At 41.2% G+C, this 64246-nt stretch overlaps 1 protein-coding gene across 1 annotated transcript; it reads right to left on the bottom strand.

Annotated features, from left to right (window-relative positions):
* Positions 1 to 4857: 4857 nt before the first annotated feature.
* On the bottom strand, positions 4858 to 39319 carry LOC103362569 (estrogen-related receptor gamma-like; the record flags this gene model as incomplete). Its single annotated transcript, XM_008288955.1, has 5 exons — positions 39162 to 39319; positions 26787 to 27211; positions 20161 to 20277; positions 7654 to 7764; positions 4858 to 5040 (listed from the first exon to the last, which is right to left on the bottom strand). Coding segments are annotated over exons 1-5 (994 nt in total), but the record flags the coding sequence as incomplete, so codon positions are not given.
* Positions 39320 to 64246: the final 24927 nt, after the last annotated feature.

The raw sequence follows: 64246 nt of genomic DNA, 5'->3' as shown, positions 1-64246 counted from the left end.
AATGGGATTAAAGATGGATTCTTGAGGAACTCCACAGGTAATAATTGGCTGGGAAGAGACTGCGCCTCACTCACTGAGCAATTTGGAAATAATAAAATTGCCAGTCCAGCATTTTGTCATGAGAAATTTTAATTTTTACATTTTCTTGGGGCTGTAGTCTCAATTTAATCAATATGGATCACACTGTATAAGCCCAAACTCATATTAAGCTAATCTTCTTTTAAGCTCACAAAGTCACAAATCAGAGGTTTTATACATCACACTCAGAATAATTTCTAATGTTGTGACTTAAAACTGTTTGGATTTGAATAACTGAATCTCTTCAAAGACCTTTAAACTGAAATGTATATTAAGATGTTAAATGTGGGCTGGAGTCCTAGCAGCAAAGCGTTAGAGGGCTGTTCAATGCACAGTGAAAACATTTTTCAGCATATTTACCGTCACCCGGTAGCATGGAATGTCAGAGTTTATAGGACTGTGATGTGACCTGGACCTCTATTATGTTTTCAGCATCACCACAGGGTATTTTAACCAGCATCCCCAAACCCATACAAGACGAATAAAAAGAGAAGAAGAAATGAGGAAGACGAATTACCGAGTAGGTGATGCAGACAAACAGAGAGAGGTATGCAGAACATCAAGCGAGAGGATTTCCTTCCTCACCTGTTATCCCATCACCACCACCACCCAAACCCCTTCTCCCATATCTCCATAAAGACCGATTAAGTGAATGGACCGACGGCAACCCCGCCGCACCTCCCATCCCCCAATTTTTACAGCTCAATCACGCTGCGTTACTGCCGACACATAGACTGCTTATCCTGAGTGTCAAAATTGAAAGGGGAAAGAAAGAAAGAGCGGGAGAAAGACTGTAAGAAAAGAAAGAGCAAGTAAGAGGAGATAGGGAAGCAAGAGAATAGTGGAGGGGAAGTAGGGGGGTGGCCCAAGAGCAATTTCTTTCTTGAATAAAGAAAGAATAGGGGAGGGGGTTGTAAAAAAAAGAAAAAAAAGAAAAGCACTAATGGCAAGGCCCCTGGTTCTGGTAAAATAGACTGTGTTATAGGTTCTGGCTCTCATTCGTTGATTCATTCATTTGTTCCTTCCTTGCTCTTTCGTCAAGTCAAGTGCTCGCCTGTCTGTCTTTCTCTTTTGTGTCCGCGAGTCTAGATAAGAGCTGCTAGTATGACTGCCCGGTAGTCATTTAGTTATTATGGACGGAGAGAGACCGAAATAGAGAGAGTAAGAGAACAGGGGGGGAAAAAAAAAAAGAGGATGAAAAGACAAATTCTACTGGCAGATAAATGGCTAATTTTGAATGGCCTTTCTTTCTTTTAATTCACGCTCTCATTCGCTCCTGTTTAAATATTTGCTGTTCTTCTCCTCCTCTTCTCACCTGACTGCTCTCCGTTCCTCCTTCAAACACACATGCGCGCACACACACACACCCACACACACACACACTTGACAATGACATGTAGCCTAATATGCAACTGGAGTTGTCTCTTTGAGAGCTATTAAAATGAGATCTTCTCTTCACTAATCCATATTATTGGATGGTAAGGCCTTTCATGCCCTCTGAATAATAACTTCTGATATTTCCACATACCCACAGTTTCCAGAGTGTGACCATATATTGTATATCGTGTGTGCGTTTATTTGTGGGGTCACTTGTCTATGCGCTGCCCACAGTTTGAATCAGCAAAAAAAGGGGCTTCTATTACTGGTCTGTGGTTATGTATTTGCATGCATTTCATCCCTGATGCACGTGCATGTGTGAAGTACACATGTGTGATTCCTTGTGGGATAACAAGAGACACACGCTGTGTCTGAAACCTCATTTTCCTCTCCTAATGACATATCAAATGTTTGCATAAGGCCATATCAGTATGGAAATGAGCATGCACACACACACATAAGTCTTAGAATAAAAGAACCAATCAAAGAGATATGTGTGTATCTGTGTGTGTGTTGTCAAAAGTCTGTAAGGTTGGGCGACTCTGTGTGTCAAACATGACTAGCAACACACACACACACACACACACACACACACAGACACACACAGAGACACACACGTACTCTAGCCTTGTTATCCGGGGGCCTGTCTTGCAGGCAGCCTCTCTAACGCTGAGTGATGTTTAAATTAGTTTACAATTTAGGCTCCTCGCTATCCGCAGACGGCTCTTAACTCAGTGTGTGTATGTGATGTGTTTTTGTGTGTGCGTTTGTGCGTGTGAGAGCGTAACAAATTGTTGCCAGTACGGCAGACATCTAATGACTTCAAATTAGCTGCCTGGCGCTCGCCTTGACACGTTGTTACCACTGTTAGCAGCCTTTGTGTGCGTGTGTGTCCGTATGTGCGCGCGTGTGTGTATGCGGCACCGCGCAGCCATATCATGAAGCATAAATTGGCTTCACCTCTCCTCTCTTTGCCTCTGTCTTTTTTCTCTTTGTCTCTCTGTCTCTCTCCATCAATTTGATTAAAAAAATTACTGTACCATGGCGAGCAGAGACTTGTGCATGTGTGTGTTCACATGTACACGTTGCACATAGTCATCTCACACGGAGACACACACACAACAAGATGTGAAACAAGATGGCTTCAAAAAGGTTAACAGGTCTATTCTGTCCTGCTCTATGTGTGCGTGTACGTGCGTGTGTGTGCGTGTGTGTGCGTGTGTGTGTGTAAGCGGCTGATAAAGAATGTTGAGGAGGCGTATTTCTTTCTGACAATCCTTTCCACCTTGAGTGAACAGTAGATCACTTTGTGTGAGGACATGAATGTGTGTGCGAGTTTGGTGTGAGTATTAGATCAGTGTTCAGCGTTGTAAACAGTGAGGATTTCATAAGGTGTTCACATCACACACACACACACACACACACACACACACACTTGGAAGATGAAGAGTTCTATCTTTCTCTGTGAGCAGTGGATTGCCTTCCTCGTTCATCTAATCACGCCATCTTCTCTCCTCCGCCAAGCAATCGTTGCGCTTCGCTCCCTTCATACAGAAAGCTGCTCACACATACACACACACACAAAGCGTGCACGCTAAGCCCAGCACATAACCCGGCTAACTTGGTCCACTCACTTGTAAAAACAGTAAGCACAAGAAAAGGCAGGCCTGATGCAAAACAATGCATAAAGTACACAACACATGTATGGTTTTGTGTATATTTAGGTGTCACAGAGTTATTTTTGTGTATGGATACAGTTTATTTACAGTATGGAGGTCCTGAGGTCAGACGAGCGGGGTAAAGGCTCACGGGGAGATGAAGTTAAAATAGAGGAAGGACAGTATAGGACTGTTGTTTTTAAAAAGAAAAACGAATTTTCAAAGAGCTATACTTAGTATATGGATCAATATATATGTCTGCTTATTGTCCATATAGCAGCACATAGATCAATACACTAACAAGAAGCAATGCATATTCCCATCTCTCTCTCTCTTGCCCTCTCTCTCCTCTTGTTTTCGTTATTTTCACATTTATTGATATCATATACATATCATTTGGACATTGAGTTATCCAACGCCACTTACTTTATTGTTATAGATTTACGCAGCATGACTGAGTGGTATTTATGTTTCTAATCTGGCGTTTCCCTCTTGTACTCTGACAACCCCTATACTGCTGCTGCAGCGGTAACAGTGGGTAATTCTATTCTATTCTATTCTATTCTATTCTATTCTATTCTATTCTATTCTATTCTATTCTATTACCGCATTTCTAGTTGACAATGGGACTAATCTTTCTGCTAATCTGTGTTAATCTGAGACACTGCTCTTCCTTCCTCTCTGCTGTCACAGCAGGCTCCCTCACTAAGACTAAAACCAGATTAGAGTTTTCATCTCTTTCTCTCTTGCATCACAGTCATTGTCCTCCTCATCATGTTACCTTCTGTGGTTATATGCATTTGTCATATCTGGTTTTCTCATTCGGTAATGTTGGCATTTTTGGCTCTACCATTATGTTAATTTTGTGATCTTGTAGTCCAGATCCAGTTCTGATCAGATTAAGAGAGAAAAGGGGTTAGTTTAAGAAGATTAGATTAAATTCTTCTCTTTTAGTGATGAAGCTGTGGAAGGATACAGATGTGCTTAGGTGTAAAGTTTATATATATATATATAGTGCTTCTCTGTCTCTGACTTTAGATTTCAGATGATGCTCATCACTTAATTTAACAAATAACATGCTATTGTGTTCAAATCAACTATGTCAGGATCACACAACATAGCAAAACATCTTCTCTATAATGTGCTCGAGCAGGGATGGGTGAAGGTACAGCTTTGATCATATCAGTAACTGGTTACTGTTCAGTTTCAGACAGACAGTGAACACCAAGTGATACAGTTTATTATCTGTATGTGATCTTTGACAGTCATTTTAAATACCAGCACAAACACAGTTGAACTACAAACATTATATAACTCGTACACAGACCAAAACACTCACCCACACACTGAATGGAAGAAGCTTGAATTGTTTGGTTCAGAATTTCTATGTATGTCCGTGTGTTTGCGTAGGATGATGTGATGCCAGTGAGGGCTGCTCATATGTAGAAGTCAATAGTTCAAACTGTCTGAGTGCAAGGATTAGAGGTAAAGGTAACATCGAAACACCAGGTGTACTTGTGAGTATATTATGTAAGTGTGCCTGAAATGCATCTGGAGCAGCTGATTCCAACCTTAAAGTCTCTGCCAATTCACACAGCAGGCATGTCTGCATTTGTACTGTATATGTGTGGAATTAAAAAAAAAAAAAAAAAAACATCCTGTATGTGTGTGTGAAAGTGTCTCAGCATGGAGTCAGGTTAAGTTCAGTGTGGGAGTCAGGGTTCAGCAGTTTTTTTTTTCCTACCTGGGATGTGTTTGGCCCAACCGATGTTGACCACTAGCTCTCTGTCCGCCAGGTCACACAGCGTAGTCAGGGCCTTGATGTCGCTGTCGGGTACTGTTGGGTCAGGCATGGCGTAAATCTTCTCTGGCTCGGCCACCAGCAGGTGAGAGACGATTTTGTTATCTGCAAGGCAGCCAAAGGCAACTGACATGACCACCAGACAAGGAGAAAGACACAGAGACAGAGAGATGGTGAATTTTTGCCTTATTAGGCTGCAAGCTGTTCCACACCAATCAGGTGCAAAAATGTGAAAGGTCATATGCAAAGTCCCTGATAACATCGCCTGCTGGTAACACATATGTCTAAAGGTATTTCCTCATGTAGCAGAAAAGCACCTGACATAAACATTGGGCTAGGAGAAAGAAACAGAAAAAATGCTGTGTGAAACCAACACGCAATTCATAAATATGTGAACTGAGAATGTTAAATGTATTTGGCACTCTTGAAAATTCTTGAAATGTAACCAAACCTTTGAAATTGTCAAAAAGCACATTTACTTCAAGAAAAACATCAAAAGTGAGAAATGCATTTATTATTTGGCACTTGACAAAAGATCAAACACTAATTGATGTATTTACAGCTAGAAGATGCTCTAAGGTGTGAATAAAGACGATTAATGCCAGTGATCCAGGTTGCCCAAAATGTTGTCTTTTGTATCACAGCCTTAAGAAGCTTCACTGATACATACAGGGGGGGAAAGATAATACTGAAAGCCAAACAGCTCAGCTGGTAATGGTGACATGTGGTGATGAGACCTCTATGGCCCATTAGTAACAGACTGATACCCTGCTTCCAAATTAATCCACTGACTAATCAAGCATGGGAATAATAGCAGAGGATAGAAGTGCGGAGTGAAGGATAGAGAAAGCGAGAGAGGGGGGAGAGAGATTAGCAATGAAAAAACGGGAGAAGATAGACAGGTAGAAATAGAGCCATGGACAGATTGTAAAAGACAGACAGGAAGAGTCCAGAGAGCAACAGCTAGATAGAGATAAACAGCAAGAGAGAGTGAAACAGAGTTGTGGGGATGAGTTGTGTATTGATCTAACACTGTCCACCACCCCCAATTCTCTTACACACACACAAAACCCATGTGTGTGTGTGTGTGTGTGTGTGTGTGTGTGTGTGTGTGTGTCTATATACATATACTGTATATATATGCATCCCCACACACACACACACACATCGTCCTGCTCCATGGTTATTTGAGCCCAACCAATCCGAGTCACACAGCAGTATCTGTGGGTAAATCTTATTTAATGTTTCCCTAATTAGAATCAATGGAAGCCCATTTCCAAACCCAGGGCTATTGTTCTGTTCTCACACAATCAATGGGGACGCTGAGGCTAGGGATTGGGCTACAGATAGATAGGCTGTGTGAGTGTATCTGTGAGAGAGACACAGGGACAGGAAGATTTTGTGTGTCTATTGACTTTGCGTGAGAGAGACAGAACAAGAGAGATGTAGAAGTCTATATCAACCCTATATTTTTTGTTTTTCAAGTGTGGGTTTGTTTTTTGGTTCAGGAACACATAAAGGAAATTGTAGGCAATGCAGACTGAATAACTATTTGGTCTTGTAATCCAATATTGGTGCTTGATAGGAATAATAATGGGACTTAAGAGGTAAATATAATTTAAACTGTTTAGGGAAAATTGGTCTATTGCAAGACATTCAGATAGCTGGAGCACATGCACGCTTGGGCATGCTAACAAATACATTATAACCGCACACACATAGTGTACACATTCACATTATCCCATCATTTCAATGATTAGTAGTGCAAAAGTCCCAGTAAGCTGTCGTGCAGCCATTCAGCATATTGGCCTCGAGCAGAATATGCTCCAGCTTTAAGCAAAATGGGCTTTGGGGACCAAGCTGCTAAACACTGCTCAATCTGCACTGCGTGTGTGTGTGTGTGTGCAAGCAGACGGTTAGCTAGAGAGCTAACTCTAGTTTGATGTGGTTGCCAGATTGGATTTAATCCGGATTAGGGTTCTGGCTGGTCTCCCTCCCTTCCTCTCTCACTCCCTCCCCTCCTCTCTCGATTTGAGAAACCCTCTCATTTAGGTATAGTCTCTCTTCCTCTCTGCCTCTACCTGTCCCTCTGTCCCTCTCACTCACTCTCTCCCTTGTTAATTTTTTAATCATCAGTCCTTGGCTATGGTTTTATTCTTTAAAAAAACCCACTACCAATCCAGTCGAAGCTAAATGAATACCTTTATGGTGAAATATTACACATATAAAATGTTATGATCCCAAACTGGTAGCAGTAGAAACAGGGAAATAAACATGGTCTCAAACAGATGGGCTTCTCACTACCCTGTGTCTGTTTATGTGCGTGTGTGTTTGTGTGTCTGTTGAAATGTTTTTACTGTCCAACTGTCTGCATTATGGAAAAGCAGTTCCTTGTACTTCTGGTCTCTAAACAATAACTCCTGGTTATTCCAGGAATGCTGTTTGCACATACTGATACGATGTGGCTGAATTTTAAGATTTTGTTGAGGATTTCCCTTGTTTGCTGTCTATTGCATGTTCTTTGCTGTTTCCTCTGCACACAATGTCAGATGCTTTTGTGCAACAATTTGTAGACTATGAGTTATAATAAACTAATTAAAATGTCCCCATTCCTGCCCTTGAGAATCATAGATTAACCTTGTGGAACAAAAAAAAACACTACTTTACATACTGTCGGTGGTCAGAGCTTGTTTGTTTGTGTGTGTGTGTGTGTGTGTGTGTGTGTGTGTGTGTTCTTACATGGCTTCTTAGGGGGCAGAGCCAGCTGTGGGTTCAGGTACGGGCTGTTGTCTGCATCTATCCGGCGTTTATACTTCTGTCTTCCACCACGAACCCTGTCCAGGCGAACACCTGTAAGAAACGACAGGGAGAGGAAGTATATATCAATAAAGTGTGCATGACACAAGAACAAAGAGACACTTTGACTATTTAAGAAGACAAGAAAAAAAATACCAAATCTGCACGTATGCAAGAAAAGCACAGGAGAACTGAAGTGAAGGAAGGGGAGAGATGAGAGGTGTGGAATGAAGGAAAGTGACACATGAGTTCTGGATCCATGTGCATGTATGTGTGTGCGTTATGCACTTATTTATCACTTTTATGTTACTGTTTAGCTTGCTAAACTCACTTGACTCTTTTATTCTGGAGCTAGACAAATTTATAGCGATGCCTTTTAAGTAGAAGGCCTCTCTCTCTCTTACTTTGTCTCTCTGGCTTTCTGAATCTTTTACTGTCTCTTGCCCAATCTCGGCCTCTCTATTGCTGTCTCCCTCTCTGTCTGTTAATTAATTGACATAAAGGAGTCCTAATTTAATTAGGCCTATCTCTCAGGGGATTGGATGTTACCGTGGTTACCACTTAAAGATGGATAAGGAAGACAGAGGTGTCATGTACCCTGGAGGAGGAGAAGAGAAGAGAAGGAGAGGAGGGGAGAGGAGAAGGCTGGAGCCGCAAAATGTTTCAAAACTACCTCTGAGCTGTTCCTGTTTTGACCAGTGAATAAATAACTTGTGGAAGAGAAGCAAAGTTGGCCAATAAGTCACTGAAAAAGTCTCAGATAGCTGCAGATCAATCTGAATGTTGTTGGTTTAACTAACAGTATGCAAAACATTATTGTTGAAATACTGATGACACCAGTTTTACTGAAAATAAATCAAACACAATCTACAATGTTTAAAGCATCCTAATGTGACACAAAACTAAAACTAATATTAATGCAGTGTCTGTACGGTGTTTTATATTCAAACAGCAAAACTGATTTGAAAGGTTATGTGACACAAAGTGCATTTAAAACAGTAAGGATTTATTTTAGATCCACAGAGAGAAAGGAAAAGATGGAGAGGGGAGCAGGAACACTGTGAAAGCACGAGATGTTTGATCACACACAGGTTTAAATCCTTAGAAAAATGTGCTGACCACATTCAAGACAACACACCTAAAAGATTTACCAGACAAAGAAATAAAGTGTCAGGGAGCATGTGTGTGCATTATTCTGCACTTACAAGTAGTTAAAAGGAAATATCTTCACCTGTTTTATTTGTGTTTTGTAGTACATGCTTGTGAGCACGTTTATTGAAAACACCTTACAGTAGTCTACATGTGTTTTCAATGGAAATGTAGGTATTTAGAAAATTCTTACATGCTCAGGCAGTTGTCAGCCCAGTGAACTGGACATGACATGCATCTGTGTGTGTGTGCGAGCGCTTAGGAAAGAGATAGGTAGACAGAAGGACTGACAGTCCAGGTACAGTGGGGGGGCCAGTGTCAGCAAACGGTCAAGAGACTCTTAACACCAGGGGGTACAAACTCACTCACACACCTACTCCTTCACATTCACACAATGTCTATGTTTCTCTAACCCACATCCCGACGTGTGTGTTTTGGTAAGCCCCCACAAACAGCTTGCTCAGTCGCTACCTGGGTCAGTGGTTGGTCAGAAGAAAAGAGTGAGAAAGACAGAAAGCAGAAATAGACATACCGAGTTAGAGGACAGGGGGAGTAAGTGAAAAGGTAGGTGTTATGATAGGGAGGACAAATAAGCACAGCGTGAAACAAAGAAAAGGAGTTTAACAAACATGTGCAAGTCATGCGATAAAGCTTAAAGGTTTACAGATCCAGTTGTCGGCAATGTGGTTACATATATCAACAAAAACAGATCCAAGTTCAATTCCAAGACATCTCTGATTTCTGTGCCTGTACTGCAACATAACCAGTGTGCATGTGTGTCTATTTATGACAAACCTGAAGCTTCCGCCAATCACATACCTACCTTGATGTCAAGAAAAGTACTCTGACTACAAAGCTGCAAAGCATGCAAGGCACCATAAAATACAGCAGTGACAACACCAGCCTGGCAACTGAATAATCAAAACAGAAGAAAACAGTGCTGACCATAATGTCACTCAAGGGAGCAGTTAAACTGAAGCAAAGCAAGTGTTGGCTTCTTCCAGAGCACTCTTGCTCTTAGTTACTGCTTCCCTTGACAAGGGCAGTAACTAGACCAATAAGCTCTGTATGTTAATTTGTGTCTAGACAGTGCTGTTGAAAATGACAGATTTAGTTGGATTCTGGAATAATTCTAGCAAGAAGAATCATAGGGGAAGCTAATGTATTTATTTATTTTTTGTCGATGTAATCATATCACAGTGAAATTAAATTGTTATGACACTGATTTACAAAAAGTCTATATTTCCTGTTGCAAAGAAGACGAGTAATCTTTCTTCCTATCATTCTTAATCTGTGGTCTTTTACTGGTTAAGGTTGCCAGTAGTTCTGAGATCTTTGGTGTTGTTTGCGATGTCGAAAAAGAAACCGTCTCTGGTGATCCGCGCTATAAAACAGACGAGGAGATTCTCTCAAGTATCAGCCTTCTCAGCTTCAGTTTTGTTTGTCAATTAAAATGAAAGCAATAATGATTTATTGGCACTTAAGGTTCCTACATACAGTCATCATTAAGATGCTTTCTGTCAATATACACACTTTCTCTCACACACTTTCTGTTTCATCAAGGCTTTCTCTCTACCACACACAAACTCTCGCATGCAGTCTCTCAATTTTTCCTCTCTTTCCCATATACCTAAAAGACCCAGTGCTGTGCTGAGCTCACTTCATAAAGAACCCTCTCTAACTACCTCATCTATTTTCCACCAAATTAACTCTCTCTCAGCACTGATTAATGATCAAATCTAAATGAATCAAATTAAAAATTGAAAATTATATTTCCAAAGCCCACAAAAAAGAGACAGGAGGAAGCTAGGTGGAGAGTGAGAGTGCACTACCTCCTCTTAACAAATGAGCCTTCAAATCGTAAAGAATGGGCGAGAGGGGAGAGGAGGAAAGGAATGAGGGGAGGAGAGGAGAATAGAGAAAAGAGGGAACGGGGGGCAGGTGGAAGATACATGTAAGGATCATAAGAAATAAAACATAGAACGATAAAAAAAAAAGAAAAAGAACGGGAAGAACAGAATAATTGAAAGGAAAATGGGTGCAAAATGGAATAAAAAGCCACATGAAAAGAAATAAAATTTTGATAAAAAATGATAAAAAGCATTAGTAGAAGATTATGATAAAAGAAAGTGTAGAGAAAAAAAAAAGAGAGGAGAGGAGAGAGGAGAGTGGAGCGCAGGCTGTGAAATAAGAGGAGAAAGGCAGAGGTGAGTTATGGATGGCCTGGTAAACAAAAGACGAAAAAAGAATGAGAGAAATGAAATGAGAGTGAACAAGAATGATGACGTAAGGACTAATAAAGGCTAATAAGATAGGAAGAGAACAATGAGAGGAAAGGAAGAGGAAAAAATCCACAGAGGAGGTTATACGCCTTGTCCAGCTTTTATTACTGTAAGTCGACTAACAGCTCACCTTAGTGTACTACCTTAAACCCACACACAAATAAACATCTTTCAAACACAAAGCTAAACATTTGTGCTGCTTTTTTTTTTGCACCATTAATCATTCCTGTTATGTGTTTAAGCTCTTAATTAATAATGCCTGTTTTACCTTTTTAAAATGTTTTAAGTTACTGTTTCTTGTACCTACATGTCGTACCACTGTGGTCATTTGCTGTACACCCACGGTCATCCACACACACACACACACACACACACACACACACACACATACATGCAGAAACTGTGTGACAGTGATGAAGGTGAATCAGTCCTATCGTGGGAATATTGCTGTCTGTCAATAGCACGATCTGCACTGATCACATCAGCATAGATTTTTACACCACACTGGCGTCACTGTGTGTCAGCGCATGTGTGTGTGTGTGCGTGTCTGTGTGTGTGTGTGTGTTCTTGAACAGTTGAAGGATTGCGAGTGAAATGCCTTTGACACCTAAGTGCGCATCCAAGAGAAAGACAGAGGAGAGGGGAGAAGAGAGGAGAGGATGGGAGGGAAAAAACACAACGTGGATTGATTTCTGATGGTCAAAGATATGATAAGACAACGAGAGAAAGGAAAAGAGGGAAAGGTGCTAGATGGAGAGGGGAAAGGAGTATGTAGACAAATACGATAGATGGACTTTGGTTGATTGCAGCTAAGAGAAAGAGGGATGACGAAAAACGCACAAGAGGAAGGGAGCATTTAAAAAGACAGACGGATGGAAACTGCTGTAAATAAGGAGGATGTTGTTTTTTTTAAAGTTGTAACAGGGTTGACGTCTTTCTTCTACTTTAAACTGGTTTTACACACTGTGTTTCTGTGTGTGTGTATGTGTGTGTGTTTCTGTGTGTGTGTGTGTGTGTGTGTGTGTGTAGGTGTGTGTGCGTGTGTGTTAAACCGCAGTGTTGATGTAATAACATTAAAGGTTTTCCTATGTGGGTTTAAGAACTGATGGGTGCATAGATTGGGCAAGACAACAGACCCATTTAAATCCAGTGTGTGTGTGTCTGTGTGATACCTGTATTACTCATGTTGTGAGGACATACATCTGTACATACAGTCACATGGTCTGTCCTCACAATGTAAAATTTTAGTTCTAAGACTTGGTTTAAGCCTAATCTGACTCAACAGATGTAGACTGTGGGTATTAGCCTGCCGTTTCCACCGTGCATTTCACACAACTTTCTTCTCCCCTTCTGTTATCTGCATGTTACTGTTTTCACTACAGGAAACACTAACAATCTCCAAGCAGCAACGCACAAGCTGAAAACGAAGAGTTTTGAAGGTTTCAGTGAATTAGCCATTTTAATGAAAGTGCCCACCCCCCTGAAAATATTCCCAGTCACTTTTTTTTTTTTTCCTTCTTGCAGGGGCACCATCACTGCATCCTGGGCTTAGTGCTACTGAAAATGACAGGGATTGGTTTAGAGAAATACACTGACACAGTGCTGTGTGGATAGGTCTGGCTATGTGAGACTAGTTTAAGCCTAAACCCCAACGCTGTAGCTACACTGAACATGCAACGTATGCGGAACTTATGTGGAGCGAATGCTGCAACACTATGCTTCCAATATAATCAATGAAAGTGACTACGCTAGAGGAGCGCGTAGGTGGTATGCATGCCCTGCACAGATCTGTGCTGCAAAAGTTAAAAAAAAAAAGACAAGGCTTCTCTTTGTATCTTTATGTAAGGTGTGAGTTAGATTTCAATTAAACTATCAGTATAGAACAAATGACTGCTGACAGTTGCTCAGTAACTTTGCAGAGTCTCTTGTTGTCTGTCAACTTAACAACATTACACAAACTCTGCAAAAAAAGCTTCCCAGTACTGCGTTGGGTCTAGACACAAAAGACACAACAATCCCAAAATGAAAGCTCATTGTCTTGTTTTGCCACCACCTCACACTCAAATGTGCTTCAGGTGTAGCCACTAAAATGACACATTCTTCAGCTTCACAGTGGTCTGCATATGTGCATTCAGTGCAGTAGGGTAGTAGCCTCCAAAAAGCGTATGTAAATCTACGTAGAGCAACAAATACGTGAGGAAAAAACATACAATATATGTTATACAGTGAATATACAGCGCTACACAATGATAGTGTGAATTTTATTGGCTGGGTTAGGATGTAAATAAATCCCATCTATGCCAAGAGTCTTGTTATTCAGTCGTTTATGGTCTTTATGCTTAAACTGAATAACATAAAAGCGGCTTTAAGAAAGAATTATAGAGAGAGCATGAAAGGTGTATTGAGGAAGTGTGAGGAGGAAAGTGTGTGTAGTGTCATGCAGTGGCGTTTGTTTAGACCAGAACAGATCAGAACAGCACTGCCCGAGGCGGCGGACAGGTGGCTGCCACTGGTGTGTGAATTTGTGAGTGTGTGTGTGTGTGTGTGTGTGTGTGTGTGTGTGTAAGACCAAGCAAGGTCTGTTTTTTGCTTTTAAGGCTCTGTTCATGTAATATAGTCATACTTCATGCAACTGCTGTACATCCAAACTTAGATGACAAATTCTTAATCTGACAATCAGAAATATTTAATCACTAAATTCTGTCTTGTCTTCTGTTCGATAAATGGCCATTCCCAGGCAGTTAAATACTAAAACACACAACCACAACCTGTCTCACTCCTTCCTCTCCAATCCCCTGTACTTCAGTGTATCTAGATGCAGCTTCTACCCGATACATTCCCTCTTCCTCTCCTCCGATAGAAAGTGTATGTGAAAGAGAGCGGACCACTTAGGCAGATCTCTCGTCACACCGTTTCCATTATCGCTCCTTTCTAGCTGGGATGCAACCAGATGCCACTCGCACACACAAACACTCACACAGACTCACGCAGGACAGACGCTACAGGGCCAGATTTAGCTACAAGTTTCCCATGGGGGAACACCAGACGCCACCAGTTGTCTGGCGCTCCCCTCCTTTGTTTCCCCCTCTCCTCTCGTCTCCTCCCCTCTCTCTCCATCACCCACCCTCTCTCCTCCTCTAGTCATCCTCTACTTCCATTCTTTTTCCCCTCCTTCTTCTTGTATTCTCCTTTTATCTACCGAACCCCCAAACTGCTTGTTCCTTGTCATTTGTGTCTCCGACTGCACGTGTGTGGAGCAATGAGATTGGATAGCAGCAGTCAGGATCGTTGAGCTATGAGAAGAGTTATGACGCACACTACCAGCTGTATACACACACACACACCCACACACACACACAAGCAGCAACACTCACACAGACTGGGGCCTTCCACCCGATCTCACTCATTAGGTCTTAGAGGCCGTGGGGAGCGTGGCCAAAGTTGGCACGAGCTGTTAATGTGTGTGTGTGTGTGTGCATGTGTGCACGTGTGGGGCACTGAGCCAAGGATTATATTTGCAGTCCGTGGACTTGTCCCTCTAGTAGTCCACCATCTGAATCCAGCTGGCCGTTTATGACATTATAGAGATGGAAGCTTTGGTTTTGGATTCAGCACATTCTGTCTGTTTAACCACGATTCATCAGACGTGCCATCATCAAAGCTGCTGCTGTAAGGGAGCAAATCTGTCAATATGAGCATATGTACAGTATACACGCCTACTGAATATTGCTGGCTCCTGGGTTGTGTGTCTCTGCCAAAGCCTTTCATGTTCAAATGTCTGATCTGTGTTTTGTATTCTGTCCGTGACAATTCTACGCATTACTGCTGATGTTGAATGTATTATGTCTGTCTTGCCTTGCCATTTAGATTAAAAAAGCTGACAGCTGCAGTGTTATCACCATTGCTTGTTTGTGGATTTTTAATTTGTCATATAAGTGAAATGAAAACTCCATCTGAAGTTGGCATTTGTTAAAAACGTCTTTCCATTTTTGTTAATTTTACCTGCAATTATACTCTTGTTCTCTCCTTCTACCCTTCCCTCTCTCTAGGCAGATTTAAGTCCCGCCCCTGTGACCTTTTGGTCTTCAGCTGACGCATCATTATGACCTCATTAAAAATGGACAGACAGCCATTGCCAGAGGGGTAGTTCTCATAATATAATCAGGGTTTTTAATTGCCTTGCTCCAGAAATTAGCTGCTACATATTGGTGGGTGTGCGCCCCGTGTTTGTTCCTGCCTTCAGTTTATCCCCTGCTCCTCTACTCCTCTACCGCTCACAGTGGTGGGTGAGAAAATCCTGCTTTCCACACTGACACGACTGCGTGTGAGCGTATTCACACGATCAGGTGTGTGTTTAAGAGAACATGTAAAGAAAGAGCTCCACTCTGAGTTGGTTTACTGACCCCCTGGCCTCTTGTTCTCCCCTCTTTCTCCATCTCTCACACACACACATGCTTCCTTGCTGCCTCACTTGCTCTTCATCTCACCCTCTCTGTCTCCCAGGGCGACAAAGCTAATTTGAGGCAGATCTTGCCCTAAGGGGTAAACTACAGCATCCACACACACACACACACACACACACACACACACACAAACACACTACTCCATGTCCTCCTCCCCACTCCACCCTTACCACTTTATCTTCACCTTTCTCCCGTGAGCTAGCCCCTGACAACCACAGTTAGCCCTGATGCTAACTGATCTAGCCACTTACCATTATCATCTATGCAATTCTGCAACAACAACGCCTTCACCCAGAAGGGCAGAACGAAACGCAGCAGGTAATGTTCCTGAATGAAGGGTTTTTGTGTGTGTGTGAAGGATTGATTGTCTACTTTGATAAAATGCTCAGCCAGGTAGTGTAACCACGTCCTTTGTCATATGACACATTGGTCTCTACGGAGATGTATGTTATTATTAGTTCACTGTGAAAAGTCGAAAAGATGTAAAAAATATAAATAAATAAATACCTGACCAATCAAGACGCTCCTACGTCATTTCTTTTCTTTAAAAAACAGCTACATCAAAACAGATGCAGTGATTTACACAATGTTTTGAAGGTTTACAAGGTTTCAGATACAAGAAAAATAAATTCTATTCTGATTAGATTGTGATTCTTTATGGGTAATACTTTTGATGAGCGAAGTCCTTTCACTGAATTTTATCTGACACTCATGGATTCTATTCTGTTTTGAGTTGAGGGTCAGTTTTAAGAATAAAAAAATATGGGGATATTTAAAGAGATATTTAGTATCTAGCTACAGAATGTATAGTTTGTTTTTTAAATATAACAATTAAGCATATATAATAAGCTAATGCCTCTCACAGAGTAAAGCTTAGGTGAGGAAAAACATTCAGCTCCTTTATGCCAAACTGTTGACCATTTTACATTTTCTTTGGATTCATAAAGAATTAGGAAAAAACAAATGTATGTATCAATTTTCCAAATGACCTTTATTCATATGTAGAGTGGAACCCCCTGTATTAAATTCAGACCCTGCACAACAAATGGGGTGGCTGTGGTCTGTCATGTTGATATATAGATATGTGAGCCAATGTGTGTGTGCATGATGTATGTGTGTAGATCGGGGAAGCAGCGGCAACAAAAGGCAGCCATTTGTTTGCCTGCTCAGGTCAGAAACACACAAACACATGTCCCTCAGCTACATTGCTGCAAACATATCGCACATTCCTAAAAAAGAAAGAAAAAAAAAAGGAGTGGATTTATATTTTATTTTTTAAGATGTTTATAAGATTTAGGAGCTGGTCAGTCTCTCTGGTTATGTTTGCCTCCTCCAAAGCTCCTCACAGATAAACAAAGTTCAGGTAAGGAAAGTATTTACAACTTTTGTATTGATGGTAAATTATTAATATACATACTCCGGTGTAAATGAAGAGCCTTGTGTGACTTTATAGAGCAGGCTGATGTGGTCTCTGTGTCGAGCAGGAGGATGCAGCCTGAGCCGTGTAAACCGTGAGACCGTTGGAGCTGCCAATAATACATGCTATTACACGCGTGTACATGTGTGTTTGCGGCCACATGCACACATGCGAGACAAAACAGGAGATGAGACATGGGTTCTGCCTACGTCGGATCATCTGGGAGAACAAACGCTACGACAGCAGCTTCTTGAGAGTGAGCATGTGTGTGTGTGTGTGTCTTTTTGTGAGTGTGCAAGAAAAAAAAAGAAAGAAAAGAGACAGAGGAGAGCACTATTTTACACTGAAGTGAAAGTGGCTGGGATAAATCTGGATTCTGAAATTCATAATATAAAGTTTTCTTCCCTTTAACTACATTACTACAAACTACATTTAGCTCCAGTTTAAGTATAGTAGTGGCATGATGTCAATTGTTGGCACCAGCTTGTGATATATATTTTATTTAAGCCAGTTTTATGACCACAAATGTAGGATTTAGTCATAATTTTGCGATACATTAATAAATGTTTTTAGTGCGGTGTTAATTTATAATAAAGACATTTTTTTAGGAAGCACCGCCATGTTTGTACACTCAGACTTTTATGTACACAGTTTATTTTATTTTTTTGTTTTGTGGATGAAATTAATAAATTAAGTAGTAATATTTTTTTGTTTGGAAATCTTGTGAAGTCGTGAACCCACAAAGCGTTTGTGATAAAAGCTGAATTTTTATCCACATTACAGCTGCAGGCAGGAGTATTATGGCGCTGACAGGATACAGAGAACAGCGAGCGAAGAACACAATGGATGGACGCAAGACATAAAAGAAGCGTCAGAAACTGTACAATAATACCGAGTGGGAGAGCTGCAGGGAGAGACGAAGACAGGAATGGATGGAGGGAGGGCCGGCAGGCATCGGCCCAGGCACGCTCCCTGACCACTGTGAGGAAGGGGGCGTAGGCCAGGTCTCCCATCAATTACAACCTTGACCCTCCTCTCGTCTCCTTTCTCTCTCTCTCTCACACACTTTCTGCTTCATTCAACCATCCTCCCCCTGCCTCTCATCCTCCCTTGGTCCCTCTCCTCTGCTCCTATAAATCAATCTCTTCTCCCTCCCTGCCTCCCTCCCTCCCTTCCCCTAGGTTTCTCTCACCTCCCCCTCTGCCTCCCGCTCCCCTTCTTTCTCTCTATCAGCCCTCCTCTTCATCCCTCGCCACTCCTCTCCCTCTTTCATCGCTGGAAGTGCAGTGGGAGTAGAAAGGTCAGAGGTGGGCAGACAAGAGGGAGAGAAAGAGGCAAAAGGCAACGAGGGAGTGTGAAAATGAGAGAGTGAGTGTATTTAATCAAAGTGGTGTGGGGGCAGATAATATCTATTGTTTTTTTTTCTTCTTCTTACCTCTCTTTACTACTAAACAACTGCTGAGTGTTGCAATTCCTCTGTAATTTCTGTCTTCATCTCGTTTGGGTAAAGTGAAACGGGGATTTAGTCAGGGACTCTAAGCGGGTCTCTGTGTGAGTACACGACCTCATATAAACTATTCTAATGTAGCTAGCTTGTGTATTTCGAAGAGAAAGGTGAACATACACAGGGAAAGCAAGGAAGAGCAGGGATCAGTGTAAAGAGATGGAGTTAAAAAGCACAACAAAGAGAAACATAGTTGTAAACGCACACAGGGATGTACAAAGAATACAGAAATGTGAAGGCAACAAGAGGCATGTGATACAAATAAAAGAAAATAATTAAAAAATACTATATGTGGAACGAGTACTGACAATTTCTTGTGCATGTTACATGTAGCATTGTTCAACACCACTAATTCACTGTCATACTTCTGTGAATAAATTTGTTATATTTAGTGTAAAATATTGACACTATAGTCGATAAGGCTAAGCTGTATCTATGGCATACTTTCTGTTCTGGGAAAACCTTCCCTCAGAATCATCCTCCTAAAACAGTACAGTGTGCCTCTCTGTGTTATTGTATCTTCAGATAGAATAAACAGGTTTGTGCACACCACGTCCAGCCCAGGGGTACATGCTACAAAACGCTGGGTTGAGGCTGATAAAAGTTGCCGATCTTTTCATCAATGGCCAGGGGCCCGTTCTCCATACGCCACTTATAAGATCCAAGATCACCTGGCTGATCCTGGATCTGCTGATCCTGACTATGCTAATACGGTTTGTTCAGTTCTTTGAACCCACATCAGAATTTTAATTTACATAGCTAGATTGAATCATCTGAGATGACTGCACGCTCCCGTGATCACTGAGCACGGAAACCATGATCAACAATTCTGTGATTGGAGGGAAGACGGAAGACAGGGCTCAAATGTTCACCCCAGCAGAGGAAGAGCTTTGACTATAGGAATCTAGTGTGACAATTGGCAGTGAGAGTAATACTGAAAAAGAAAGGAAAGGTGGCAGACGTATTAAACATGTAAGTAATGAGGCTCCTATTAGTGAAACTGTTATTTTTATTGTGTGCTTTTCGAAAACAAAACAATAAAAAGAATTAAATGATATTACAGTATCAGAGGCAGCGGCAGGAAATGTTGTCACACTCCTGTCAGTAGGTCCAGTTTATGAGGTGCTACTAAATTGGGCCATATGTGTGAATTGTTCCCTCCTGACTTAAGCAGTTCATCTCTACAAGTAATGAGTCAGGGTTTGGTGAAGGATCTTGATGATTGTGCAATTTTCTCAAATGCTCTTCCTTTTACCAATTCACCAAATGCAACCGGTTCCTTCTGCAAAAATGACGCAGAGTTCAATGGTTGTGTGGATTTCTTCAAATGACTCCATTTAATCTGGTTTACACTGAGTAAACCTGTGCCTGAGCAGATTTGACCTTACAGATACATTGCCGAGACAGCCAACGACTCTTTCAAAGAACTGAGAAATCCGGGATCACACAAAATTATCATCAATTTAATCCAGCTAAAATGTTAATCCATGTTCAAACAACGGGCCCCTGGTCTGTTTTAAGTTAATACAGCACTAACTGAAAATTACTGTCAGGTATAGTGTATCTAATAGACTTTAAAATGCCACATGTAGCACAGTTAACAGAGAAAGATAAGGAAGAGACCTTTTCCCTTACCCTCCCTCAGCATGCCCACAGTCAGACACTTCATGAAGCGGCAGGCCTGGCACGACTTGCGTCTCCTCTTGGTGATCTCGCACTCATTGGTGGCTGGACAGCTGTACTCAATGTTGCCTGTGGCATGTAGACATGTTGGAGGAAGACAGAAAGGAAGGTTTCATTTCAGTTACAGACACAGAGAGGTAGTCAGACAAGCTGTATGCAGGACATCCTGATAAACACTGACAAATGGACAGAAACAGAAATAGAGTATATTTTAATACAGATTGATAAACTGACACAGACAAAATGTATAGTTGCAGGTAAAAACAGACGCATGTATCTTGACTTCAGATTTTTAACCAGCCCTGTGTTGGTACATTGACCATATACAGGGAAAGCAAGTCTTTTCAATGGACCACAATAGGCAGTCAATCTGCTTCCTTGTTGACTTTTGATTTTTTGATAAGTAATATATCAATGGCTGTTTAAAAGACAGACATAGAAATGCATTAGTGTATGTGTCCACTAAGGCGATGTCTGTGCGTGTTAAATGACAATACATAGGAAGTACATGTGTAGCAGCTGAGATTGCGTGACAAGCTGGAGGACAGGCGGCGACAGTCGGATGCAGATCTAAGGTTAAGATTATTAACTCATGTAAGTCTATTACCGTCACAACTCTGGCCAACAACAACAACACCGTAAGTGTAAGCCGAATACCACTTTTACCTTCATTTAAAGAGTGTCCGACTGTTTCTTCTGCCTTTGTTGTGGGTGGTTTAGCTCCCAACTAAGATGTAACATTTATACTAATACATTCAATAATGCGATGACATCTTAATTTTGCTCCTCACTTTTTATTTTTTTTATTTTACCATACTTATTTTTTTATATTTATATCTTCCTACTACTATAATGTCATGTCCTTTGTCCTCTGTATTTTTCAACCTTTGTATTTTATGTCGAAATGAATATTTTCTTACCATCTGCTGTGCCCAATACGGCTGTTCTCATTTCTTTTTATTGTTCCCTCTTTTATTAGTTTTCTCATTTTCAGCTTCACTCTCCTCCATTTCTACTCATTTCCTCCACTTAGTAATGTGCTTCCCCCCAGTTCAGCGGAAAGCACAGCTATGGATTTGCTGCAACAGTTTAGGCTGGTACAGACTTGTCCAGCTTGTTTCTATATTCAGAAAGGTTTATTTATCAGTACTAAGAACTGTGTTCGCATATGAAACAAAGAAAAAAAACAAAACCTTTTCTCTTCCTCCCATGCCCACCTGACAACTACAGTACCCCAGTAAGCCAATACATCTCCCACTGAAACAGAGTAAACAGTGATTACTATTGACTGCTGCTGTGGAGAGGATGTTTTCTCATTACTGGGCTGATTAAGGAGCTAGTTAGCTTGGAAAGAGGCTAAATGCACAAACACTTCCTAATGGGTAACAAGATACCCATTAATTGGCCTTGTTAGTTAAAGTAAAGGCTAAACATGCTAAATGCTCAGGGAACCCTTACAGTCTAATGGACAGTACTGATGGGACTAGTTAGCTAATACTCAACCTTTACATACTGATGATACAGGAGGAGCAGATTAATTCTGCAATTAAGAGAGACACTTACTTAGCAGTGAGGCTAAATGTGCTAATGACACGGAGTCTGCATGGGTTAATGGGTAGTCAGTAAAAGGCTTTGTTATTCACGCAAGCCCCGCTAAATGGATAACTGCAGTAAAGACCCACTTACAGGGCTGGTACCACGAAGACTAAACACGCTAAACCCCCAGTCAAAAAAAAAAAAAAAAAGTGGAGAGCGACACATGCTGAGTGCTACACTGGAAGTGGGTGTTAACAGGCAATAATAATAATGATGCCTTTTACAATTAGTTGTTGAATAAAGTGACACCGGTGACAGAAATAACATCAGTGACACTTCAGTTTAAAGTACCACAACTAAAAGAGGATCATGGGCAAGTAGTTGTTGTTACAGTCTTATAACACATATTCAGTGGGTATACATCCAACAGGCCCAAGTATCACAAGGTGTGATATAGAAATATGGAACTTATGTGTCACCTTGCTGTATACTCTTTCTGTGCACAGACACAGACACAAACGCTGGGCTGGTATAGGAAAGGAATTAGAATAGAAGGGTTTAGACCACAATGTCATAGTTCTCTGTGCATGTGTGTGTCTTGATTTCTGTCTTTATGTGTCTTATTGTGCACTGGTGTGAGCTTAGACTAGAGAGGTTCCTGGAGGCTCCTGTGTGTAACACATGGGCTTGTATGTGTTTGTGTGAAAAAGGGGGGGATATATGAGGGCCTTAAATCCCCTGCAATCTCCTTTGAGATGTGTGTACTTGTCCACCTGCTGCATGACAATTGACCACTATTGTACAGACTGTGTAATATGAATGTCAGTGTGTTTTGGCCTTCCGTCCTCTTTGTGCTGAATTTCTTTTCGCCTCTCCTAACGCTATACCTCTAACCCCCCTCCCCTAAGTACTTTTTCAGTCTTTGTACCATGGTTTTTCATAAAATACTTTTAACTGGAGAGCACCTGAACCACAGTTGAATCCAACACACTGTAAATGCTGCACATTGTATGCTCTTAGCTCAGGATGCCCCATAACACTTTACACCAAATTATGTACACATGCAATTGTGCAAAGCTATATTACTATTGTGGAACTTGTTTATTTATCCAGGAATCTTGAAGACATTATAAGAGGAGATTTCTGTATATTTCCTTCTCTGCGGACCATCCTCCACCTATTTCGCTATACCTCTCAGTCATTCCTTTGCTCTACATCGCTATCACCTTTCCCATCTTCCTCTTTCTTGCTCTCCTCCACCTTTCTTTTTAACTCTTGTTGCCTCTCTCTTTCAATTTCATCGCCCCGTACCTCCCTCTCCCATACTTTGCCCTCCTCCTCACTCCCCTTTATCCCCCTCTCTCAATAAGGGAGTGATAGATGCAGGTTGTCAGGTGTCGCTGGACTGACGCCACAGAAACAGCAGCTGCCAGAGCCACTTCCTCCACGCTGCGACACACACATGCACAAACACACCAGCACACACATACCGCTAATTCCTTCCTACATCCATGTGCCCAGTCCGCCCTTTCCCTTCTCCCCTCTTTCCCTCATTCCTCGTCTCAACTTACTGTTCATCTGCATCTCTCCTCTCCTCTCCTCTCCTCTCCTCTCCTCTCCTCTCCTCTCATCCCTGTCCAGCTGGAGGTGTTTTTTTGGTGATTACCTGCGGTTTTATTGGCTAATGGGTTGAAACATACCAATATGTCTGCCGCTGCCCATCTGAGGCTGGCCCTGCTTTCCTGCCAGGACACACACACTAACACACAACCACGCATAAACAAGAATGTGTGCACAGACATGCGCGTAAACTTGCACCCATTTACGTTCGGAGGAACACACACACACCACACACACAGACACACACACACATAGCCCACACACAGACACATAACATCCACACTGTCTGGGGACGAGTTTGCCGTGTGTGGTAGCCAAAGATAATATCATGACCCATTTGTTCCGGTGGATCCAAGAATGCTCAGTCTGCATCCAAACAAACATTAACAGTGGTACTGTAGCACAAACACTGACAAAAGAAACTGAAGTCTCTTCCTATAGAGTCAGTGCAGTAGTAGACTTGCACACTGAAGTAAAGTTGTGTTCATTCAAGCTTAAGAATTTACAAACTTCATGTTAATTTTGATGAAATAAAGTACAACAACAATGAACATAGTTTGGTTAACTGAGCCCATAATACGAGGATGGGGATGTCTTTTTAAAATGAATAGTAATTCCACTTGAGCATGTGTTTTTTTTGCTTGTGTTTCATTTTTCAGTATAGCCTACTATTATTCTCCATTACAACGACCCGGTGACTAGTTTTTCCAATGTCTTGATTCATAATCTCCAACTTTCACTTTCCTTATGTGCAACATATCCACAACAGGAGAGGGGAGGATAACAAATACACATGAAAATGAAGACACCAGAGAGCGACAGAGCTTTGTTTTAAAGCTACTGAAGGTCATAGTCAAAGGAGACCCTACTGTCAACACAGCATCATACCTATGTGTTCTCTCTCTATTGTATTTAATCTGTACCAGTGTCCTAACCCAGGTAACCTTTAACAAGCCTTGTAGATGAAATGAGGCATGTGGAATTGGTTAACTATTTGACATCGCCGCTATGACAGATGAATTAGGGGTTAAACCTATACACAGAATGATTAAAAGGTCATGTGTGTGACAGTCTATTCATGTGTGTTGGTTTCCATGTTTGAACGCGATTCTATGAGTTTGTGTTTGTGTGTGTGTGTGTGTGTGTGTGTTTGTCTGCCTTTATCTCTGCATGTGTGTGCTCCAATCTATTTGTCAGGATTGCACTGTGTCGCGATCTCATCCCATAATAAACACATACAGGTCATCTCTAGGTAGTGGTGACCATCTAGTGAATGTAAGACTTCCAACCCCTCCCCATTTTCCTGTCTCTCTCTGTCTCTGGGGCTTTACTGGGAAAGCTGCTTATCGGAGGCAAAAGAAAGCAGCGACAGATAGGTGGATGGATGGAAAGGCAGATAGATGAATCCTGTCTGATATGACTGACTGACTGACTGACTCAATGGATCGATGACGACCGGCTGGCTGACTGGTAGCTTGGTTATTGCAGCGGCAGACTAACTGACAAGAGGGCTGTCCTGCTCACTGATGGGCCTGATTAGTGAGATATTCAGAGGTTCATCAGTTGCTAACCGACTATTTGAATAGGTGGAAAGTGTCATGGTGTTCCTAATATAAAATATAATTACTTTTTTCTGACCTAAAATTACCGACTTATGGCTTCTGGGTTATTAAAAGAAAAGGATTGGTGAGAAAACCCATATTTATTATTGTGGAAAAAATTCAATGAAAAACATCAAAACCAACAATGAACTGATTCTACAAACATGATTTGTCTTCCCCTGTACATGTGTTAACCTCTAGTCAAAATGTACTTTTTTGCTGCTGTAAATACTATCTAGCATGCAAAAGCAGTGACTGAAAAAGTTTAACAATGCTTGCTAACACTGCCCAGTGTTTAGGAAATAGTCACTTATATAAATCTTGATTTAACAAACAGTACGTATGTATTTGAGACCTGTTTTTGAAGATTGATGTCTTGTTAAAGCGGCTGATTGACTCAGACGGACTGAGCTGGATTCTATTGACAGACAGATTAGCACTCTGCTGGTTTTGATGTGTTTATAGGAATTGTTTGTTTTTCTAGAATATCACCAGTTTTTATTTTAGTTCTTCACCTTTGATGCTACTTTGGTATAGAATGACATCTCACTGTGACATGAAATATGGAAACTGTCATAAAACTCTGTGTAATCATTAACTGAGGAGTACATTTTGTGCTACATTTGTAAGATAACTACAATGACATTACACCTATTGTACATGTTTTGAAACTTGGTTGTTAAACAGTGTGGGCCAGTGAACAAGTGGCTAACTAGCTGGCTTGCTTTATAGCAAACTGGTTGTCAGACTGACCTATACTGTGTGTACAAGGGTAAAGGAAGAATGTAATGGTGATCAAGGTAAGAGTTGAGTATTAATTGAATAGCTTCAAAATCTGTAGAGCCAATTTGAAATACCTGTGCACTTCCTGGGCTACTTCTAGCCCTAACAAGAGATGAGCAAAGGATTACTGAGCCTAATTCCTGGTACTCTTCTCATCATGTGGATTATTGCTCTATCCCTTCTCTCCTTTTCCCCCTAACCTGAACTGCTGACCCCTAGAAACGACCTCTGACCTTACCTTAACACTACGTTATCTGCTAGACAACAGGCTTATAGCTAACACTCTTACTGTGAAGCATAAGCAGCTAGACCTGGGAATGCAAATACGACCAGGAAATTATTCTTTGCTGTTTATGAAGAAGAGGTCAAGGTTGAAGGTGAAAGTAGGGGTGATGTTTGAGAGATGACTGCATGTCTATAAGCGTGTGCACACGCATGCATGATGGATCGAGAAATGGTGAAGGAGAAAGAAAAAATAGGCTGTGTGGGCGTCCTGGTGGCTCACTTAGCAGACAGAGGAGGAGACATGTGCCTTATAAAAATCTGGGTTTACATGTGGCCTGGGGCTTTTATCATATGTCCTAGATGTAGCTTGTAGGTGTATATGCATGTGTCTGTGCATTTCATTTGAAACTGAAAAAAGTACGTATATTTATGTCACCACACTTAGGTTTTAGGTGCTCTATATGCAGGATTAGTCTGAAAGATTGTGCATTTCTGAGGAGCCTATTTAGTTCAATATGCAGAGGATTATGCTTACCTTCAACCTCTGACCTTGTGTGTCTGCAACCAACCCTGTAATGTTTTCCTGTGATGTCTCTATGATCTTTTTAATATGCTAACAGAGCTTCACGAATGCAAAATTGGAAGAAATTAAAGTAACAGTTTTTAACAAAAATAATCAACATAGACATCCACATGTTCTGTTACAGAGGCTGACGGGAGTGTTGAGCTAGAGAGAAATACGACACACAGACAGAAATACAGACAAAAAAACAGAGAGATAATTGAAGACACCAAGTAAAAATGGAAGCCAACCTTGGATGGTGCGCTTGAAGAAGGCCTTGCAGGCCTCACAGGATGCCACTCCATAGTGGTACCCTGACGCAATGTCCCCGCACACCAGACACAACCTCTTGGGCATGGAATTCAACATGTACTCGCACTTAATTTGCGAATCTTCCCCAATAGTTGATGAACAGTCCTCATAACGCTTTGATCCAGGGCCACCAGCAGGTCCGAGGGGCCCTGCGTTGGAGCCATAAAGGCTTGGGGAGTCTAAGCCGTTGGGGTGGCCGTTCATCGTGGACGAATATGAGCCTGAGGCGTCACTGGAGCCACCAGGGGAGTGATGGTTTAGACTGTCAGTCAGGGAGGCAGGACTAGACGGTTCAGTCTTTATATAAGAGGACGGACAATTGGATTCTAGGTGACGCTCCTTACTGGACATTCTGCAGAGAAGCCTGTGTGGGTGAGACAGGGACAAATAGAAGAAGAGGAAGAAAAGTATTACAATAACATGTTTAAAAGAAGGATGTTTATAAAGAAAAGAGACAAAACCAAAAGGGGGGAAAGTTAGAGGAAATACAGAATAAGACAAGGAAAATTAAGGATACAGTAGAATGATGTTTAATCAAGTCTAGTCATAGCAATCATTATTTCATTGTCACATTTCCTCACTGTCATTATCTATGATGGATTTATGTTCTTTTATATAGTCACATTTAAGAAAAGTCACTGGGAAAAATATGCCAAGAAAGAGAGCAAAAGTGCTAAATTCAAGAAGGGATTGTGGTTTATTAAAGAAACCATGTGTAAGAGAGTAGCAGAGAGGCATCCATAGCAGCACATCGTCACACAAACACATTCACATGCTCGGGGCCGAGGTCATCCGTCACTCTCCAGTCAATAGCAGCTTGTTCTACATGAAGGTAATCAGTAAGCAGCCCCTCTGCTGCTCAGTCATCCCAAAGACAGCCCATACACACAGACACCGATTCATACATGGTCATATTCAAGCACAGTGACACATGAGGTTTGAGAAGTTAGCAGGATCCGAACAACACAAAACACTATATGCATAAAAAAAAACATAAAAAACTAAACAAACAAAAAAGAAGTAAATCTGTAATCAGTGCCAGGGTATCACTGTCGTCCTCTCCTCATCTTTTGTTCTGCTTCTCCCTTCCTAGACTCTACCTCCTTTCCTTTCTCCCTCGCTCCTCTCCTGCTTCCTCTCCCTAAGGAGGCTGACTGGTGTCTTGTTAATGGCAGTTGTAATTAACAGCTATCTTCTCTCTGTCCATATCTTCCCATCCTTCCCTTTGTCTACCTTACTATCTATCTGCCTGTCTTCCTATCACTTCCTTTTCACTGCCATCTCTCTCTCTCTCTCTTCTTCTATCTCTGCCCACTCTCTCTTTCTCTTCCTCTACGCATTACTACTCTCTGTCCCTCTAACCCTGCCCTCCCTCCCTTCTCTGTCTTTTCATTGTTAAAGGCAGAAAGCACAAAAGGGGTTTTTAATTAAGGCAGGATGCTGCTAAACGAGGGGCTTCTAAAGTCCAGTCGGCCTGTAAAAGATCCCCGTTCTACAGGGACCCATAAAACACAGACAGTGCCTTGACGGAGAATGGAGAGCTGTTCGGGTGGGGGAATGAAGAATGGATATAGACAGGAAAACAGATAGGCAGACAGGCAGACAGCTAAAGCAAAAGACAGACAAAATGAGAGGAAGAAAAAAAAAAAAGAGTTGCAGGAGCTACAATGACTGATGATAGCCAACTGACAGACAGCAGTTTTGGATCAAATTGTTTGGTTTTTAATGTGCAGCAGAGCTTTAATGTGTTTGATGTGCAGAAAGATGAGACAAAGCTGTTCCTCTCTCCCTTTCACCAAAGCTACAAATGCACCGAGAGGCAAAAAAAAAAAAGAAAAGAAACACTCCTTCCTAAAAATGCTGTGCTTTTTTTTTTCTTTTATTCAGTCACTTTTTCCTTTCATAAAGTGATGTGACATTTATGATGTAGAATACTTTGGCCTTTTTCACCCTTTTCATCATATATTTTATTCCCCCCACCTCTCCTTCCCTCCCCTCCCTTGCAGGTTCTTCTAATTCAGTGACTCCATTAATCGTGGCTTTGTGGTATTCACCAATGTCTATAAATCCATTTATCTGATGCTAAGGTGTGCCTTTAGTTTGGAATGAGAGGGACATTGTGAGAAAGGTTTGGACACAAATCAAGAAAGAGGAGAGGAGGTAAAAAAAAAAAAAAGGGGACAGAGAGAGTGGACGCAGAAGGGAAGGGAACACATATAAGCTGCTGGAATAAGCGAAAAGGAAAAAAAAAAATGTAAATGTGAGGAAGAGTGATGAGAAGGAAAGAGATCACACAGGGTAGCCCATGTTCTAGCAGAGGGAGAGAAAACACAGTGGTGACAGAAAAAAAAAAAAGAGAGTAGACCCATTTAAGTAGATGATGTGATGGTGATGATTTAATCTCTCCTTTTTCACTCTTTATGCTCTTTTGTGCCCCCTCCTTTCGACCGTCAATCCCTCTGAGTACCATTAAGTGAAAGAGTTTAAGTGCCAAAAGATCTCAGGCGCTTTTTTCCTTCTCTCTCAAATTCTCATCTATCTATCTTTCCATTCACCATCCCGGTCTCTTCTCCCTCTCTTTTCCTCTGTCGCGTCTCTTTCTCCCTCCCTCTCTCTCTCTCTCACATCTTTTCTCGGTGCTCTCTCGCTCTCTCTCTCTCGCTCTGCTTATAAATGAAAAATAATGGCAGTCGAAGGGGGAGGAATAAAAAGAATAAAAAAAAAAAAAAAAGAAGAAGAAGACATGCGTGCAGAGAAGAGGAGTAGAGGAAAGAAGATTAAGAAATCACAGCCAGTGCGCTGTGCCGAGCGAGAGGTTGAATGCATTTATGTATGTATGTTATCAGTATAATTATGGTGCTATGTAGCGACGGCTCAGTGCTGAAAGAGCAGTCTTATTGTGCCTGTCTGCTCTTCAGATGAGTGCCAAGAGAGAAAGAAGTGGTTGGGTCTTATACATTTTTTTTTTTTTTTATCAATTCTTTATGTTTTTAAGGTGTTTAAAGAAATTTATATGAAGTGGAAAAGGCTTGTTTCTCTTTCTTTTCGTATATTCACAGGGGGCTCAGAGGTGTGAACAGTGTGTTAGGAGATGATTACAGTTAATACACAAAGAAGAGCAATAATCAGACTTTGGCGTGTTTGGTTAATTCTGTTACAGAAAACGGTATTACATGTTATTTTCTCTTTGCCATCTGAAGCATTTTTTTACGCTTCAGTGGAAGAACAGCTTATTAAAACATTGCCACCGAGTCAAATAATTAACAGATAAGCTGATTGAACAACTAAAGGTGTTCAGCTTGTTCTCGAATTGTCTTAAATTATCGCAATCTATCAACACAGGTTTTACTAAATTTGGGGAAATGGCAAACTTATTTTTTATCTCTAAAATAATAACTCAGAATAAAGCTGATTCATTTGGGTTTACAGGTTTGTGTTTCAGGATTAAAGCCAAAGACAAAATTGCCCTCACATACAATGTTTGCAACACCAACTTCAAAGTGAAAAAAGCAGCTGTTCAGTCCCATCGCAGGCATCAGAAATGCGGCGGGCCTACTTACATTATGTGTCACTTACTGTGGGACAACACACACACACACACCAGAAAGATTACCACTTTTCCTTGTCTCCATTTCCGAGTCGATCCCTGTCATTTTCTCTTTCTCTTCATTCCTATTTCTTTTTTCATTTCTCACTTCTTGAAGGAACGCACAATGACTCATGAAAGAGAGATAAATATGTGGAGGCATGGAGAGGAAAAAAAAAACAGAACGGTGTGCGTGAAAAAAGAAAGAAAGGAAAAAAGAAAGTAGTTTTTTTTTCTTTTTTCTGTGTGTGTTTTGAAGGAAGGTGGGCCACTTTAGTATGACAAGCTGTCATTAGAGCGGTAGGCTGATGCAGTGGCCTGACAACTGGCAGGGACAAACATACAATCATCGTATTAGAGCAACTACTCTCTGCCTCACTCTGTGCCTCGGTGGTGTTTGCTGTGCGCTCCTTCAGTCTGTGCTTCTTCGTGCACCCGCACTCTTTTATTATATACAATCTTTGTACAACCGCCTCGCTAGATGGCAGCCATAAACACAAACTGATCCTCAAATAACTCCAAACTGTTTTAACCCACCCCCTCTGGGTTACAGGAGCAAAGAGGGGAGAGCAAAGAGAGTTTTACAGCTGCCTTTTTAGTCATTTAAACATATTCTTGACATTACTGCAGCAGAAATCTCTCATTTGTTCATAGCCTGCTGCCATGAAAAAGTGTTGTTATAACAAATAAAAATGGTCAAACAACCAAAATACAGTATCATAAGTTACAGAGATATTGTGTGCAGCCAGGATGTTACCATTTACTGCTTAAAATCTGCTTTTAAAATGTTTCTTACTCCATTAATATCAAACAAGCTGCATTTGACCACACCTTGATGAACCGAGGTGTAAAGGAATGAAGCCTCTTACTGGCTTGACAACATTTTCAAAAGCAAATTCCTATGGAAAAACACTAAAAATGAGAAAGAGGAATAAGAAGAAAGGCCGAAAACAGAGAGGAAGGAGAAGTGGTACCAATAGAGACAGAGAAGGGAGAAGTGCTGACAATGTAGCTACCACGGGTTGGCTAATACCTTTCCATCACACCAAGCATTGTGCTCTCAATGCTGATAAGAACACACAGTCCAATAAGCAAAAAGAAAAAAAAAAAAAAAAAAAAAAAAAAGAGAAAGAGAGAGAAAACCTTACACAATTCTATCTAGATGATACTGGCAATGCTTTGCGAGGGAGAGAACGTGAAGGAAGGATGGAAGACATAAAAGAAAATACACTGAATTAAAGAATGGAGTAAGGAGGGGAATAGGAGCGAAATGCATTTACATTTCGATAGTCAAATGAATAGAATGATTTCATCAATAGACTGAATTGCTTTTCCAGCCCTCACACTCCTCTGTTTGTTTTTCTTTCTTTGCTCCATTTCTCTCTCCATTTTAAACACTCTTCTATCTGTGAAGGGTGTTGAACTGCTTGTCAGCTTGTTAGCTTGATACAGTAGCGCGTGTGCACAAAAACACATGTAAGCTTGACTTGTTAACTGCACACATCAATTCAAAAAGAGCAGGTTACTGCTGTTGCTGTTAAACAATTACAGCAAGGACACATTTTCTGTTTTCTGGTGGCTGAAACCGACACACATACGCACACACACGCGTACACAACAAAACCTAGTGTGTGTAATTTCTTCCGCAGTTTTTGTGTTGAACGTGTGTTTTTACATGCACCTTGTGCACGATGACTGCATAGTTAAAAGGCAGAGAAATGGATCTCAGGAGAAAAAAATAAGTCTGAGTGCTTCTGTGAAGTGTTGCTGTGGGTCCATGTGTGTGGGTGCGTTTAGCTCCACAGAATCACAGTGTGTCAATGATTATAGTTGTTTTCAGGGACAAAAATGAATAAAATAAAAAAAAATAAAAACTCCAACAGCGACAGTCAATCTAAACCACTCTCCCTCCTACTGGGCTCTCGCTCGCCCTCTCTTTCCTGCTCTTTCTGGGTCTCAGTCTTTCTCTCTCTCTGTCGTCGTTTCTACTTCTCGCACACAGACACCCTCTATCATTGCTTCTCTCTCTTGCTGGTGCATCCACACCCCGTCACACACACCACCTTACACCCCACTCAACACACACACACACACACCAGGGAGCAGATCAATTGTTACAGTGTTAGTCGGGCAGGAAACCTGTAATTCACTTCATTGGCTGCAGAATAAACCCCTGATTACATACAATCAATGTGATAATGGCTAAAACACATTCTGCCCAATGGGCTGTTGGGCTGTAAAGACTGGCAGAGGAGAGGAAATGTGAGTGTGTGTGTCTATATTCCTGCGTGTGTGTGAGAGTTAAGACACTATAACTCCTTCTAGGTATGAATCTTAATGTGACAAACAAAGACACAGTTTCCACATACAGTTCACAAACACACACAGACACATGTGTGAAATGAACTGGGGGAGACTTACAGGGACACACTGGTGTGGCTAAAGCTGTTAGAATGTATCCTGGGGTTTATAAAGTTTACACACAGACACACACACACACACACACACATACTAGATGTGAATGGATAAACAGTGGGAGGCAGCACATGCAGGGCAATCTCAGCCAAACACTATTGATTAAGAATTATGTACTTTTCAAACTGCAAACTATTCAGGAATTTCATGTTGAGTCTGGTTATATCAATACTTTTCATGTGTCTTCAATCGTCACAGTGCTGATAAAACAATTTCAAGTGCCTTCACCGCCCTGCTTTGATTCTAGTCCCTCATTTAATTCCAAAAATTTGGAGGGATTTCTTTTTTCCTTCTTTAGTCCTAAGTGGTTTTGTATGAGGCGTGATTTAGATGTGAGAGTCTCGCTGTGTTGGTGTGGTTATTTAAGTGGAAAGATATGAAGAGGGTGAACCTGTTCAGGGCAAAAAAATGTAAGGCAGTGCACCACTAACCTGCTGTGTGTGTGTGTGTGTGTGTGTGTGTGTGTGTGTGTGTGTGTGTGTGTGTGTGTGTGTCAGATGGGAATCTTGATGATTTAGGTCATTTTCTTGCGGAGCAGTAGCTGATAAGTGTGTTGCTGCCAGGCACTATCTTTGTCACCATGTCTCTCTCTCTCTCTCTCTCTTTCCTTACCTCTCCCTTTGCCTCTCTTTCTCCCCCCTTTATCTGCTGTGTGTCATTGTGTTTGTAAGGGTGGTTGTCTACAGTAAGAACAGTGCTTCAAATCTCTAGAACAGCTCAGCTCCATCCAGTGCGCAACATATCAGTTAACACAGACCGTCTGTTAACTATATTCAAAATATTTATTCGCTAAATACACAAATACATAAACTACTGCCAATTAGATTTCTACTTCAGTTCTGTAGTATTTAGGGACTTCAGCAGACGGTATTGCATACTGTGTTCTTGTAGTGACCTCCAGCCTTTTACTGGGAAGGATAAAGAGTGGAAATCAATAAAATTACAGGAAGCATTCTCTTGTTAGGTAAAGCTGTGAGAGAAGATACAGGATGTGGTAATTTACTAATCCTTCTTTCAATGAAAATATGCAATCAACGATATATACATACATGTTTTATGTGTTTATTAATTAAATCCATATTCATTCACATGATATCGTTTGTGCAGGGATGTAAAGGATACAAATTGTGGCCTGTCTCCTTATAAAAGAAAGGTCACTGATCAAGGTTAGCGTTCTTCTCTTTTTCTATGTGTGCATGTGTGGATTAGCGGTGGTATCGCTTAGCATTAAGTGTGCAACACTCCTTCCAAACACTTACTGACACTTGCCGTTGTCGCTGACACGCATGCATTGAAACTCACACCCAAACGCACATATGCACACACTCGACCATTTCTGTACGATGAGATGTGCAGCTCTCCTGCTGCTTCTCTCACACGGACACAGACAGAGGCCCGGCAAAGGTGCTGTATCAAATGAAATTGCACAGAAGTGTAATAAAAAAAAGTGTTTAAAAAACAAAATATCCCCCATCGGATTAAAAGCACATTTTATTAAGCAGATGGTGAAAGAGGATTTCCACTCTAGTAAATATGACAGGGCTTTCAAATGTGACATGGGAGGCAGAGGTAGAGAGAGAGAGAGAGAGGGGAGGGGAGGACGAGAGAAAGAGACAAGGAGGGAATGGGAAAAAGAGCGCAATGCTGCAAAAGAGGGGAAAGAGGGAGAGTGTGTGAGAGAATGAGGGGAAAAAGTGGAATAAATGGGGGAAAAGAAATCTGGGAGAGGAGAGGAGAGGAGAGGAGAGGAGACACAAGTGAGTAGAGCGTCAAAGCTGCATTCTTTAAGCAGATCAGATTTGGGGAAATTGGGCTGTCACTACAGGATTGTGATGATTTACACCTATCCATCACAGGGAGAGCGAGCGAAGCAGAGCCAGAGTATGTACAATAATGCACAGCAGCTGTACAAATGGAGGAAATCCATCCTAAACAGGTGCCATTCACTGCTTACTTTTCCATTTTCGATTTAATATTCTGCAAATAATACATTTAGAAAAAGGAAGGCCATATTTAATACGATGTAAAGCTTACTAATATATATATATAACAGAGAATCAGCCAGTTCATTACTTTTACTACACGATTACATTAACTGAGTGGTGCTGAGTCACAAAAAGAAAGCAAAAGTAATAGATTAGGACTTCAAATACATTTTATTTACTCCAGATGTTACCCAAATGAATTTAATAAAAAATCTGAAAGCCAGATCCAACCAGTGTAAACACATTTTACAACTGCACATTTTGACCTGCCACAAGCTGCTGTTGACACTCGTCTCCTCAGCCTCCTCGCCTGATCTTCCCTCTCTTTCCCCCCACGCCCTCGTTCCTCCCCCTCTCCCTCCCGTCACTGCTGGCTGATGCACCTTACAGCCTCGCTCTTGGACCATCTGTTAGGGAATCTAATTCACATCCAGTCATAATCAGGTTTGCTGGAGTGCCCACTGTCTCTGCCCATCTCTGTCTCTCTGTCTGTCTCTGCCTGCCTCTTTCTGTCTATTTTATTTTCTGTCTTTGATTGTCAGTTGTTACTTTTTCCATTTTTCTCCTCTCCCTGCTCCGTGCCGTTGGGAGTGTTTCACGACAGCCTGTCTGAATTTAATTTTGCGTATTTGGTCACATTATCAACATCTTTCTCTTTACTTCCCCGTCATTTTATTTAGTAAATTATAAACATAAATCAGCAGACTGGGATGCATGAACTGCAATAAAAAGGAAAACTAATTGATCTTATCAAGGTTTTTGAACAATTTAGTAGTAATATAGTCCATCAACATCTTAGCAGTATTACCTTCACTTCCGTATGATTTTAAATGTTTTCCTACACTTTCCTAAAAACTCATCGTCTTCACAAACTAATTCAAATGACAAAGATTTAACTGCTGCTTCAGCAATTTGATGGTAAAACAACTTATAAGCATTAAGCGACATTGCTTTGAAAATGTGAGGCGCTGTCTCGACACCACATCTTAATTGTACATGTTTACGTGAGTGTATATGTGCGTGTTTGCCCATGATTGAGAATAAGGCGCGCTGAGGTGAAGGGGGTGGAAGTTAATGAGAGGTGAGTGTCTGAAACCCCCCCTCTTCCTCTCTCTCTCTCTTTTTCTCTCTCTCGCTCGCTCTCTCTGCTCCTGCAGTAATCCTCTTCTATAAATCTGCAATCCAATCAGCGTTGTCCACACTTACACACACACTCTCCCTCACACACACACACACACACACACACTTACAAACACACACAGAGCTGTTGGGAGGCCCATCTGTGTGTTAAGGCAATCTGCTTTATCATTATGATTACATTGGGCTCAGTTTACAGCAAAGTGTGTGTGTGTGTATTCAAGCGCATCCTTGCTGCCTGACATTAATCACATTCCCATGGTTTGATGGCCTAAATAAAAAGAGGAATAATATTGTTGCTGTCCAATGAAAACGGCAGATCTCCAAAAACGCATCGGGAATTTCTTCACAATTCAGGAAACTTTAGATGTGAGAGAAGGCTTCAAGAAACAAATGAACGTTTTTCACTCTGTCACCACGTTTGATAGATTTTATAAGGACTTTGTGATACGAGGATGGATTGTCACTTTTAGTCTTTGTTAAAAAAACGTTATCAATCTGTAATAATCTAATAATTATCATGACAAACATATGTGTATGTGTGTGTGTTTGTGCGCAGGCATGTGTGTGTGTGTGTGTGTGTCTGTGTGAGGGAGAGTGTGTAAATAAATCGCCACCAAATCCCATCAATGCTGCTGGAGGTCACACATCCTGAGGAAATGTTCATGTGATCTTATGCCGCATGTGTGCCTTCGATAAAGTGCTCTTTTAGCGGTGTGTGTATGTGGAAATATTTTACGTACATGCGTGTGTTGGTAGTGTTTGAGTTCAGGTAAGGTGACTTTATAATTTCATCATAACTATTTAATATTTATTTAGTTTTAAGACCCTCCAGCAAAAAAATAAAAGATTTTGAATTTTTGTCTTGATTATTATTTTTATTATTATTATTGTATTGAAGTATCTCAGCAGAAGTGTTGAGATGAAAACTGAAGCTGTCAGATTCAGCTCGTATTTTCATTGTTATGATCTCCCAACTGGGGAAACCATTGCGTCATGTCTGCAGCTTGGTTCTGTTTTGGCAGTAAAAATAACTACAGCAATATCAGTGGCAGTTTGGTTTAACTTGGTCCAAAACGTGAAGCAATGCAGGGGAAATAATGCCTCCCACCTGGGAGTGTAGTGTGTGTGTGTGTGTGTGTGTGTGTGTGTGAGTCTATATGTGTGTGAGAATGCAGTGTGTGACTTTAAGCCATGGCGTGACTTCCTAGCCCCTGGCAAACCTTTACACCTCTCATCACCAGACCGTACTGTCTGCCAACATACACACACACATACGCACAGACAACTCACATTGTGCTACCAACACTCCTCTTGGTGATTGGCTGAGGGTCTGCGTGAGAATGGCATGCCAGACCTCTAATTGGCTTGACCCAGACTAACCCTAAAATCCTATTGGACTAAGACTTCCCAGTCTACAGTGTGGAACAGGAACACTATCACACCCACACACAGCCACCCACCCACCCACACACACACACACACACACACACACACACACACACACTTTAAGGGCTTTGCAAAAGCCTAACAATGCACTAATCAATCGTGTTCTGATAGGCTGGGCAGTACCACAGCAACAATAACATCATAAATGACAGTAACGTTTATAAAGACAACCATGTCAGTCAGATCATGCAGGAGAACATTGTTTGGTCACAAAAGCTAATATTCAAAGAGTAAAGATGTGATCCCTGAAAAAAAAAGTGTAAAGCAACAAAGAGATAAAGTTTTGGAAATCCAACTGTCTGTTAGACAAGTATCTAATATTGTCTGTTCAAATTCCTATCAGAGATTGGTGAAGTCACAGGTGAGGAAACATTGAACAAAATATAAATACAGATTGCACTGCATATGCATGCATTATCCTCATTTTATAGAAAACACATAGGTACTAAAAAGGTTTTGCAATCTGGGCATGTGTCTCTATCGCTTATCGAGAGAAACTTTCAATTATTAAAACACAGAAAGAGAAAGCGGCAGAGAGGGAGCAGGAATAAGAAGAGAGAGAACGTGTGCCTGTACTTCATGCGTGACGCATTTCCTCTGTTTTAACATGAAACAAGCAGCATATTTACAGTTTATGTTCCTAAAATAGACCAGTGTAGGCCTCAGCAACAACAACACTGACTCAGAACTGGTTCCACTGGAGAACTTTAAAGTAAAATATGGAGAAATAACAGTAAGAGAGATAGAGGTAGCCTGAGTATAACTGTTTTTTTTTAAATTGACATATTTGCCTTTCTACATGTTTGAAACAAGTTGGGAGCTAAAACATTGTTCACAAACACACACACACATAAACACATACATAAACACACGTACAAACAATTACTGATAACAGGCAGATAATGAAGCCTTTTCTCCTCACTTTAGTTTTATTATAGTATTATTTATTTATATGTTTTTCTTTTCAGCACGTTTAAAATTAACGCTGTTTATCAAAATGCAAGATAAATACAGAGTGGAAGTTCAATCTGAGACTGGGCCGCACTATGGAGAACCGCTCCTCGATGCCTATTGTCACTGATGCTCAGAGATAAATGATATCACGAGTAATTACGAGAAATCTCCATAGAGGGTGGATTTTAAAATACAAAAAAATCTCATCAAAAACTAGGAGAAAATACAGACTGCTAACCTGTTGTTGGTTATAGTTTAACAGGTTTTGCAGAAATTGTGTCTCCTGCACATCGTAACACAAACACAGGCAGTTAAACGGCTGATCGAATCAAGTGTTTTAGCAGAAAATGCAAAAAAAAAATTTCAAACTCGAGCTAAACAAAAAGGAAACTTAGTCTGATATGAACAGGAAATAAATACATGCAAACACACACACACATACAAAGTGCCTCTTCTTACATTTGAATATATCCTTTAAAAAAAGCTGCTTCTCTCAGTGCAATTTTGCAAACACATGCATGCCACTAAAAACACTGGTACACTGGTAAAAACACTTTTCAAAATCCTTCCCCTTTCTATCTTTTTCAGATGAGGATAATAGAGGTCACATGGGACGTTTGTGGGAATCTGAACCTAACAGATTCATAGATTCTCAGTCACTTTTCATTTGTGTATTTCACTCTGCATCTCTGCTTCGTGTCTCTGGCCTTCTCGTCATTGTGTCTTACCTGGGGTTGTAGAGGGCATGTGCGTCTCTCATGTGGTTGGCCTCCAGTGGATCGTAGCTCTGGTGCATTCTCCAGGCGCCAGCGCCGCATTTACCATAAGTTGACTTGGAATTATCTTCACTGCTGCTGTTCACCAATGGCCCCTTCGATAAGTTCATTCTGCGGGCAGCGACAGAGTGAGAAGAGAAAAAAAAAAGGATGGCATGAAAATATGGACGGTACAATTAAGAAGGATAGAAAAGCAGCAGGTAGGAATCTTCTCGGATGTTCCTTGGGGGATGCTGATCGAGAATCAAATTATTTTAGTCTCAACTTAAAGTTCTTGAAATGTAAATAAGCAAGGTAAACACAGGAACTAATAGTTTAAAGGCATAGAAAAAGTGGAATAAACATTGCAATACAAATTTAGATAAAACTGAAAAAATGTTTAATAAAATAGAAACGGTTTTAAATAAGGCTACCAACTTTCGTCCTCTTGTGTTTAATTCTGAATCACTAAACATTAACTATTTATTAGTGTCACAATCTAGTTTCCTGTCTCAGTTCAAATGGAGAATAAAAACTGAACAAAGACGTTAACATCACTAAGTGCTGTACAAATAATCTTTCAAAATTTAAAAAAATAAAAAATGACTTTAGTTGAAAACACTGACGGGGATTTTTAAAAAAAGTGTAAAGTGTAAAGAAAAAAGTTAAAAAACAAACAAAAGTTGGTTTTACAGTAAGTTTAGTGTTAGACAAATGAATTGGCTGGATGATATAAATGTAGTTAACAGACGCACACATTCATACACACTCAGTTTGCGTGTTCGCCCTCAGTTCATGTACGACACAGCTACATGCTAACAGTTCATAAACACACATGTAACTGCTTAGCACAGTTAGGACAAAAACAGCACGTATACAAACGATCAGAAAAAACACGGTTTAAAATCCACCGACACAAAGGCCGACACGCTGAGAGCCGCGCCACCAGGCACACAGCTTCCAAACAGATTCACAGAGGACCGGCTGTAATTTTAAACCAGTACACGAGCCCCTTTGTCCTGGATTGTGTTAGTAAATTTCTACCAAACACATCTGTCCGTGCGCACATGCATCAGCGGCTGCGTCAGGCCGCTAATCGAAGCACATTCCAGCTGCGTTTCACGTCAGAGAAGTTTTTTTTACCAGTTTTTAGCCTCGGAAAAGGCTTTCAGACCGAGGGAGTATAAAAGTAAATGCAGCGGAGGAGGGACTTCTATCCGTCAATCAAACGCAGTGCTGTCGTCAGGGGAAGAGCTGTCGCTGGGGTGATAAGGTCACCGTGGGGAACAGAATCAGAATCATCCAATGCAAAAATAAATTAATTAAATAACCCTGGAAAAAAAAAGAAAGAAAGCGATGGTACTTATAGTTGACGTCAAAGAAGAGGAGAGAAGGCAGGGCTTGTAATAAAACCGTCTGGGTGTCCTACATTTAAACAAAACTATCAGGGGAGAATGGAGCGGGGCCGGTGGGTAGAAAAGCACTTTATTACAGGCGGACAAAATAAAGGAAACACAGAAACCAATTCAGACTGAGGAATAATAGATGTCAGAACACAACTGGTGATACAGTGATCTTTCTAAAATAATAAAAATGCAGAAGAGATACCTGCTGGCAATTTAGATTTAGCTTGAGGCATCCTTGTGAGCAATTGTATTTTTAATTTTTTTTGTTGCATCATGATGGACACATTAAAATGTTTTTTCCAGTTCAATGTAAAATAAACCTTATAAGGAAGGAAGCCGCTTATAATTGATATTTCAGGTTGAAGCTATGCTCAGCAACTCTTCAAATTTACACATAATTGTTTGGTTTTTAATACCGACGCCGAGTTAACTTTGAATGCAGCAAAGCAAAAAATCACTTTAAATCATGCATTACAGCTAAATATTTACCAATAAAATAATCAGATTTCTTTTTGTTATCGTTGTTTCGGCTTCACTGGGTTTTTTCCTGTCATTACCACCTTCCTGTGTGTGTGTGTGAGTGAGTGTGTGTGTGTGTCTTCTCTAACATAGTGTATCAGTAAACAGAGCAGGATGTTGGTATGTGTCACAAACTGATAGACATGTGTTTACCACACAAACAACCGCCACACAGACATATGTGTGTGTGTGTGCGCGTGTGTGTGTGTGTGTGTGTGTTCTTGTTTAAGTGAGGGCTAGGTAGACAGACAGGTAGACAGACCAATGACTTGTCTGACAGCCATCCCTCCATCCATCCACAGAGCTGGGTTGGCTCAGTGAGAGGTAGAGGGCCAGGGTGTGTAATATGTAGGTTTTAGTTCCACTCTGGTGAATAGGAGGAATCAATATCTTTCTGCTGCTGCTGCTGCTTCAGACACTTATTGGCTTTGGTTGCGGTGTCACAATTCTATATAGACAGGCAACACTTAATACTGGTGTTTTTTTATTGGGGAGTGTCCTGGTGTCACACCGGGCTAAGGTACATCCAGTACCGTGTGCAGTGATAGTTTGAATCCCCTTTTCCTTCTTCCTCAGTCACACACAAGCTGGTAAATGAGCCGTACGTCCTGTAGCCCAGCATTAAAGACAGACAGTAGAGATGAATACATGTGAAGAAAAGGGAAAGATTCATCTGTTTGACTTTACGTCGTAATTACCAAAAGCCCTCAGACGCAATTTTAAAAAGTAAACCTGAGTTTTAAGTTCTGGGGTACCTATTCCGGTATTTTAGCGAAACGGCAAAAGGTTTTAAAACTGCTCAGGATTACAAAGAGAGGTTCGGTTTTATTACTTTATAAGTTAAGGCCACGTAATCAGATCATTTTTTGTGTCTTATTTTACACCAGAAGACTAAAATTAGGCGTTTTAACCATCATTTAAATCAGGCATTACCAGTGTTATTCTATTCAATACTTTAAAATCAAACAANCGCTCGCTCTCTCTGCTCCTGCAGTAATCCTCTTCTATAAATCTGCAATCCAATCAGCGTTGTCCACACTTACACACACACTCTCCCTCACACACACACACACACACACACACTTACAAACACACACAGAGCTGTTGGGAGGCCCATCTGTGTGTTAAGGCAATCTGCTTTATCATTATGATTACATTGGGCTCAGTTTACAGCAAAGTGTGTGTGTGTGTATTCAAGCGCATCCTTGCTGCCTGACATTAATCACATTCCCATGGTTTGATGGCCTAAATAAAAAGAGGAATAATATTGTTGCTGTCCAATGAAAACGGCAGATCTCCAAAAACACATCGGGAATTTCTTCACAATTCAGGAAACTTTAGATGTGAGAGAAGGCTTCAGGAAACAAATGAACGTTTTTCACTCTGTCACCACGTTTGATAGATTTTATAAGGACTTTGTGATACGAGGATGGATTGTCACTTTTAGTCTTTGTTAAAAAAACGTTATCAATCTGTAATAATCTAATAATTATCATGACAAACATATGTGTATGTGTGTGTGTTTGTGCGCAGGCATGTGTGTGTGTGTGTGTGTGTCTGTGTGAGGGAGAGTGTGTAAATAAATCGCCACCAAATCCCATCAATGCTGCTGGAGGTCACACATCCTGAGGAAATGTTCATGTGATCTTATGCCGCATGTGTGCCTTCGATAAAGTGCTCTTTTAGCGGTGTGTGTATGTGGAAATATTTTACGTACATGCGTGTGTTGGTAGTGTTTGAGTTCAGGTAAGGTGACTTTATAATTTCATCATAACTATTTAATGTTTATTTAGTTTTAAGACCCTCCAGCAAAAAAATAAAAGATTTTGAATTTTTGTCTTGATTATTATTTTTATTATTATTATTGTATTGAAGTATCTCAGCAGAAGTGTTGAGATGAAAACTGAAGCTGTCAGATTCAGCTCGTATTTTCATTGTTATGATCTCACAACTGGGGAAACCATTGCGTCATGTCTGCAGCTTGGTTCTGTTTTGGCAGTAAAAATAACTACAGCAATATCAGTGGCAGTTTGGTTTAACTTGGTCCAAAACGTGAAGCAATGCAGGGGAAATAATGCCTCCCACCTGGGAGTGTAGTGTGTGTGTGTGTGTGTGTGTGTGTGTGTGAGTCTATATGTGTGTGAGAATGCAGTGTGTGACTTTAAGCCATGGCGTGACTTCCTAGCCCCTGGCAAACCTTTACACCTCTCATCACCAGACCGTACTGTCTGCCAACATACACACACACATACGCACAGACAACTCACATTGTGCTACCAACACTCCTCTTGGTGATTGGCTGAGGGTCTGCGTGAGAATGGCATGCCAGACCTCTAATTGGCTTGACCCAGACTAACCCTAAAATCCTATTGGACTAAGACTTCCCAGTCTACAGTGTGGAACAGGAACACTATCACACCCACACACAGCCACCCACCCACCCACACACACACACACACACACACACACACACACACACACTTTAAGGGCTTTGCAAAAGCCTAACAATGCACTAATCAATCGTGTTCTGATAGGCTGGGCAGTACCACAGCAACAATAACATCATAAATGACAGTAACGTTTATAAAGACAACCATGTCAGTCAGATCATGCAGGAGAACATTGTTTGGTCACAAAAGCTAATATTCAAAGAGTAAAGATGTGATCCCTGAAAAAAAAAGTGTAAAGCAACAAAGAGATAAAGTTTTGGAAATCCAATTGTCTGTTAGACAAATATCTAATATTGTCTGTTCAAATTACTATCAGAGATTGGTGAAGTCACAGGTGAGGAAATATTGAATAAAATATAAATACAGATCACAATGCATATGCATGCATTATCCTCATTTTATAGAAAACACATAGGTACTAAAAAGGTTTTGCAATCTGGGCATGTGTCTCTATCGCTTATCGAGAGAAACTTTCAATTATTAAAACACAGAAAGAGAAAGCGGCAGAGAGGGAGCAGGAATAAGAAGAGAGAGAACGTGTGCCTGTACTTCATGCGTGACGCATTTCCTCTGTTTTAACATGAAACAAGCAGCATATTTACAGTTTATGTTCCTAAAATAGACCAGTGTAGGCCTCAGCAACAACAACACTGACTCAGAACTGGTTCCACTGGAGAACTTTAAAGTAAAATATGGAGAAATAACAGTAAGAGAGATAGAGGTAGCCTGAGTATAACTGTTTTTTTTTAAATTGACATATTTGCCTTTCTACATGTTTGAAACAAGTTGGGAGCTAAAACATTGTTCACAAACACACACACACATAAACACATACATAAACACACGTACAAACAATTACTGATAACAGGCAGATAATGAAGCCTTTTCTCCTCACTTTAGTTTTATTATAGTATTATTTATTTATATGTTTTTCTTTTCAGCACGTTTAAAATTAACGCTGTTTATCAAAATGCAAGATAAATACAGAGTGGAAGTTCAATCTGAGACTGGGCCGCACTATGGAGAACCGCTCCTCGATGCCTATTGTCACTGATGCTCAGAGATAAATGATATCACGAGTAATTACGAGAAATCTCCATAGAGGGTGGATTTTAAAATACAAAAAAATCTCATCAAAAACTAGGAGAAAATACAGACTGCTAACCTGTTGTTGGTTATAGTTTAACAGGTTTTGCAGAAATTGTGTCTCCTGCACATCGTAACACAAACACAGGCAGTTAAACGGCTGATCGAATCAAGTGTTTTAGCAGAAAATGCAAAAAAAAAATTTCAAACTCGAGCTAAACAAAAAGGAAACTTAGTCTGATATGAACAGGAAATAAATACATGCAAACACACACACACATACAAAGTGCCTCTTCTTACATTTGAATATATCCTTTAAAAAAAGCTGCTTCTCTCAGTGCAATTTTGCAAACACATGCATGCCACTAAAAACACTGGTACACTGGTAAAAACACTTTTCAAAATCCTTCCCCTTTCTATCTTTTTCAGATGAGGATAATAGAGGTCACATGGGACGTTTGTGGGAATCTGAACCTAACAGATTCATAGATTCTCAGTCACTTTTCATTTGTGTATTTCACTCTGCATCTCTGCTTCGTGTCTCTGGCCTTCTCGTCATTGTGTCTTACCTGGGGTTGTAGAGGGCATGTGCGTCTCTCATGTGGTTGGCCTCCAGTGGATCGTAGCTCTGGTGCATTCTCCAGGCGCCAGCGCCGCATTTACCATAAGTTGACTTGGAATTATCTTCACTGCTGCTGTTCACCAATGGCCCCTTCGATAAGTTCATTCTGCGGGCAGCGACAGAGTGAGAAGAGAAAAAAAAAAGGATGGCATGAAAATATGGACGGTACAATTAAGAAGGATAGAAAAGCAGCAGGTAGGAATCTTCTCGGATGTTCCTTGGGGGATGCTGATCGAGAATCAAATTATTTTAGTCTCAACTTAAAGTTCTTGAAATGTAAATAAGCAAGGTAAACACAGGAACTAATAGTTTAAAGGCATAGAAAAAGTGGAATAAACATTGCAATACAAATTTAGATAAAACTGAAAAAATGTTTAATAAAATAGAAACGGTTTTAAATAAGGCTACCAACTTTCGTCCTCTTGTGTTTAATTCTGAATCACTAAACATTAACTATTTATTAGTGTCACAATCTAGTTTCCTGTCTCAGTTCAAATGGAGAATAAAAACTGAACAAAGACGTTAACATCACTAAGTGCTGTACAAATAATCTTTCAAAATTTAAAAAAATAAAAAATGACTTTAGTTGAAAACACTGACGGGGATTTTTAAAAAAAGTGTAAAGTGTAAAGAAAAAAGTTAAAAAACAAACAAAAGTTGGTTTTACAGTAAGTTTAGTGTTAGACAAATGAATTGGCTGGATGATATAAATGTAGTTAACAGACGCACACATTCATACACACTCAGTTTGCGTGTTCGCCCTCAGTTCATGTACGACACAGCTACATGCTAACAGTTCATAAACACACATGTAACTGCTTAGCACAGTTAGGACAAAAACAGCACGTATACAAACGATCAGAAAAAACACGGTTTAAAATCCACCGACACAAAGGCCGACACGCTGAGAGCCGCGCCACCAGGCACACAGCTTCCAAACAGATTCACAGAGGACCGGCTGTAATTTTAAACCAGTACACGAGCCCCTTTGTCCTGGATTGTGTTAGTAAATTTCTACCAAACACATCTGTCCGTGCGCACATGCATCAGCGGCTGCGTCAGGCCGCTAATCGAAGCACATTCCAGCTGCGTTTCACGTCAGAGAAGTTTTTTTTACCAGTTTTTAGCCTCGGAAAAGGCTTTCAGACCGAGGGAGTATAAAAGTAAATGCAGCGGAGGAGGGACTTCTATCCGTCAATCAAACGCAGTGCTGTCGTCAGGGGAAGAGCTGTCGCTGGGGTGATAAGGTCACCGTGGGGAACAGAATCAGAATCATCCAATGCAAAAATAAATTAATTAAATAACCCTGGAAAAAAAAAGAAAGAAAGCGATGGTACTTATAGTTGACGTCAAAGAAGAGGAGAGAAGGCAGGGCTTGTAATAAAACCGTCTGGGTGTCCTACATTTAAACAAAACTATCAGGGGAGAATGGAGCGGGGCCGGTGGGTAGAAAAGCACTTTATTACAGGCGGACAAAATAAAGGAAACACAGAAACCAATTCAGACTGAGGTATAATAGATGTCAGAACACAACTGGTGATACAGTGATCTTTCTAAAATAATAAAAATGCAGAAGAGATACCTGCTGGCAATTTAGATTTAGCTTGAGGCATCCTTGTGAGCAATTGTATTTTTAATTTTTTTTGTTGCATCATGATGGACACATTAAAATGCTTTTTCCACTTTAATGTAAAATACACCTTATAAGGAAGGAAGCCGCTTATAATTGATATTTCAGGTTGAAGCTATGCTCAGCAACTCTTCAAATTTACACATAATTGTTTGGTTTTTAATACCGACGCCGAGTTAACTTTGAATGCAGCAAAGCAAAAAATCACTTTAAATCATGCATTACAGCTAAATATTTACCAATAAAATAATCAGATTTCTTTTTGTTATCGTTGTTTCGGCTTCACTGGGTTTTTTCCTGTCATTACCACCTTCCTGTGTGTGTGTGTGAGTGAGTGTGTGTGTGTGTCTTCTCTAACATAGTGTATCAGTAAACAGAGCAGGATGTTGGTATGTGTCACAAACTGGTAGACATGTGTTTACCACACAAACAACCGCCACACAGACATATGTGTGTGTGTGTGCGCGTGTGTGTGTGTGTGTGTGTGTTCTTGTTTAAGTGAGGGCTAGGTAGACAGACAGGTAGACAGACCAATGACTTGTCTGACAGCCATCCCTCCATCCATCCACAGAGCTGGGTTGGCTCAGTGAGAGGTAGAGGGCCAGGGTGTGTAATATGTAGGTTTTAGTTCCACTCTGGTGAATAGGAGGAATCAATATCTTTCTGCTGCTGCTGCTGCTTCAGACACTTATTGGCTTTGGTTGCGGTGTCACAATTCTATATAGACAGGCAACACTTAATACTGGTGTTTTTTTATTGGGGAGTGTCCTGGTGTCACACCGGGCTAAGGTACATCCAGTACCGTGTGCAGTGATAGTTTGAATCCCCTTTTCCTTCTTCCTCAGTCACACACAAGCTGGTAAATGAGCCGTACGTCCTGTAGCCCAGTATTAAAGGCAGACAGTAGAGATGAATACATGTGAAGAAAAGGGAAAGATTCATCTGTTTGACTTTACGTCGTAATTACCAAAAGCCCTCAGACGCAATTTTAAAAAGTAAACCTGAGTTTTAAGTTCTGGGGTACCTATTCCGGTATTTTAGCGAAACGGCAAAAGGTTTTAAAACTGCTCAGGATTACAAAGAGAGGTTCGGTTTTATTACTTTATAAGTTAAGGCCACGTAATCAGATCATTTTTTGTGTCTTATTTTACACCAGAAGACTAAAATTAGGCGTTTTAACCATCATTTAAATCAGGCATTACCAGTGTTATTCTATTCAATACTTTAAAATCAAACAAGAGAAGGTGTAAATTTTACATAATAAACCTTTTTACTCTGGCTTAATAGATTTGGATTGCTTTTCATTTGAGGCATTCAAAACCGTACGACGACCTACGCGTAGAAAAATAAATAGCCCGTGCCATAAATATTCATATAAGTGTATAAAGTAAAAGGAGGGAATAAAAGAGAAGAGTATTAACCTATGTGATTCTACCTAACCTATTTCACGCTCCTGTCAGTACATGTAAGCAGCACCTACACACACACTCACACTGTGGAAGTGAGGCAATGTGTGTGTGTGTGTGTAAAAGTAGGGAGATCGTGGGTGTCTTTCTGATGCTCAGTGACTCGCTCATGTGTTGCTGGCCCATCTGTGAACAGAATGACCATGACACAGTGTGTGTGTGTGTATGTGTGTGTGTGTGTGTGACATGGTGATGCAGTGATTGATGAGACAGTTGCCATTCTTGCTAATGCAAAACGCACCTATCCCTGAAGGGAGCAAATGCCACAACGCACACACATACGCACACAGAACTCCAACTGCCCTACCTAATTACCCCTCTAGTCAGGGCAGTGCGATGTCTTACAGTCACACATGCAGTCTGTGTCCACAAATTCGCACCGGCGTAGTTTCAGACACAGTTTTCGCGGGTGGCGTATGCACGTTTCGACGCTGGTAAATAACTGAACAAAGAAGTGAGGTGACAAAGTTATTTGCAGGATTATAGCGAAAAGGAACAAACAGATCCAGCCTACTTTCACGGTTTAAGTAGAGCTTAAGTACACACTTTCCACAATATAAAAAAAAAATCCCTATAATCCCTTTATTCTAGATTTTTTTTTCTCCTTTTAACCAGTTAAACTGAGGCTCCTAAATGATTCTTTTTTATTAGTAGGCTCTTTGAAAAGGTGTTAATATGACTGCTGACTTCCTCAATTGTTCCCACTTACGCACATCTATTTACTGAGAGAACAATATGTCAAATTATCGCTTATAAAGTCTCTATGTGGAAACTAATGATGACACATAAACATCAGATCTTAGAAGTGAAAGAAGTCTGACACGTTTGTGTGAGGGTGTGTGTTCTGGAGATATAAAAACGGTCATTTAATAATCACAAATATACTGAGTGGATGAATATATTTGTACACAAATGGCTGTGTTGCTCTGCGCGTGTCTGCACGTGCATCGGGGCAGGTGGGGTTGGACGCAGCCCTGTGTGTGTGTCTGAGTGGATGTGGATGTGTGTGCACGTTAGCGTTAGCGACGGGAGCTGTTAGCGGGGCAGGCGGCAGATGGGCTGTCGGCCTTAATAGGGACTGAGCGGGTGCAGAAAGGTGACAGCTCCACAAGGGAGGGGCGTGTGGAGAGGGAGAAGACAAGTGTGTGAGTGTGTGTGTGTGTGTGTGTGAGTGTGTGTGTGTGGGGGGGTGAATGGTGAAGGAAGACAGGGATAAAGGGAAAATGAATTATCTGCGGAGGTGAAGAAAAGATCAGCTGCGCAGTGGAACGCACCTCCGGAGGGCATGAAATGTTGGTACTGTTTTATAATTTTGATAATGCTTAAAAATTCGTACAACACATATATTTGCACGTGTCAGTAATTTGACGAACAAAAACGCTTCACCTTGTCGTTTCAGTGTAAAGTTGCCAGTGTGTGTTCCAGGTGATGCGGCATTATTTCTATAGAATATATAAAACCGATAAAACAACTAAAACATCTCGTTTTCAAACATAGAAAAGCGGCTGCCAACTTCATATGACAACACAGAATACCTGAAAGGTTTGAAATCACTTAAGTGAGCGGAGCTGTGCACGTTTACGCATTTAAGTTTGTTTAAGTTTATCCAAAAAAAAAAAAAAAAAAGCCCATTGTGGCGCTCCTGTTTGAAACCAACGGCATACGCTTAAAAACCCCAAACTTCTATGTAAGATTATATTTAAGCTAGAAGATCATATCGAAAAATTAAATAGACTACGAATGTTTAAAACGTCGAGGGCAATTTCAGTAATCTCAGTGCACACCTGTGTACACGGTTAATGGTACACACAGTGCATACACACACACAGAAACGAGGCCCTCATCAAAGATGCATTTTCCTTTAAGGTCACTTACAGATAAACAGAGTTCTACGTGTGCAAAACAATCTATACGGACGTGTGACTGACATGCTTGAACACATGTGCAGCTCCTTCTCAAAGCTGAATGACTGGGAGAGTTTGAAGGGCAAAAGAAGCTGTCGACCTAATTCCGTCTGTTGAAACAAAAAAATCACAAAATGAGCTGCTGTTGTAAGCGTTGGATATACAGGTGTGGTGGGAGAGTTTATTAGTACGGTGCGTTTAATAAAGTTGGTAAATTACACCAGTGCAGTGATGAGAGAAGAGAAAGGCAGGCTCAAAAAACCTAAAGCGAGAGGTGGGGTGGTGGGCCGGCCTGTCATTCTCTCCCCATCAGGCACACACATGAAGCATGATGGGAGGATGAGAGGAGGAATATTTCACTGTCAGTTGGAAGGCGGCATGGTCATTCATTTCTTTCTTTCTCCCTTAGCAGCTACCCCTTTCCCGTTCTACTGTATCATTCCTTTTTTTTTTTCTGTCTTTTTTGAACCCCCCTTACACACTGTCGAAACAATGACAATTTAATCATACTCTCGGCCTGGGCATGTAGAGGCAGAGAACTACCCAACCAGCCGATCTATAGCTCTCTCCCCACGGACAGCACAACAGAAAAAAAGTGCAAAAGACAGACAAGACGCTTGAACCTGCATCATTCTCTCGATCCTCTTTAACACATGCACACACTTTTACACACTCACACACACACACACACACACACAGCACCTCTCCATCTAAATCTGCTCTATTGTGGCCCGGTCTCCGCTGTCTCCTCCCATTAGGAGTGAGAAGCAGCATTAGAAGCCCTGAGCACAACACGATGGCTACACACACACACACACACACACACACACGTATCCTGATCAAAAGCGCAGCTCGATAGTTTATCCAGTGAACTGCTGAATTCACATTTTTAGCGACTGCTTGACTAAAAACTCTTTAAAAAAAAACCAAAGCAGTGACAATTTTATATAAAACATAAGCTAAGAAACATCATTGTTCCCTAAAACCTCAAAAGACTGATCAATGAAACGCTTTTGAAAGCTCAAATTTGCACATGCGCACACCCCTTTTCCCTTCAGCATCACTCCAACCTTCACACCGCTAAAAAAAAAAGGAGACTTCCTAAAAGTAGGCTCGAACGAGACGGAAAAGTCGGCGTGCAGCTGCAGCAGCAGCAAGGAGAGCAATTCTGAGACGAAGCATAAATGATTTGATAGATTGTGATAATAGTAATAATAATTGAATGCACATTTTGATGTATGGATGACGAAGATGTATGGATGATGGAACACGGGGAATGAGCGGATGAGCGCCGTGGAGAGAGGGATGGAGGGGGGGGAAGGAGAAGCGATGAGAAGAGATGAGCGGCATTGCCTCTCACTATATATCACTCTCTCTCTTCTTTCAATCACCGCTTTGGCATTCAATCACACTCACACACACACATATGCGCGCACACAGCTTCACCGCCAGTGTGGTGTAATGGCTAATTGCAGTGAGTGTGTGTGTGTCACAGCTGGTACGGTCTCTCTTACTGCTCTTTCAACACATAAAGGCCGGCGCTGACCCGTGACATACTCTCACATACACAGAGCTCTGATGGATTGGACGTAAATCAGAGAAATTCACATCATCAAGGCTCGTCCCATTTTGCTCTGTCATCTCTCTGTGGCTTTGTACACAAACGTGCGGGGTGTTTTTAATATGTGCATCTATTGGTGTAAGTGCATGTAATTGCGTCTTTCGGACACGGTTTGGTTACTTTTTTATGTGCTAATGCTTAAAACAATGTGCTCGCTGCTGTGTGTGTGTGTGTGTGTGTCGTGCATGCGTGTGCGTTCATGCATGCACGTGTGTCCAGCGGACCTCCTGAGTGCTGGTGTCAGACAAAAGCAAACCCCCCTCCCTTCCTTCCCATCTCTCGCTCTGTCTGTCTTTCTCATTGCATCCCTCCCTCTCTCTCTCTCTCTCTCTCTCTTTACGGGACAAAATTACCACTGGAATGCCCGGACCCTTCACATGAGAGAGAGCCTCCGTAAGTGTGTGTGTTTCTGTGTGTGTGTGTATGTAGGTGTGTATACAATGCAAAAAAAAAAAACAACTGACAGACAATGAATTCCGCCGGGACAGACGAGCAAAGAAGACACACAAAAAAAGAAGAACAACACTTCCTCGTACAGGCCATCAATAGGTCACACTCACAAAATGTGGGCAGGCAGGCACGAACCAATGCATGACAACAAACAGATGCAAATGCGCGCACACACACACAGAGACACACACACAGACACACACGCACAGCCAGCAAATCAGCGCGGCACATATTGACATGCTTTGACAGATGAATTAAGTAAATGATTTTATAAGGAGATTAAAAGGATTTTAATTTACGCAATCTCTCTTTGGTCCCCCTCCCCGTCCCTCCCTCCAGTCAGCTTTACCTCTCTCTCTCTCTCTCTCTCTCTCTCTCTCTCTCTCTCTCTCTACTGCTTTCTCTCCCTCATGGCCTGAAAACACATAAGTGCACAAGAGACTGCGAAAAAGAAGCAAAAGGCCAAAGAAATAGCATAAATGCTCTTAATTTTCCTTGATTAGAAGCAGTGTCTTCTTTTCATTCTCACTACTTCCACATATGTTGAGCTTCACTTCACAGTTTTTAAGCAAAAAAATAAATAAAAATAAAGCACATGAGCAGAGTGTCAGCAGAATGCTTGGCCTTCAAGTCTGATTTCCTCCTGTTTGATTTTCTTCAGTTGATTCATCTACAGTAGGTTATGTCACCTGGAAATCCAACAAAAAACAACGATAAAATGTCTCTGGTCAAAGTATTCTCTCATAAATGGAGTAAAACAATCGGATTCGTCCTGACACAATAAGACGCAACGCTCTACGTTGCAGGGGGAAAATTTTTGCGCTGTCTTGAGCGCCTGATTATCATTAAATCTGTTTAAATGGTAAATACTTATTACTGTAACTAAATGATTTTTTTTTTTACTATAAATGTAGTCTAATGATTTTAAAATATTAATCAAAAGCACATTCTGACAGAGTGCAATCTCAAACATGCACCAATGTGTTATTCATTTGATTGCAGAAACAAAAATTTAGATTTTTTTTTCTCACAATCACAAATAATTTATTTGCATTGCATTTCCATGTAATTAAAAAAAAAAAGAAAATCTGAATAAATTGTGTTTTTAAAAAATCTGAATGAGGTAGCTGACGCTGCCTTGTGTTTCATCATCGCACTGCAAACCTTTGCCTGAATGATCTGCACGGCCGCTGTGCAGTTCTCACCAGCCGTCCGTCTGCCTCACACCCACTGACAAAAAACACCAAATTCACTAAAGTCACTGTAGGAAATATATTTTAATGATATGCAAATGGTATGTATATGGTAGCATGAGGGGAATGCAATTATGTTAACAGCTTAAGCGGTACTTGTTGTTATTATTATCGGTATGATCATCATTATCCCTAATATTTTAATTAGTATAGGGAAGCAGTGCCTGAAAGCAAAGGAGGCAAAGCCTGAGCAGAGAAAGAGCGGTGGACGGATGGATCGATGGATGGATGGATGAATGGATGGATGAAGGAGCGGACAGGCGGATGAATGGACCAGAGGGTTCTCTAAAAATGTGTGAGTGAAAGCAGCTCATACACTCGCTAAAAACGCACACAGGTAAAGCGGGCACATTCCACCGCTTATTGTCTGGAATGAAAGTGTGTTTTCCAGTTGTTGAATTGGTTCTTAATTTCTAAACACAGCTCCAACGCTTCATACCTGTTCCCCTATAATAGACCAAACCCTGCTCTTTTCCTGTCTAGTTCAGAATTAAAAAACAGACTTTTAAAGCTGAGCTCTTGTAGGTTCTTAAAATACACCACACTGGTTTGCAGCTGAAAGACCAACACACAGACAGAGCGTTCAGATACAGAGTACAGGGTCGAGTTGTTTCAATCGAAAGTATACGAAATTCAGACTTTGTTCTGGACCTTCAGTCATTTGATTTACAAAACGGATTCAACACGCTCAATATAAAAGGACGCTCTAAAGTCTTCCTTCAAAACCTTGCACCCACAAAAGGCTGATTTATCAAATTGCACCAATATTCAATGATATCTTTTTGACAATATGTTTTTAATTACTCTTCAAATTAACAGAAAATCATTTTTTAAAAAAGGGCTTACCCTTCGTAAATTTGCAAATTTCCATTTATTGAAAATCAAACCCGATCCGAAACAAACTAGAATATTTAAATAACGTTCCTAAAAATAATCAGACAAGTTCAGTGGTTAAAAAAAAAGTGGTGCAATTTTTCCACCAGCCCTTTCCTCTTTAAAATGTCCCTCTCTGTTTCACATGCTCTATAGGTTAGAGGATCTAAAAGACACACAGACATGCACAGAGGAGACAGACACAAAGCACACACAAATGTCTGTTTTCTTTAAAAATGTTCTCATTTTTGTGAGGACATCAGTAAATATTTCTGCATCAGCTTCTGCTTCGACTTTGTCTCGTCAGTTCTCCACTTGCAAGTCTCTACCATAAAGACACGTCATTCTCTTTAATTTATTTACACTAAAGCCATTACCACTTGAAACAAAATTAATCTAAACGTATATTTTATTACTACATATATTTACTGTAAAATCCTGGCTTTATTTATGAGCAAAACAAATGTGACAGTATCAGTGCTTCTAATGAATCCACATCTACGTGCACAGAGTGCTGTCCACCTCCTGAATCACACACATCACTTAAAAGAAAATTTTCACCTTTTATTGTTTGACAAAAGATAAACTGTAGATAAGACTATACTTTACTCTATTACATTGTTTGCACTAATTTTGTATTTCCATAAATATGTGGGGGGAAAAAAGCACACACTGCTGTCCGCTGTGCCAATCAGTTCATCTGCATTTTGAGCAGCCTCTTTCAAATACACCTAAAAGAGCAAAGCGTTGGCGAAAGGAGCAGCACAGCAGCACTCGCTTGTTTGTGTGTGTGTGTGTGTGAGTGTGTGTGTAACTGTCTCTAATTCCTGTGCGGGGCCACACGCTGAGCTGCCCGTCTGAAATTCTACCTCCTCTGGCATTTAAGAGCGCAGCTCTCCCCCTTTTTCCTCCTCCCTCCACTCTTATGGGCCCTTCTCCTCCCGTCTCTCCACGTTATTCCTGTAACCTCAATGCCCTGTTACCTCGTTGATTCTCTGCTTGGACGAACACGCACTTAAAACACACGTGCACAAGCACAAACACACGCAAAGGCATACACTTATGTAGAAATGTCCTGACTGAGTTGCTGTTTTGTCCTGAGAACGACCTGGCTCAAAGTAAAACAATGTCTTGAAAACAGAGAAAGTGAAGAAGAAACTGTGTCTCTGTGTTATTAATGAGTGTGTGCTTGTGACTGTGTGTGTGTGTGCGTGTGTGCATGTGTGTGTGTATGTGTGTGTGTGTGTGTGCAGGTGTGTTTGTGTGCATGTCTCGCTCCCAGGTGGAGGGACAGAAATTCCGCTCCTCTACCCACTGAGTAAGAGCTGCTGTCCGGATACTGCAGCCACACACACACACACACACACACAAACACACACACATACACACACACATACACACACACACACAGACAGTGAACGCGTGCTACCTGACAGCAGAAACAACCTTGACATGGTGCCGGCCACCTCCGCTGCATACCAGCACACACACACACACACTCTCTCTCTCTGTCACACACAGTCACTCACAGTGGAAGACAATGGCAATGACAAGTTGAATGATGAATAAGAGGGTAAGATTAAAAGGTAAAATTTACCTACTCTTGTTCAGAGTGCATTAAAAAACACTCGGATAACGGGTGTCCTACCGAATCCATCGGCGATAGCGGGTCATTGTCATGTCAACCTCCTCCGTGGAAACGGCAAAAAAATTTGAAAAATTCAAAGTTTTTATATCTCTCCTCTCTCTCTCTCTCTCTCTCTCTCTGTCTCTCTCTCTCTCCTCCTCTTCTTTCTCTGGTCTTCCTCCTCTCTCGGTCCTTCCTTCCACTTGGAGGGAGCAATACAATTACCAGGCTCTGCGCTGCCTGCACTGATCAGCTCTGCGTGTGTGCGTAGATGTGAGGGAGCGTGTGTGTGCGGTGTGTATGTGAGAGCCAGTGAGAGGGGGCTATAGACACACACACAGCCAGCCAGCCAGGCAGTTGAGACGAAAAGCTGTGCCGCTGTCCTAATCAACGACTTAAAGCCCCGATAGCAGCTCATGAATATTAAGCAGCGTTTTGCATATGCAGTCCCTCAGGTCCCGGTTCCGCCGCGATTGGTGGATGCTTGACCAATGGCTGGAGGGAGGGGCGGAGAAAGGGGTGGAGACGAGGAGGGAGAGTGAGAGAGAGGGAGACGAGCAGGTGGAGAGGGAGGGATCAGACAAAGAGCACAGAGGGGAAGAGAGAGAGGGAGGGAGGAAGGAAAGGAAAGGAGGGAGCGGAGAGGAGAAAGAGACAGGTGAGGGAAAGGTTTAAAGCAAGACAACCTGCACTCCTTCTTTCTTCATTTTTTTTCTTTGTGTCTTCATCAAGCCATCTTTCTGACCCAGTCTCTCAAAGTCTCTCCACTGGTCTTCTTTCATCACGTACCTGCTCTAACAATTACCACATAAAATGTCCCGTTAAAAAAAAAAACAAAAAACTAGACAATGCAGAGGAACATTCCTTTTTTTCTATTAAACGATTTTAAAAAGTTTTAGAAGAAAAATGAATCAAGTGGAGGCTGAACATTTGAGTTGCATTTCCAGACATCTTTCAAGTAGAAAATATGGATTTGCACAACACAAAATTGACCTAATCAAATCCAGAGAATTGCCAGATGAAAGGAACAAATGTAAGCTTAACCCTGAACCCTGAATAACGTGTCACACTGCAAACGCACACACACACACGGCCACAGCACAGCAGAGCCCATCACAGCCCAGCAGTAAAATACGAGATTATGGCAATTCCAGAGCGCTTGTCCTTTGTTGTGGAATGATTTGGGCATGATTGGGACAAGGTTTTCCCTGCTGCTTGCTGTTTCGTGAAGCTCCCCTTGTCATCTCTGCAACCAGCAGGCTGTGCGTTCCCGGCTTTTCCCAAACACCTCGGAATGTGGGTGTTTTCGGCGCGAGACGGATTCTCCAGGAGGAATCTGCTCGCCGCTCCTCAGTCTCAGAGCAAGGAGGAGACAGAGGAACGAGAAAAGGCGACGTGAGGAGAGAGGGAAGGGCCTTTCCTCTAAAAAGCGCAAATTGGAACCCCAGAGGGAGACTCAGATCTGCTTTGCAGGAAAGATACACACACTTTCTTTCTTCTTTCCTTTCTTTTTTTTTAACTAATGTTTTCCTCCTTTCCATTTAACTTTTCCAGCACTTTGGTACCTCTGCACAGAGCACGGTGAGGGAAGAGAGGAGTGTGGAGCAGAAAGGGCGATACACAGAAACAAGTCGGAGGGGTGGAAAGGGGGGATGCAAAGATGAAAGAGAGTGGTTGTGATTAGCAGCTTTGCAAGAGAACAGATAATAAAACATTTCCTCAAACCAATCTCTGCTTTGATGTGCGTGTGTGTGTGTGTGTGTGTGTGTGTCACAGTAACTACAGCCTCGTTTTCTCTGTTTTTCTTTAGCAAATATTAAACTAAAATATTGAGTCAAATGTTTAACATATCGACCACTTAATAGCAGAATGATGTTATTCAAATACCTCAGTCAGAGCACAAAATGTTTCTTAATGCAGGATGTGCATATTGGCTTTGTGTGCTGATAAAGCGTGTGTGTGTAGCTGCATGGAGAGCTCAGTAGGCCTTGTTCACCACAGTGCTGTTCAGTCATATGCCACAGATATCAGTTACTGTGGTTACTACTTGGTTATGACATCATTTCTGCGACTTTGAGAATTTTAAGAACTGAACTATACTGGTTCAGCTGCTTTTACTTATGCAAAATCTGAGGCTTTTAAAGAAAGAAAAAATACTGTATATCACATTGTTTTGAAGTTGTCTTGGGAGCAACATAGAAGACAAAGAAACGACCATACACAGACCACTGACACACACTGCTAGCAGATGTGTACGTCTTCCATTTGCACAGAGGGACATGAATTCAAACGCATGTATACACAGAGGTTCATGTACACACACACACACACACACACACACACACACATACACACACACAGTTATGATGTATCCAGAGGCTTATAAGCATCGACAAAGATGAGTGTGAATCAATGCTGCCGTCACTACTGGGCAAACAAATCCTTTACCAAAACCTCTGTCTCTAACACACACATACAGACACATCCGTTATCTCTGCATCTATGCAGAAAGATCCAGATGTAGGAACAGATTTCATCTTTAACACAACATGTATTAAAAAGTTGAAACTGGTTAGTGCTAAAGGAATGTTGATATCTATGTGTGTGTATGGGACAATTTAAAAATGTCCGTAAAATGACAACAGGGCTTCAGTATAAGCATTTAGGGGGAAAAAATCCTCTTTTACTTAAACAAAAATAAATTAAATGGTCTGACTGTGTTTATGGAGGCACATTCCTTTGTGTTCGTATACTTTAGAAAATATTCAATGACGCTTTTCTTCCGCATTCTGTAATTTATGCAGTTTGTGTTAGAAAGAGATTTTTTTTTTTTTTTTTTAGGATACTGACAGAAAGCTTTAGTACAAGCAGCAATGTGTTGTAAACATAAGGCTGAAATATAAGGAAGTTTCCCTTCTGCATACGTGTGTTGAGTGATGCCTTACAAAGCTTTGTCTGTTATGTAAATAGGAAGGAATTGTTATGGAGCGACACTAAAGTCCCATCACGCACACAAAACCATAAAGAGAGCTGTGTTCTTGGAAATTCATCAACATGCACACACACAAAAGGCCCATATGGTCGCGAAGATCCTGGATCTAGTGTTTAGATACTTTCGCAAAATTTCTGTGATTTTAGGTAAACCCTTAAACAACCTTTACCCTTCCTGCCTCGCTCCTCTGTTCCCTCGCTGACCCCTATCCACCCCGCCCCCCTCGACTATTGATTGGCTCTCAGTCAGTGTATATGTTGACAGTGACCCCTTTAGGCCACTTCTCTCTATCACTGGTCAAACCATATACCGCTTAAACACACACCTGAAACAGAGAAGGGAAAGGAAATACGACTCTTAGGAGGATGTGTCTGCTCGCTCCCTGGCAATATTGTGTCCATGATTTGCAAACACGATGGATGAAATACATCAGGAATAACATAATTTATAAAACAACAACATAAAACACAGCTAAAATGTCTTGTGTGTTTAAAATTGGAATCATAATAAATAATTGTATGCTTATGAAAATGGGTTAATCGTCTTTGCAGTCCAGTTACTATGTAAGAGCTATCGCGCTCTGTAACACTGCTGACATCTCACTCTTCTCTTTTGTCTGTAATTGTGTGGGTGATTGTGTGTGTGTGTGTGTGTGTGTGTGTGTGTGTGTGTGAGTTTTGACCCTGTGGTGGCAGCCTGTTGACATCTGTGGAGGAATTATCCATTGCAACTCTCACTGACATCAATCACACCACTCAATAGGCCACAGCAAGTTCATTCGGAGCAACGCACGTGTGTGTGTGTGTGTGTGTGTGTGTATGTGTGTGTATACTGTACGTGTGTGTAGCTGCTGGTCAAAACAGCCTTTAACAAATTCACGAGGCGGCCACTTAGGCAGTTAACCCCCGGGCCACCCATCGACATGTGTGCCACTCACACACAAAGCGTTAGAAAGAGGCCACAACCGTACGGATGAACACAAATATGAAATTGCACTTTGCTGCTTTTTTGTTTGTTACCGTCATGTAAACAGTAATTAGATTAAGTTAAATTGGTATTACTAGTTGCTTAAAAATGTAATTGCTGGAATAAGGATGAAAGCTGGAAAAAAATAAAATACTGAAATTTTACCAAACACCCAAAGCTTAACTTTGCGTTTGTAAAGGAAGGGAGAGACAGAGAAACTGAGAAAGGGAGGGAGCATGAAATTGTACTTCACTACTAGCCAACAGAGGGAGCTATGGACTCTGGTCAGTTTACAGCCAACTGCAGCACGGAGACTCACAAGTGGAGTGTGAATGAGGGTCTGTGTGCATATGAGTGTTTCTTTACTGATAATGCACGCCACATCAAATCATAGTGTTACCACTGGTGAAGTTTAACAGTCATACCGATAACAATTACACCTAAGATCCTAAGATCCACAACACAGTTCCACTGGATGCACAGACAGGAGAGATAGAGTTAAGTTATCTGATAGCTCTGTCAGCAGGTACAGCAGAACACAGTGAGGAAACAACCAATTTGACCACAGAACCCCCTGCCTGCTCCTCCTACCAGCTACCCAGTGAACGCAAAGAGAGGCAAAGAAAACAAAAAAGAAGGGAGATAGAGAGAGAGAATGAGAAAGAGAGAGCGAGTTAAAGCAAAGCAGGGAGAAAAAAAAGTGAGATGCAGACCTGGAAAGACACTTCTGTCACCAAAGTGACGGATGGCTGTAATAGCAGCGAGAGGTTTTACAGTCACAAGGTGTTATTAGATAAACACCGCAGGTCATTTTAGGGGAGTGTGTGAGTGTTTATCTGTGTTTATCCTGCCTTACAGTTCTGGGGCTATATCTTCATGTTGTATGTTATGAAACACTGAATCCTTTACAATAATCATGCTGTTTCAGCAGCAGAAAGTAGATGTGAAAAAATATATATTCTGACTGATATTATGGCACATTTCATCATCATCAAAAAAACTGCAGCCCTGTTCTTGGCCACAATGCAATTTTGCTCATATTTCATTTAATTGTAAAGCACTAGCAGAATGTAACAGTAGTAAAGAGGCAACACTGATGTACTATGAAATAATAATATACATTCAAAAGATTAAATTAATGAAAATGTAAAACGACCACCAAAAATGTTGCTGCCTTACATGAAGTGATAGCTACAAAAATATGAATTATTGTCACAGAATTTGAGTTGAACCCTAATCATGATGCCTTTAAATATCTTCATACTTGGCCTAAACTTTTTCATAACCTTCATTATAAATGCAGACCGAGCCCTAATCCCCCAGGGCAGAAATAACCAGGGGGAGTACCAACTAAACTTTAAACAGCTTTCTTGGCTTTACACTCAATGTGAGAACATTTACTTCCCCCAAACAATATAAGTTGCCATACATACATACACACACACACTCAGAGGCATTAGGAGCAGAACACACACTGCAGACGTCAATGTACTGAATGCTCACATGCTTAGTCAGCACACGCTCACATACCTGGTAGCTATGGCAGCGCCAGGCTGAGGTTTTCAGCATTTCATCTTACACAATCCCACAGTCTGAGCCTGACTGAGGCGTGGGATTGTTTTACTTTTAAGAACTTTTCTTTCCATGGTAAATGAGCTGATGCACAGGTGGAACAATGTGGTTCGGTCAAATAAGCAACATTTTTGCAGGCTCACCTACACCTACATAGCTGCCACACGCTGGTGAAATGAATAATTTGGTAGAAAAATCCATCACCTGCTGCACTGAGTAAAAATTTTTAAAAGTCATTGCATCGATTACATCATTCAGTGCATGTGTGTGCGTGGACACGTGTGTGTGTGTGTGTGTGTAGACATGTGTGTGTGTATGTGTGTCCACCGAGGCACCTACAGGGAGGGAAGGGGCAGTGGTGGTGATCAAGGCCAAGGAGAGAACACCAGCTGCTTGGAAAAGCTGCTGGGTTTAGGGGGCTTTCTGGAGCCTGTCACCAAAACTCGGTCTGGGTAACCTTTGGAGGAGGGTACATGGCAGTTGCGCACAAAAACGCACACACACACACAGCTACACAAACACACACACACACACACACACACCTACACACACGCTTCAAACTGAGTAAAGCACATGCCATCTCAACACTACAATTAAGTCCCATTCCAAGACGCACTGGCACAGTACAGTAAAGACATTACGTGGAAGTGTGTGTGCAGTTTCAAGAATTCAAACACACAAAAGACACAACACACACACACACACAGAGTCTTCTCACTTGTCTACACGGATACTCATGCTTACAAACTTAGGAGGTGTATGGTGTGATTTCTTTAGAACAGGGACATGTGACAGCCCTGTTATTCCACACTAAGGTCAGGCAGGCTTCACAGCTAGGAGGGCCGAGGTGTGTGCAACAGAGTGAGCTACAGATACTGTACAGAGAGAGAGGGGGGGGGAGAAGCAAAGAGAGAGATATTTATAATGATTAGGTGACAAAAACAGGATGAGAAAGAGAGTCATGTGGAGAAGGTGACTCTAGCATTTATAAAAGGGAGTATTAACCTCCTCTAAACTTCTCCGTGGTTTTGCTATTTGACTGATTCAAATTCAGTCAGAACTGCACACAAGCAACAACACACACACCTCAAGTGTTTATGTTTCTAAACTACAGGGAGATGTATTTTCCATTGGTACCGTAGTTGATAATCAAATATAACTTGCATCAAGTTTAGTGGATAACAAAGAGAATTGACGTTTTTTTCACATCGAAATACACACACACACACAAGCAAACACACACACAAACACACTGGGTCAGTTCTGGTCGCCGTCCTGTCAGTGGTCAGATTGAAGGTTGGCTGGACCGCACCTCGTCGCAGAGTGAAAGGAGTGACCTCATCAAGTGGGGACAGGCAAAAGGGGAAGGCTTTGGGCTGGACTGAGGTGTAACCTCATCAAACGTGGACAGGCAGGGCAGACATGATAGATGTCAACATTGAATATGTGTATTAGTGTGTCTGTGTGTGCACATGATTTCCATTCAACGCTTATATATCCCCTGATCATATCCTTCCAGTCCAAGCAAGACTAGCAGTCCAGCTCACATTCTACACCGAAGACATCTCCATCTGTCTCACAGACAAGCACACAGGAAACGGCATCTTTCTTTGTCTGTCAAAGAAAGCAACACACTCTCTAACCACAATGTGTGTTTATCCACCTGTTTTTGAGTGCATCCTCAATTTATTTAGAGAGAAACAGTCTGGGAATGCCAAAAAATCAAGGGCTTTAAGAACTTTTTTAGACTTTGCAGAACAGAAAGACATAAAACAAACTCACACTCTATTTAGCTATCTAACAACAAAACAAGTATTTTTAATCATTTTATTACCATAACCTTATTTTCTTACATTCTCTTGACCTTATGATCTCTCCGCCACCTCCCCGCTACCACCTCATTCACTTTCTCTCCTCCCTTCCTCCTTCTCATCCTCAGGTTTTGATATATTCCCAGGGATAAATTAGAACGGGGATGTAATTATACACAGAGTGAGTTTTGCCTGGGTAAGAAAGCAGTGAGTGTGTGTGTGTGTATGTGTGTGTGCGTGCATGTTTTCCGCTGCCGGTGTGTCTGTATAAAGCAGTGTTTTGTATTGAAATAGGTGACTTCGGAGAGGTGCGCTCCTTTAATTACGCCGCTCTCAAACAGAACATGAGTGGGCTATTCCACCGGGATTAGTTGTCTCTCAATGCAGTCTCTTTGTTAACGCAACACACACGTAACACACATGTACACTCAGACACAAATGTATGCCTGCCAAAAAAGCCCCTCTCTCCAATAGTTCAACACTCAATTTATTCAAACTGAGGTGCAAGCCAAGTGAATAATTCCACTACTAATAAAGACGGTAAGAGAGAGTGTGTGTGTACAGACGAGATGAAGGGGGAAAAAGGATAAAACAGCATAGAAGAAGGGGGAGTAAAGGATTGAGAGGAAAGGTAAGCCCACTGGAAAAAAAACTGTGGCGTTCAAGGACAACAAAACATGAAATCTAACAACATCAATTCCAGGTTTTAAACTGGTGAGCATGGATACTTGATTTCTACCTGTTGTGTTGGTAGATATTAAATATTTCTCTTTCAATTTAAAGCACCAGAATGTAACTTTTTCCTATTTA

Source organism: Stegastes partitus, unplaced genomic scaffold (assembly GCF_000690725.1).
Source record: "Stegastes partitus isolate 25-593 unplaced genomic scaffold, Stegastes_partitus-1.0.2 Scaffold584, whole genome shotgun sequence".
In the NCBI taxonomy this organism is placed as follows: Eukaryota; Metazoa; Chordata; class Actinopteri; family Pomacentridae; genus Stegastes; species Stegastes partitus.
The sequence above is the reverse complement of the archived record's forward strand: the minus strand, read 5'-3'. Positions and strand labels throughout refer to the sequence as shown.